The sequence below is a fragment of the Scardinius erythrophthalmus genome (genome assembly GCF_964197995.2).
Source record: "Scardinius erythrophthalmus genome assembly, chromosome: 2".
Classification (NCBI taxonomy): Eukaryota; Metazoa; Chordata; class Actinopteri; order Cypriniformes; family Leuciscidae; genus Scardinius; species Scardinius erythrophthalmus.
This window is the reverse complement of record NC_138222.1, coordinates 35,385,153-35,457,241: the sequence shown is the minus strand read 5'-3', so window position 1 is coordinate 35,457,241 and position 72,089 is coordinate 35,385,153. Positions and strand designations below refer to the sequence as shown.

Here is a 72,089-nt window from a genome sequence, read left to right as displayed (position 1 = left end):
AGAGTATATTTTTGAAACCTTGGTTTGACGAGGGTATCCTTTTGGTTGGACAGTTGTTGAATTATCAAGGGTATTTAATGATTTATGAATTTCTTTCATACTTTAACTTCCCTGTTTCCCCAAAAGAATTTGCCTATTTCTCCGGGTGTTGTCTCTTTATGTAAAGGTATTTCATACTCTAACCGTGTGTCTTTATTGCATCTTGCTGATACGTTCTGTGGTAAAGTTTGTTTTTCGTCAAGCAAAAATAATAAGGCTATACGTTCCCTTTTTCAAAAAGAACTAGTCAGTAAACCACATGTCATTTCCTTTTGGTCAAGGTTTATTGGAACTATTAATTGGAGTAAGGTCTGGCTGTTACCTAATGAATATATTATTACAAATAAGGTCAAGGAAATTTCATTTAAGATATTGCATAAATTTTACCCCGCTAAACCTTTTCTATCCAAATTTAACAAAGACATAGATGTAAATTGTTCATTTTGTTTTTTTGCGACCAGAAACTGTACCTCATATTTTTGGCACTGTCAATATACAAAGGTTATGGTGGGAAGTTTCTAAATTTATTAATAACAAATTGGAATGCAACTTTCTTTTGTTATACGAACATGTAATATTTGATTTTTTCAAATATGAAAAGAGTCTGGAAAATTAAGCTTATATTATTAATCTTATATTAGTAAAGTTTCATATTCATCTGTGTAAATTTAGTAATCAGAAACCTCTTTTTTTCTGTGGTATTGAAAGAATTAGAAAATTATAAGGTTTCCATTAAGGACAGTAGGCCTACAGACAAAAAAGCTGTTAAAACCGTTCATTTGTTGAATACATTTAAGATTTTGTGAAATGTCAAAGCCTTTTATTGTCTATAAAAGACAATTATAAATTTGGTCTATTATTTAGTTTTGTTTTTGCTCACTTTTTTTGTAGTTTATATTTTAGTATCCTTAACCCTGGCATTTTTTATTTATTTTTTATTTATTTTTTATTCTTTTATTTGTTCATGTTCTGTAATTGTTGTTCAAGCAATAAAATAAAAAATAACTTTAAAAAAAACGTGTCTCGGTGCAAGGACGCGGCCTTCAAAGGATGCAGCCCCTGAATTGGGACACAGCTGTAAAGTGCTGCCATGGCAACCTGCTTGGCAGAAAGTATACAAATGGCTGAGGGCGGAAATATGCTAATACAGGACAGTCCGTCAGTGGTCGGGGGCGGAGCATGAGCAATATGTCAGAAAATCCAAACGGCTTGATTATTGAGAGTGTTTAGGTTTTTTGAGGATTAAAAAAAAGCAGTGAATGGATTTTTTTCATTGTATGATGGTTGTGTCCACACACTGCAAAGCCACATTTATATGCAAACACCATATAAAATTGAATTTTGCATCCGATGACCCCTTTAAAAGAGGTCTGGACAGACTGTGGCATTAGAGGCGGTTTAATGAGGATAGGTGTACAGTCAGAGCCTAATCATCAGGAGCTTAAATAAAATAAGTGTTCTCTCAGATCAGTTTAATGTGTGTTGGGTCATATAAATGAATGACCTGCTGTGGTATTTGCATTGCTTTGATATAGTACAAACAAGCATTTATTCTAAGCTTTCGATTTTTAACTAATTTAGGGTCCAATTTACCATCATTTATTCTCAGTAATAGTTTTCAATCACATGCTTTCCATGAATTATCATCACTGAAAACAATAATCACGCATACTTTTTCAGCTCAGAGATGAGCTTATCATTGAGGCACAGCCTATTAGTTGTGTAATTATCTCTAAGCCTATTGTGGTGCAGACGTGTCCCAATTCCAACTGACTTTTCAATTTCTAGCATATTAACCACATCTCCTTTGCTGCAGACTGGATCTTTAATTTTTGTCACTTAGACAAAATGTTGCTGAAGGCAAAGAATGGGCATCTGCCTTTTTTAGCTTTATTCAGATCTGTATCTATTTAATTGTGTCATGTCTTGTTTTGGGTCATGTTTCATGTCTTGTCATGTGATTCCCTGTCTTAGTCATGTGATCCTGCCATGTGTTCCCCATGTGATTGTGTCATGTTATCATTGGTTCATTGTTTTATTGTGCACAGGTGTTCCTTGTCTTGTCATTAGTCTTGTGTGAATTAAAGGAGAACTCGGCAACTCTAGCGAACTCTAGTCACTTCTTCGCTGATTTTCCGTTTTGTTGCCGCATGTTTTCCCCACGAGCTCCCCCTACAGCTGTGGGGGGGCGTATATTTCACAACACGGTCGTAAAAAACTCACTTGCGGCGGCCTCCTCCCCCTCTCTACCGCTGCTCATGTGCGTTTGTTTTGATCGGAGCAAGCCAACTGTATCGTGTGGAGCTATGTCTACCGAGGTGGGTAATCTGGTAATACATCATACATGCGTGTGTTTATGTCGAATTGCCATAAAGCAATTCGTGTTTCGCGCTCGTTCTCGCTTCTCACGAGACTTCCAATTTCTATCTTGCCGGGACGGTAGTCCCCAAGTTGCAAGGTTGGTTTTCCGCCTGGGAACGCTGGGGGGAGCGGGGAATGTCACCAATATCACCAGAACAGGTTGTTTAACCATCCAAATGATTTCTAGACAGTTTTATTAAGTTAAAAAAATTACCAAGTTCTCCTTTTAAGCCCTCATGCTTGCCACATGTTCTGGTCAAGTATTATGTTTCTCTGTAACCACTGTTGTAATGTCCACGGATCTGATTTTTTCTAAAGTTTGATGTGTGTAATTGAAACGTTCAGTCAACTGATTTGTTCAAAAACACCAATTCATTCAGAAACAAAACAAATGACTGAGTTAAGCCATTCACTCAACTGATTTGTTAAAAACCAATTCACTTAGGAACAAAATACCACACCTATCTTTCTCTGAGACTCGCAGATGTGAAATTCGCTGTGGCCTAATTTGAAACTATTTTATTGATGGTGCAAAGTTTAAATATGTTGAAAATGTAAGTTAGCTGGTATGAATTTCTTTTTTAGTGAACTGTAGCATTTCACTTAAAGGAGAACTCTGGTAAATTTTAACATTGAGCTCATTTTTTTTGTAAATTTGGAGTGCTGTCAATACAGAGAACAACGACAAAAATTGGTGTTGCCTACACCGTGCTATCCTCTTTTTAAAATTTGCACCCTGTTGACTTCAATGGGGCAAGTACTAAACCTGCTTTTAGCCTCTTAACATCCTTGATGTGTCATTACAAGTGCACAGCCATTGTGAGTGATTCCTTCAGAGTGATCACGGGTGAATCTGACTGCAGTAGATGTGAAAGATAATAATAAAAATGATGTTATTTCAGCCAGCGCACATACCTGTATTTACATCCTGTTTTCGGTCGAAGTCCATAGTAGTCGATTGTCGAGTTCACGCGCATGATCATAGGTAACTAAACCTATGCGCGTGAACTCGACAATCGATCTCTCTATACATTATCCCGCTTATTACATGGCTACCTACAAAATAAATAAATAATTTGACACAAATTATTGATTCAAAAAGGAGATTATTGTTTTAAAAACGATTGTATTGCTTCCGCCAAAGAAAATAGTCCGTTCCGCGTCCATAGCAACGCGCTGTTTTGCATGGCAACGGTCTGTTATAGCTCGCAGCGGTCTGTTATCAAGAAATAACAGACCGCATTCTACATTGGAATTCAGCCAAGCCATGTAATAAGATTGTGTTAACAAACATACTTTAGGGTAAGGTTGAACCTGTGAGATCTAAGAGTTTTACATTCAGGAGGAGCAGGAGACTGAGGATCAGGAGGGAGATCAGCAGGTGGGATGATGCACTTCACCCCATCTGGTGAGCAGTTCTCTATACCAATTCATCTGGGGGTGGTGCGGAGCCAACTAAGGATAGGCAAGAATCAGCTAGAACCCAGAGCCTGGCTGAGATGAAACGGACCCTGTGCCAATTAACACACAGACAGAGTGGAACAGTGTCTGCCAAAACGCTTCTATCCATATGACGTAAAATGGAAAGTTGGTTTTGAGTAAATTCAGTATCAATGATATTGCAGGCACAATAGAGTCTACATGTTTTTTTGATTAACCTGATTTTAAATATGTTCATCTGAGGATGAGTAATTGCTGAAAGAATTTATTTTTGTGTGGAGTACCCCTTAAAATTAAATATAATGTGTGTTCATTAATTGGTAAAGAGAGTCTGTCTAATTGGTACAAGTTTTAAAGGTGTTGTGTTGCATGAGGATACTTTCTGGGTTGATGAACACATTTAGTTTGACCCTCTTACATCTATGAACTTTCCAGTTTGAGAAGCAAGACAATAATCATGAGGGCATCACTAAATGGTTTATGGCCAATCACCAGAGATACAATACATTCTGGAAAAAGAAATTAAAAGGAAGTGAACATTTTTGATAAGTAGAGTATTATATCTCCACACATGCTAGAGGACATTCACTATACCCTGCAATCAGCCAGCCGAGCCATTCTTATTCTAATGGAGCTTGGCCACCTCTTTAGGGAAATTCACACAACTCTCAATGTTCGTCATCAGCCAGGCTCAATCAGATCACCTCTTTGAGAGCTTAGTGCTCTTGAAAGACTCGAGACCATTGGCAAACAAGAACTTCAGTGAATTAATGCTACATCAGTTTAGAGAGGAGAAGCAGATCATTGACGCTTAATCAAAGAAGCATATAGAGAATCATGTTTAACTATATGTAACAATTACACTGTAAAATAAAGTGTTACCAAAAATAATAACAGAAAGAGACATTTTTATTATAAAATAAAACCAAACATGTGCTGTTCACTGATAAAATAAAAATTTAAACATGCAGGATGCACAAGGTTGATCTGTTTTTGCTGAAATATCACCTTCCTGTCAGTTGCTCTGTCCCTCACTGATTAAGAATGAGAGAAGGGGGAAAGATGAAATGACTGCCTGTGACATTTCGAGTCACGTACTGCAATCCCCCATTTGGCAGCAAATCACTGTGGATCTGAAATTAGAATGGAAGCACCAGGCATATGTAAACAATTGTAATAGACAGAATTAATATGCCATTCCTGTAGCCTATATTTGCCCTGTGAATGAGTGTGAGGTGTGTTTGTTCCTTCAGGGCTTGCTGTAGAAATATGATTTTGCCTGCCTCAATGGAGCAAAAACGATTTACATTCAATAAGCAATCTTTTGTCTCCCCTTTGTTTATAAGTCATTTACATTTAGGCAATCCTAGAAAAATGCTTGGTTACACATCAGTATAGCAATCCTTACTGTAGCATTTAAGTGCCTTTACACCATTTTTGACAACACAAGGCATGGAGATCAATAGCTCATCAGCATGAAAAATGAGCTCAATTGTAACTGCTAATGCCAATAAAATGAAACCTGTTTCTTTGAAGCCATTAACTCAGTTGAGTCACTGGGGCTGAGGCACAGAGTTTTGTTCAAACCAGTTTACTTTATCTGATTCAGAATTCTGATGTGAATTACTACTCCTTTGAGTTTTTCAAAGCTTTGAAAAGCAGGTATATTTATAATGTGGCATGAATGTGAAAATGATCTCTAACCACATCCAGAGTATTTCACACCCCCTTCATGATCAGCCATGAGATGAAATTGTACAAGAACTCTATGCTGACTTTCATCTTTGTCTCTACCAACTCTTTCATGACCATTATGCTTCTGAGACAGAAGCTGATCTGTCTGCTGCAGTGATGACTCTGACTCTAGCTTCCGACTCTTCTGTTCCAGAGCCTAATATTTTGTCTTTAGCCTATGTAATGCAAGTAAGCTAACTCATTTTAATGCCTCACTTTTCCTGATTCCTTGGCACAGAACTAGTTCCAGGACCATTTTTACAATTTAGTGCCTGGACAGGACATCTTGTCCATCTTTATCACATGTTTACATAACACAAAACATGGAAGAAACAAAAGCAAAATGTGTAGATAAAACCACATCAGAATCAGGCACTTAAAGGGGGCACTTTTCTCCAATGTGCAGATATTTTTAGTTGCAGTACTTTATGAATTACATAAGTTAGTGTGACTAAATCAGCACATTAGAATATAGTGCACTCAATTAACAGGCAAGCAGGCAGTAAGCACTGTTACATACATTATATCACTTCACAACAGTTTTACATGAGAGAGGAGTCACATTAATGAAAAAAAAAACCATAAAAGTAGCTCATATAACTCATGCTGTATTCCAAACCTTCTGAAAACCATACAATGGCTTGGTGTGAGAAATAATAATTGCAGTATAGCTCTCAAATCTTATTTCACATTTCAATATGTATACGTAAAATTGGCTTCACAAAAATTTCTGTCATACATTAGTGCGGCACATGGATAAAAGTAAAGTGACTTTCCTTATGAGAGCGTGTTGGGTTGGATCACTCAAGTCAGATGTTGATACTTTTCGACTGTCTCCTTTTATGGCACACTGTGGGACAATGGCACTGTTTTGTGTCCTCCAATGAACTTAAGTTGCTGTCAAGTGTTATTTGTCTTCCCCACTCCACCTGCAAGCCGCATGCTTTTGTGTATCTGGTCTCCTGTGAATCTCATGCTGGGTAAAGACATAAGTTTTGTAAATCTGCAGTTTGAACTTTTTATTTTTATTTTAGGGCTGTCAACGTTAACGTATGCAATTCATTTTTGTCCAGTTTAATGCGTTAAAATGTTTAACGCAATTAACGCAGCATCCGTTAATTTTGTCATCCTTTGGCTAGCTTTACATTATATGATCCCGCTCTTATTCATGCAAATGCTTTTAAATCATTCAAGCGCGACAAATCAAAAGAGGACATGCTGTCTGTGAATAGGCTTGTTTAAGTTGTAGGCGAGAGTAGGCGGCTGGCTGCAGTGAGGGAAGGAGTGAGGAAGGTACAGGCAAGCCGGACAGTTCCCTTTCAAAAGCTACAGTCAATGCTGCGCTGCTTGTGAATATAGTGTGTATCCAAGCGGCAAGGAAGTCGACCGGAAGTTGAAGTCGGCCGGGTGCCGCCATCTTGAGCGGAACTTCACTTGCGTTAGCATCCCATTGACTTCCATTCATTTTGGCGTCACTTTGACAGCGAATAACTTTACATCTGAGGCGTTTGAAGACTCCATTTGTCCATTTTTTATTTCTAAAGAAACACGACAATGTATAAAATGCTCCATTACCTTGTAGCTTATGTTATGGCCCCGTAGAAGCAGTTTTTGTAAAAGTAGGCTAACGATTGCGTCATAACCACGCGACTCTCTGTCGCACACTAGAGAGATTACCGTATGGACGGGAGGAGAAGCTCGCGGGTAATCGGGGAGACGTGGAGGCAAAATGACAATATAATTAATCGGAATACCTAGCAAAAGTTGCTCCTGCTCCAAGCTCATGGACAGCTCCTAATCACACTCTCCGTCTCTGCAAGATTCGGAAGGGAATGATTCAGATTTCTCTTGGCACAGCTACTAGAAGACAGACGGGTTGCTCACGTGGTCCGTGTAACGCTTTGCTCGGTTTGAGTCTGCGCGTCAGGAAAGGAAGTGCTAAGAAATCGCTGAAAACTGGCTTCACTTGTCTCAATTGAGTTCCAATGGGGTCGCTGTGTCCATTTCTTTTACTGTCTATGTGTGTATCACGTTGTAATGTAGTTCAGATGTTATGGGAAGAAGGAGGCGGAAACTGGCGAACATTCAACAGACTTTAAAGGGGCAGTAACTGAATTACTCCCATCTAGTGGTGAATTTGTATTTTGCAATCAAACTAATTTTGCTCTCCAGCGCCTCGCGTTTTCAAATGCGCGTTGCATCTACGGTAAGCGATATGTACCAAAAAGCTTTGACAGGATGTCTTCTAATAGCACCTCGTCGAGTTTTCCTTCTGGTGAACTGGTTTGTTATTTCAAACAAACTACAACTTGACACAACGAACAAACGAATGTTACAGTTTTGAACAAACAAAACTTACAACCTTGTTTATAGGACCATCTCTACTTTACTCAATAGCTGCTATTCATCAAAGAGCCTGTTTAACTTTTAACTATGTTCTACTGTCTATATCAGTGTTTCCCAACCTTTTTTCAGTCAAGGCACCCTTTGAAATTTAAAAAAAATGTGTGGCACCCTACACTAGTGTTGTCACGATACTACTTTGATACTATACTTTGAAATGTGCTGGTTTTGTTTTTTTTTTGTTTTTTTTTTATGTGCACAAATAAATGACAGGTAGGCTACCATAAGATTTTCTTCTTCCTGTTCCTTTTTTTTCTTCGTTCATGCATGTTACAAATGAATGAATGAATTAAACATTTTTAATTTTATATAATATATAATTTTGTTATAATTGCACAAGATAGCTTGTTTTTACTATATTTTATGTAGCCTAATAATTTCACAGTAAATCTCCAAATTAATGTAGAAACATCATAAAGACAGTATATTTCAAATTATTGTTTAATGGCATCTTTTTATGAATGAAGTGTTATTTGATTCTGATGTCACTGCTGCACTGTCACATGTGGATCCCACAAGCGTCCCATTTTCTCACAACTCTTAACGTTCATTTAAGACTTTAACTAATTTAAGACTGCTCTCATGAGGATACTCAAAGCGAAAGCTCGAAAGAGAAGTCGAGTCTGGCGCGCGTCGTGTCAGCATCACAGGACAGCGCATTCTCTTTTGTATTTTCTCGCTTGCATGGTTAGAAGCATTTGCATGAAGAAGAACGTGATTATATAATGTAACGCTAGCCAAAGGATGACAGAAAAAAATGCTGCTTTAATTGCGTTAAATATTTTTAACGTGTTAAATTGAAAAATATTAATCGCACGCGTTGCGTTGACAGCAGCACAACCGATGTGAATACGCGGCAAGACGGACGTTGTGACAATTCGTGTGTATTTGACTGTAAGCGCATCAATGAAAAATAGGCAGCTTTATGTGGACGCACTGGGAATGAGGCACGGGAATAAAATCACATGCAAGCGCAACCTCCGCAATTCAACGCCAAAAACTTATGATTTGCATTTGTATTATAAATTTGTGCGCATTATTTGTTGTTATTAGAGACTTCCGACGATCCGAGATTGATGGTAAAGATTTTTTTTTTTTACACAGTTTCCCGCTGGGAAACGCTGGTCTATATAGGCTAATAAAAAAATAAAAAGCCTGTAATTAAGACCTTAACATTGACTTACCTGTCGAGAAGAAAGCAGGCAACTTCAGCGTCTCTTTTGAAAGCTTTCTCCTGCATTAGCTATCCCGACATTATAGCTAATAACCCTTGTTTTTGTAATCTCCGATCACGTTTCCTTTTACGGTCTTATTGTGGAGTTTTTCGACTAAGAGGACTCGTTTTCCTTTGACTTAACCGTGCAGTGCAGCCTTTTAAACTTGCCGGGGCAGTGACAAAAGCGCCTCTCACTGCTCTGCTCCGTTTCTGCTGGTTTCAGTCACTTGACGCGGGCTCTGAACGAAAACGCGTTGTGGAAACGCGTTGGCCTAGTACTTTTTGTCCCTCTCTGCTATTATAGTTTTTCAAGATGGCGGAACTACGTGGAAGCCTCCGTGGACCTACCCGTCCCATGTATATAAAGATAATAAATTCTTCGTTTACGAGGATAAGTCAGATCATTGGCAGAGGTATTTGGACACCATTGAGGACATATTTATGAATAAAAATATTGATTTTAGATAATAAAATACCTAAAAAGTTACTTATTGTCCCTTTAATGATAAAAATAAAACAAATACAAAACGAAAGTAAATTGGGATTCGATCACGATACGGGCACAACTGTCTCCCACTCGAATCGAGACCATTCGGCACACCCTGAGCAAAGTCAGGCTAGGCCAAGATCGCACTGTTCGTCAGTACCAAAAAATGTTAGGTTTCATGGCTTCAGCATCCACAGTGATTCCTCTGGGGCTTTTGCACATGAGACTGTTTCAGTTGTGGCTAAAAGCCAGGGGATTTCATCCAAGGGCCAATCCTCAATGGCAAATAAAGGTGACGCAACGCAGGCTTCGTACCCTATCTCTGTGGCTCAGACCCTGGTTCCTCGCCTTGGGTCCCATTCTAGGGGCGTCTTGTCGTCGCAGACTGTTTACGACAGACGCCTCCCTGATGGGCTGGGGAGCGGTCTTAAGTGGTCGTCCAGCTCAAGGGGAATGGGAGGGTCATCAGCTCGATTGGCACATCAATTGCCTCAAGCTGATGGCTGTATTTCTGGCCCTGAAATACTTTCTCCCTCAGTTGAAAGGCTGTCATGTCTTAGTGTGGGTGGACAACACAGTGGGCAGTCTCTTACATAAATCACCAGGGAGGTCTGCGCTCAGGTCAGGCAGATTTTACTCTGGGCCCAGGAGAAGTTCCTGTCACTCAGGGCAGTCTACATTCCGGGGCATCTGAATGTGGGAACGGATTTACTGTCCAGACAGAAATTACAGATGGGGGAATGGAAACTCCACCCAGAGATAGATCTGGACCAGATTTTATGAAGCGGAGGTGGACCTCTTCGCCTCCCATCAGACAGCGCAATGTCCCCTCTACTTCTCTCTGAGTCACTCAGCCCCCCTGGGTCTGGACGCGATGGCGCACATATGGCCCAAAATGCGCCTGTATGTGTTTCCTCCTGTTTCTCTGCTCCCGGGAGTTCTAGACAGAGTTCGCCAACAAGGGTCGCCTCTTACTGATAGCGAACAGAGTATGGTTCTCGGAGATAATATCTCAGGAGGGACCTTCTGTCTCAGGCGGAGGGCACGATATTCCATCCCAGGCCCGACCTGTGGAACCTTCATGTTTGGCCCCTGATGGGTACCAACTGAGGGGCACTGGGCTTTCACCTAATGTTATTGAGACCATTCTAAGTGCTAGGGCTTCCTCCACTAAGAAAGAATTAAGACAGTAAATGGGGTGTCTTTGAATGCTGGTGAACAGCACATAATGCAGATCCACACTGCCAGACTTCAGTTCTGGACTTCCTAAAGGAAAAGTTGTTGACAGGCACATGCCCCTCCATTCTCAGGGTTTATGTGGCCGCTCTTTCGGCTTGCCATGCCTTGGTGGACGGGGTGCCACTCGGGAGACATCCTCTACTCACTTACTTCATTCGTGGGGCCAGATGACTGAGGCCACATGTTAGAACCAAGATCCCTTCATGGGACTTAGCTATAGTCTTTGAGGGTCTGTTTGAGACCCCATTTGAACCTCTAGAGTCAGCATCTGACAAACTTCTGACCCTAAAGATGGTTTTTCTAATATAATGGCTATAACTTCTTTAAAAAGAATCGGGGATATGCTGGCTCTTTCGATCTCATCATTCTGCTTAGACTTTGCCCCAGGTATGGTGAAAGTGATTTTGCATCCTCATCCTGACTACCTGCCTAAGGTTCCTTTCTCGACTGTACATCTGGTCACCCTTGAGGCCTTCTGCCCTCCACCGTTCATAACGCTGGAGCAGGAGAGATCTCACAGACTGTGTCCAGTCCGTGCTCTTCAGGCCTACGTCCACCGCACTAGCCAGTGGCGTAAGTCAGAGCAATTGTTCGTCTGTTATGGGGGCAGTAACAGGGGGTGGCTGCCACCAAACAGACCATGTCACATTGGGTCAGGGATCATGGCTGCATTTCCTGACAACGTTGTCTCTTTGCACGCTACGAAGACTCTTAAGGTATAACTTAACTAAATGTATACCATATCTAGGCGTGTTCCCCGAACCATAACTTAGGAAGCTGCTTAAGATATACCTTCTTACGTGCGACATTACCGGGTGCTGTCCGTGGCGATGGTGCTGAATCGGTTGATATCGATGGCTCGAGAATCAATTATTCTCTCGTGCAGGGGCTGCTTCACTGCGTTATGCGAGAAAGCGGTGTTCTTTATAGAAGAAGCACTTCAGAAACAGTTGAAATTGCATTTATTAGGATTCATGGGATATTATAAAAAATAATCCAAACTATACTAGCCTGTAATAGCCTAGCCTACACATTTTAAAATTGTATCATACATTGCTGCCATAATAACCATTTCAAATTTTTACGTGATGGAAAGACTAAAAATAAATTAACAAGTTAGAAAACACAATAACGTTTGTTAAAATGTTAATTTGTTTTCAGATTTCTCGTTGTGTTTTCTGATTTGTTATTTTATTTTTGGAATTGCTATTGTGTTTTCTAACTTGTTAATTTGTTTTTAGTCTTTCCATTGCATTTATAAATTTGTTGTATTGTTTTCAGAATTGTGGTTTGTTTTGCAGTTCTCGGCCACCGTACTAATGTCCTCACACAGGGCGTACAGAAAGACGTGGTTAGATTTTGCACATAGACAGGGCACCAGAATACAGTTCTTTTTCGCGCTTGAACGAACAATAATAACACACACAATTATGCCAAAATGTCCGTTTTATAGCGGAAATATCACCTCTTTATGGAAAAGTTTGTTTCTGTTGCTGTCAACATTGTTTTTGGAAGATACACTAAAAATGCAGTTAGCTTCTGTGTACGGATCTATAATGCATGGCATAAAATGTGGTTAATAGTGGATAATTTGACACGCTTCCGTGTCAGAATCAGCGGATTCTGTTCATGTGTGCCCAGACATTTTAGAAATCCCGACCTGCTGATGATTTACGGCCATGTCTGGAATAAAGAGTAGGCCTCCTATGTATGATAAACCTATATACAGTTAGGGTGATATTAAAGGACATAAACCGTGATATAAGATTTTGGCCATATTGCCCATCTCTAAGTCATTTATTCCCTGCGTGACCTGTAAAGTCACGTCCACAAACCTCTTGCGTATTGTTTGGACACACCACAAAGTGTCACTGTGGCCTCAAAGCTTCAGCACTGCCACTCTGAGCTCAATTGCTATGTCTGAGGTAAAACACGCCCCCTTCATTAGCATACAGAGCAATAAATGTATAAATAAATAAATGTATAAATAAATAAATGTGGAAATAAATAAATGTAGACATAAATACATATATACATAAATAAATGTGAAAATAAATAAAAGTGGAAATAAATAAATGCATAAATAAATAAATGAAAAAATAAATACATGTGGAAAAATATATAATTATACGTAAATAAGGAAATAAATGTATAAATAGTAATTTTTTATTTTTTTTATTTTTGACATTTCTTCACATATTTATGTATTTATTTATTTATTAAGTCAGGTTTGGCATTCCCATACTTATTATCACATTTATTTATCTATTTATTCATTTATCTATTTATTGATTCATTCATTTATTTATTCATTTATTCATTTTTAATTTCTGCAGGTTTGGTCCTCCATAAAAGTAAACATGTTTCTCTTTCTTGGCGAATGTCTCTAAAGAGCATAGCGCAGATGATTGAACAATTTTATCATGAAAGCACCTTTTCCTACAATGCATTCCACGGTGAACAGCATGCCTATTTATGACACATTTCTTCATTGCACCAGGGTACAGACAATTACATTATGTGATGTGCCTGCAAACCACATGACACAAGGCACAATTTTGTTTCTCTTTCATCTTCTCAGATACAACTCATAGGTACCAATTTAAAAGCAAATATATGTTATGTTCCATATACTTTTTCCTTTTCCTGTTGAAGAAAATAATATATTTGTCTGGTTGGAAAAAGACAAGGAATTTAACGTTTCCATATTCAAGAAAAGTCTGTAAAAATAGACACCATGTACTGTCTTAAAGTCCACATGAAATCAAAATTGACCATACTTACTTTGTTTGCCTAAATTGATCGTTTTGTGGTGAACAATTCATCCATGCAAGTCAATCCACACAAAAAAATTTTTTGGCTTCGTAATCTTTAATCAAAATCTGAAAATGCCCCTCCCCTCTGCATTGGAGGACCTTCCCTGATGACGTAGTAGGCTTGGTTTGGGAAACGCTTAACCACTCCCCTCAAACCGTTAGTCTGTTATGAGCAGAGATGGAGAGGAGGAGCGCTAGAGTAAAACCCTGCCCTCTGTTCAATATTCCGTTTCACTGGGAAATACGTCACAACACTGGAGAAAAGTCGTTTGCAACTTCCGGTTCACGCGGACTTTAATAGGATTTTTTTTTACAGGTGTTTTACATGTATTTTGAATTATTATTATGATTGTGTTGTGTTTTAGATTTGAAGGAAATTACAACTACTGTCCTGGCAGAAAATTGCCAGTACCTTTTCCATTTTTCTACATTTTTTTTTTATTTTTTTTTACAGTGTATGCATTCCTTTTGAAGGCATCTAGCCTTGACATTGTAGTTTTAAATGAATACATAACAACAACACAATGACAGTATAAACTACACTGTGCACCACATGCTTATATTTCGTTGAAGCACAGCTGACATCACAGCAGATACACTGAAACAACATTCCAGCTTGTGTTAAGATGGAATTCAATTAAAACCTTTTCAAGGTCAGGTAAGAATTTTAATCAGAGAAGCATTGGTTTACTTATTATCACAGTAGATTAAATGTAATGAACCATGTAGTGCTGTTACACATTTGAATGTGGTGCATTCTGAAATGCTAAATTTTCTCCAGTTGGGATTTTCACACAGCGTTTAATTGGGATATCGTGTTTTTTTTTAACGGCATGGCATAGGGCCGTTGTACTTGTTTTTAATGGGATATTGCAGTGTTTTTTTTATATATAAATGGTTTATCTGTGCACATCTTTTTTTTTATTCATGTGCTCTCGTAATCTCGTTAGAATGGTGTGTTCTACGCAAGACGTGAGCACAGCAGTTACAGAAACTTTCACATGCTGTATTGCCTTTGAGCATTTGAGGGAAAAATCTAAATTTCAAACACTGATAGAAAATGAGTTAATTATAAGTGAAGTGAGGTATGGTAACCCATACTCAGAATTTGTGTTTCACCTATCCAAGTTAGTGGACACACACAGCATTGAGTTTTGAACACACACACACACAGCAGCGAGTATTGAACACACACACACCAGAAGCAGTGGTCAGCCATTTTTTTGCTGCAGTGCCTGGGGAGCAATTGGGGGTTAGGTGCCTTGCTCAAGGGCACCTCAGTTGTGGGTAATGAGAGTGGAAGAGAGCGCTGTTCATTCACTTCCCCCACCCACACTTCCTGTCAGTACTGAGACTTGAACCTGTGATCTTCAGATTAAAAGTCAGACTCTCTAACATTAGGCCACAACTGCCCACAACTCTAAGAAGAGACTGTTTTATTCTTACTGTTTTTTCATTTGTTTAGGACGGTTGTACAGTCAGAAATAAATACATTGATATGAAAGAGCAAGACAAACCGTCATCTACACAGGTTGCGTGCTGTATTTGTCCAGTCAATAATACTGACACTGCAAAATTGACGAAGGTACAGTGTGATTGTGTCAGAATTTTAAGTGTGTCCTCTCTCAAGTTGAAATTAAGCATATCAAGAGAGAGCATATTTATGTTCTCACTCTTTGCCTTTCCATTTCCTTTTTTATGTCTCAGTTATTTTATTCTCATAGACACACATGCAAAGTAAAATGTTGTACTGCCCTGAAGCTGATTGTTAAATGGATAATGGATGAGCTGACAAATTGATGAACAGATGTGATACATGGACAGTATTTCAAAGAGTATTAACAAGGTATTTTTGCAAATAAAAGCAGCCATTTCAGTGAGGACAGCTTTCACAAAACTTGGGACGTGTGGACAGGCTTTTATGGCAATACAAAATCAGATAGTTTCTTTTCAGCATAATTTATAAAGACGAAGAACTGCCAAGAGACATTCAGCTTTTAACATTGTATGTCTTATTTACTGATCCTCCAATTATTGATAACCAACAGAGTGATCCTTTTCTGAATCTTTAGTAACCTTGCATGATCAATCCATATCTTTTATTTAACAATTGTATAGCTCCCATCACACAGGAATTACAGGCAAGTTTACATTTCGTTACATGTAATGTCCCAGTTTACTTTGCTACAATGGTAGCTTACAAAGAGGAAAGCTGAATCCATTCATGATAATGTACATAAATGCTGAGATGTGCTGCCAGGAAACTAAGGCATTTTTGAGGTAATTTTATAACCACTGTTTTGTTCAATATTTCAATGGAGTCTTTCTTTGCATCAACGCAAGTCTGTTCTATTTAATTAAATTTTGTCTCTATGTTTTGCACATTGACTTTCTTTTCTTGACTTTAATGAAAGGAAATGTGATTGAAATATAAATTGCTCCTTAGCCATGTAATTTTGGAAAAAGTGAAAGGATGAATTAGGCCAGATTTTCATAGTGTACATATGCCTACTCGTGTCTTCATTGACTATTAGACGAAAAGTGGCTTTGATGTTTCACCACCCTTCAGAACAGTGAGAACAGTCATGGTTTCTCTCTCAAGAGTTTACAGTGATGGTGAGGGATATGGACAGTTATTTTCAGTGGTTCAGTTTTGCTAAAGAGAACACTTGCATTATCTCAGCACTGCTGATTTAACAGACGGTGGCCAACTTGTCTAACCATGAAGACATCAGCAGCCGCCATATATTGACAGATATATGACCAGCAGGTGAAGATGTGAACCCTAGAGACATCACGAGAAGCCTGCAGTTTCTTGATGTGGGTTGGCAAAATCCCCTTCCTCTGTGGAAGCCAGTGCATTCATGCCAGTGCATTCATGGCCTTTTGTATCGCTTATGTCTTCTGTGAGAGAAGATGGCTTCTTTTGATATTCTTCTCACTTTCTACTCCTAAAATCCAAAGGTTATCATTACCTTTGTTCTTCTTTCCGTTCCTTATCGCTGTCTGGAAAAAAGATTTCTAAACGCATTGTTGTAGTTCTTGTTAAAGGCTGTGTAAATGAGTGGGTTGAAGAATGAGTTTGAGTAACCCAGCCAGAGAAAGACACTTTTCCAGATAGGGGGGATGTCACATGAACAGAGCGGAATGATGAGCTCAGCAAGGAAAAAGGGAATCCAGCAGAGCACAAATACACCAATCAGGATGCCCACCATCAGAGCCGCTCTCCTCTCTTTCTGCTCTCGCCACGTCTCGCCATCCGTTTGGAACGATACAGTTGCGTGACGAATTGTGAAGGCCATCTGTGGCTGCCGTTCTGCCTCCTTTACCTGGCAGTAAACAAGTTAAAAGATGAAATGTATTAGTAGTGTTAGTCAAGTACACAACTATAAGGTACTTCAATAACACTATTGGTGAGCAGAATGCAGCAACCACACATTTTGTCAAGACTGAGGGAGCAACTGCAAATTTCTTTTGTTACATATTTGTGTCTAGACATCCCATTTTCCTACTCTGATCTTTAAGCATTACTTATGTACAGGTCTCCATTCACTATACCTGTTACAGAATATTTAAATTCTTTAATTCAAACTATATCTTTTACATAAAGCTGTTACTGGACTAAACAATCTGAGACTATTCCACATACAGTACGGTACATGCATTAAAGGCACAATATGTAAGTTTCGCCGCTAGAGGTCGCTTATTCAAAACTATAACAAAGGCGTAGCTTGATGACGGCATGAATAAGCATGGAATCGTGGGAGTTGTCGTCGTCACCTCCACATCCGATTGGGCTCAGGCAGAAATCATGTTCATGTATGAGCAAATGTATTAAAGTTTTATTAACGTTACTGTGGTATGAACAGGGTGGACGAGAGCCCTTCAGTGGAGCTAATGATGGTTGATGCTAAAATGTTAATTCTAAAAAGCTGGTTGACTCAATTAATTTTGAAATATATTGTATGGCAGAGAAAATTATGTACTACACTGTAAAAACTAAAGGAGCCTCAAGTATCCTGTCGGATACTCAAGGAACTTCAAAATGTAATTTTGGTGCCTCAAAGCTATTTTTCCTATAGTAGGGTTACTGGAAGAGCATTGACAATCTTTGAGGTTCTTGCTGGAACTTATGGGATCCTTTAAGCACTTTGTATTTACTTCAGAGGTTCTGGAGTCACCTTTTCATTACCATGAGACCTCGAAGTGCTTTAGGGGAAAATAGAGGAACTTAAATGCGATAAAAGGGTTATTGGAAGATCTTTTAACATTTAAGTGGTTCCTGGAAGATCTCTAATGTTAAAGCCAGCATCTGGAGGAACCCAATGGTTCAGTGAGGCCCGAATTAGATTATTATTCTATTATTATTATTATCCTATTATTATTATTATTATAGGCTACTTAAGTTTGATTCAGTATACATACCCAGGTGAAAAAGACGTACTATTAAATGTATTAAAAATGTACTTGAGTGTGTTTTTAGTAGACCTACAATACAAATATAGCCTACTTTAATGCATTTTTATTATTATTATTATTATTATTATTATAGGCAAGTTTGATTCAGTATACATACCCAGGTGAAAAAGATGTACTATTAAATGTATTAAAAATGTACTTGAGTGTGTTTTTAGTAGACCTACAAATCAAATATACTTTAATGCATTTTTAATACATTTAACAGTAACTATAGTCTTTTTCACTTGGGTAGCTTACATATATTTAGTATAGGCCTATTTTATTAAGTCATTTAAACCTTAAACAACAACACTAAATAATAATAATATTATATGAAGAAGAAGAAGCAGGAGGAGAAAAGTTTTATTCTGTCACGAAACTGCTGCTATTCCTCTGCTGTCGTCGCTTCAGATATGCTTGCGCTGCTCGCGCGCAACAGAGCTCAGCTGATCGTCATCAGGAAAGTAACGGCTCCTCTCATCAAAGCTTCCGCCGTTTATTCGGCTCTCCATTACAAGGTTTGTAAACTCGCCAAATAAATATAAATACAGAGTCTACTCACTATATATTTAAACACACACATATATATAAACTAAATTTATTATACATTACTACGTTTTTACAGTGTTTACCACTCGTTTATTTCACAGTATCTGGTATGAAGGTTTTAGCCGCGATGCTAACTACGTTGATCTAATGAACAAATGGAAATGATTGACTTATTGTCTTAGATTGATTTAGTCATTCAATTCAACATATTTTGTACAACTGTGTCTTCAAATTGCTGATATAGCCTAACTAATTTAGAAAATTCTCTGATTCTTGGCGTTTGTTATGAATAACAAAAACAGGTTATAGTTTGCTCTGTTTTTGTTTAGCCTAACTTTACTACAGGTGCCCTCATTCTCTCAAATACCATTTTAAAGCCATTTACTGGTCAATAAATATTATGTTGTGAATAATCATCTTTGTTCTTTTGTTTCCCCAGAACAACCATTACATTTCTAAAATAATCTGAACATTTCAGTGGCAACATTGAATTACAGTAAGTTACCTGCACCACATGCTGTACTTTATTACTATGAACTTTCTCTGTGTGAAATTGTATTGTTTGACTGTGTACTTGTGTTTTTTAATCAGTTACTCTCTGGAAATCTTTTCTCATGATCTCAAATCTCATTCATGTTACTCAGAAAAATAATATCACAGGTTTGATTCACAAAAAATGCTATAGACATTTTAACTCTGAATTATAACTTCAAGTTTAGTCTTTTTCGGCAAAAAAATAAATAAATAGGAAAAAGCAATTAGGCTTCAGAAGACTTGCAACACAACCCATAACACATGAGTTGTGAACTCATTGATTATTTTTAGGATCTTTTCTGGGACATTTTTGGAGCTTAACCATTTTTACATAAATTGTTGCATTGAATTGAACTAGACAAGTGTACATAAGAATGGTTTCATGAATGATTTACACATTTGTTTTCTGCTTGTGTTTCATGCAGTGTCAGCGATCGGTGACTGGGGTTGCATTATGCCTGAGATCTGCTTTTGGGTTCCACAGACAGAAAGTCAAACAGGTTTGGAACGTCACAAGGCTGAGGAAATTATTTAAATTTCACAACTATCACTTTAATAACATTACTAACAGTAAATGTTGTACTTTGCAGGGATCTCGGTAAGCTGAAATACAAGTTTGACCAAGAATAAAAATCCTCCTGTAGACCTGAAAATCATCGAAGTGCCTGGACCATCCACCAGAAAAGAGGAAAAACAAACGGAAAACGATGCTGTACCTTTTCACTTTTCCAACTCTTTAAGTACCTCACACCAACTTGGTCCCATAGTGACTTTTTTGACCACAAACGAAATTGCTGATCGTGTGAATTCATATTGAAATGACTGAATTCACCAGTGAACATTCACAGAACAACAGATCATTTTACTGCACCTTAACTCTGTTTCGGGTCGAAGCCTCTACTTCTACTTCCTCTATCTTGTTTCATGAGAATACTCAACAACCATTTATGAACACTGTTGATTCAAGTCACACATTTAAGCTTTTCAAAAGCCATAGTGTACATTACAGTCTCCAGTCTAACGGCATCCCAGACTTAAACATTTTATGATTCAAAATAGCTGAATAACTAACCATCAGAGATTTCGGTATATAGATAAAGGTTACAGCACAATTAGTGTATATTAGCACTGTTGTTTGTTTTTGGCATCTGATAGAGCTTTTGGACTTGGAAACAGTGATGTCAGACTAACCATCGGACTGAAACACAAATGTTTTAAAGTTAAGTATGATGGACATTTTTAATTAGTTCAAATGTAATTTTTTTACATTGATTTATTTAGTGGAACATATGTGTTTCCATGCATTTTGTTAAGATGTCTTTTCTTGTTTATCTATTGTATATACATGGTTGATTATTCATGTTGCTTATGTATTACACAATTTTTTTGTGTAGTCATTGATATTAATCTGTAGTTAGCTTTTTTCCCCATGTGCATGGAAGTGTATGTATAAAAATGAATATCAAATATGTAGTAAACAATTCTTATTTTGTATTTGGTTCAATTTGTTTATTATAATAGATGTCAAAGGTAACCATAGTAACAACATGAAATTAAATATTTAAAAAAAATGAAATTTGGTTCCTGGAGGCACCCAAAGTGGTTCCACACAGTGCCTAATATTAGAGTTCCTCAGGAAACCTGTGTGGTTCCTCAGAGAACCGCCCCTTTTTAAAGGGTGCCTAGAGGATCTACAGACGGTTCCGCCGGTGTGGCAAAGTGAAGAACCCCAAAAGGTTCCTCCAGGCACCTTTTATTTTTACAGTGTACAAATAAAGCTCTTTCTGATTTTGCTATGTTAAGCCACTTGACAAAATAGTGTCTGTGAGTCAAGAAGACAAGAGATTCAAACAATAAGACTAACCATGTTGAACTATATAACAATTATTTTCTGTTGGGTTTCCAAATTGTTGTTAACATTTGGGAGAGTATAAGTACACAAGTCAACCAAATATATAACATTGTTCTAGTGGTTTTTGGATATTTTAATCTAAACATTTTACATGTTGTGCCTTTAATGTTGGAAATTGCAGCTTTCCCCAGCTTTACCCACTTTGCTTCTGCAACACATGACATTGTGAGACAAATCTCACATCATTTCCCTTGAAAGCAGAGGCGTGAATTTTCTAAATAAAGATAATATATTTATATTTCCTGTATGTGCTCACAAAGTTCCCTATGATAATGTAATCAACTAAGAAGTCTGCATCTAGCTCAATTTGCCCCAAACCAGCCACCCTTTTGGAATATTCTAGATTAATCTCTATGTTGGCAAAACACCAAAATGTAATTAAGCAATATCACACTGTGCCAAGAAAAGAAAAGTTAAAAAAAGGCCAAAGCATCATGCTTTATGTGTTGCCAAGCAACACACAGAGGGACAGCATGTTAAAAATCACACCATTTCACTCCACTTCCATACCGCTCACATACTATAGTCTGGAATGCTGATATAAACTGTGAAACTTCCCAGTGCTGTTATATGAACTATTGGCACTTCTGAACTGTAGCTTATCCAATCAAATTAGAGGACCGGAACTAACTAACTGTGAAAATTAGCTTTCACATAAAATCTTACACGACAGTATAAACATTGTTTGGCTTGTCTATTGCATACTGAATCTTTAAAATGGGTATTTAAATTAGCTTTTGTTTGAAAGGCTGTAGTTTAGTGAGCGGAGTACTGTGGCAGAACAAAACAAAATTACAGCATATGTGTGTTCGTTTGTGCATTTCAACAGATAAAGGAGACAACGGGGCAATTAAATGATTTTTGGATCAGTGTACGTTTGTAACTGTCACCAGCTGGAGTGCCACCAGAGGGCACTCCACATCAGACTATTGTCATTCCCTCATAAATTACATTTCCCATTACTCACTGCCCGGACTCATCATCCCTGATTGCATCCACCTGTGTCTCATTACCTTGTCAGTCTCAGACTATTTAAACCATGTACACTCATTCATTTCTTCAAAGTCTTGTTTAGTGTCACACTGCAATTCCAAGCATTCTCTTGGTTTTCGATCTTTTGTCTGGTTTTCTTGGTTTTATTTGTTTTTGCCTGTGCCCCTTTGACCCTGTTATTGTTTGGACTGATTACCCGGTGTTTATGACCTTTGCCTGTTTTCGACTACGATTGTGGATTATGCCCTGCTTTTGTGTGGTTCCTCTTTCACGGTTGAGGAGGACATGTCCAATAAAAAAATTGGGGGAGGGGCACAACACACCAAGATCCAGTGCCCACGGAGCTTGGCCCACCACGGTCACCAGCATCTCCAGCCATAAGGGTCGCTAGTCCTGTAGTTCCAGTACATTCCCGTCCTGAGGTTTCTACACCAGACCTTCTTCACGTCATGCCTGCCGAGCCTGAGCTTCTTCACGTCATGCCTGCCACGCCTGAGCTTCTTCACGTCATGACTGCCGCGCCTGAGTCAGTTCTGGAAAAGACAACACTCATCATAGTCGCCACAGCGATTTTTGAGTGTGTGGGCATTACCCACATCGGCTCCAGCCCGTGAATCCTTGGCCAAGATGACCACTGCCGTTCCAGAGTCCTCAGACAAGATGGCCACCTCCACGCCTGTGTCTTTGGACAAGATGGCCGCCTCCACGCCTGTCTTCGGACAAGATGGCCGCCTTTATGCCTGTGTCTTCGGACAAGATGGCTACCTGTGTCTTCCAAACAAGATGACCGCCTTTACGCCTGTGTCTTCGGACAAGATGGTCACCTCTACACCTGTGTCTATGACGGTGTCTTCAGACAAGATGGCCGCCTCTGCCCCTGAACCGTCGGATCTGCCCTGGCCCCCAGAAACGTCGGCGCCTGCTCCGCCCTGGACGCCTGCTCCGCCTGTTCCGCTCTGGACGCCTGCTCAGCCTCAGTCTCCAGGCCCTCTTCCGCTCCACGGGCCTGGCCCTCCATCCCACACCCGGGTCCGCCTCCGCTCCACCTCCCTCCTGGACAATTCTAGTAGCGTCTTGAAGCCGCTCCTTTGAGGGGGAGCTATGTAACGGTCACCAGCTGGAGTGGCCTTGAGAGCCACCAGAGGACACTCCACATCAGACTATTGTCATTTCCTCATAAACTACATGTCTCATCATCCCTGATTGCATCCACCTGTGTCTCAATACCTTGTCAGTCTCAGCCTATTTAAACCATATTCATTAATTCCCTGCAAAGTCTTGTTTAGTGTTACACTGCAATTCTGAGCATTCTCCCTGGTTTCATGTCTCTTGGTTTTTGGATTTCTTGCCTGTTCCGTGGATTACTCTTTTGCCCGTGTTCCCTGCCTTGTTGTGTTTGTATGAACTACCTGTCTGTGTTTGACCTTGCCTGTACTTTGGATTACGTCTTTGGATTACCCTGTTCAATAAATACTGCATTTGGATCCTCAACCTTCGTGTCTCAGAGCAGTTTGTGAAAACATTAGTGAGAATAATGGACTCAAGTTTTTTTATATGAAAGGAGGCAGTGTATGTTTGTGTGTGTACAAGAGGTAGAACAACCCTGTAAAAGATGATGGAGAATTTTTGGAAAACATTCCTTACATAAAACGTCAACTGTCTGAGGTGGTTGGACAAATTTAAAGATAAATATGCAAACATTTATTTTATTTTTAAAGATTGTTTTTCAGAGGAGTTACTGTTCATGTTATGACACTACCCAAAGGTACAACATTCTCATCAAATTCTCTGCATTTAATGTAGAGAATATTGCATTTATATCAACTACTAGTTTTTTGAAAGGAAGAGAATAGAATTAAAATGAGAGACATGATCAAATTAGTAGAATTAGGCCTTAATTACATTTAGTCATTTAGTCATTTGTCCAAAGCGACTTACAATTTAGGACTAAATTAAGCAAGTCATCGTGAAGAGGCAAACACAACGCAAGAAGTGCTCAAAATACAAAGTTCAGGCATTGTTCAGAGTAGCATAAGACCGATAAGGGAGGATTAAAGGAAAATTTAATTTTAATTACAAGTCTACACTGCCATGTAAGATTTTCTCCATGAGGGTATAGGATGAACACAGAACATCCACATAAACACATACATAGAAACACATACTTTGAGTTATTAATTAGGTAAATCAATCAATTTGTGCTAACTGTGATAAATATAAAATGTATATTTTATATACATAAGGAGAATTTAATGATATGCCAAGTTAATGATGAAATATTATTTTAATAAAGAAATTTCTGTTTTAAATTACATTATATAGACATGAGGTGTTATCTGATATTAAATGAATTACTGAAATTGAATTATATGTGGAAAATGATTGGAGAGCCCATTAAAATTAGAACATGAATATTATCTGGGAATCTAAAAACTGAAAAAGACAATACAGAGGTGCATGTTTCAAATGATTATTCTATATGAGGAAGCAGTGAGAAGCTGCTTCCAATTATACTTGGATCTCTCACTCAATGTGGGGCCAGATGTCAGCTGTGGGTTGAGCCTTCCTTCTAAGAAAATACATCTGCTAGTTTTGATCAATGGTACTTAAACATTTCTATTCTCTGTCTTTTAGCCTTCTTCATTTTTGTTTTCTCTGGCACCTCACTAACTCATAGCTTGTTCACACAGTGGGGTTTTGGGGTTTGAGTCTGACAATCATATTTATTAATGTGTGACTCAAATTATTTTGTCCATATAAAAACTTACAGGAGCAACTCAGATATTGGGCCCTACATCTTGCACCCAGCGCAATTGACTTTGTACACCGACGCATGTATCATTCATTCCTATTTTGCACCCGCGCACAGCGGACTTTTCCCTCCACAGACGCACTTCGGTGAACTAGGGAATGAACTTGCGCTCCCCTGGGCGGTTCAGCGCAAAGAGTAGGCGTGTTCCGGCACAAATGTTCCCTCATGCTATTTTGCAGGTTTAGAAAACAATTGCGCCACTGACCGAAAAAAAATAGTTTAAAGTCAGTGGCGCGTTGCGCATGTTATTCATATGCTATTTTAAGGGTGCATGCTTGGCCATAATCAATGTAGCGTGTGCACAACGCGCATACACTTTGATTCTCTAATCTACACAGAAGCAGCAGTTTTCATTTTTGCAAATCATACATTATTACAATAGATAGATAGGTAGATAGATAGACAATTTTTTATAAAAGCATACATCTAGCTTACACATTTACCCAAATTATCGGCTGTTTAACCGAAGTTAATTTGGGTGGGTTTCTCCATCCCCAATGTCACTTCTCTGTCTTTTACGGCCCTGACGAGAACGTTGGTCTCCTCGGCTGTGAACCGCTCCTGGCAAATCCGCCATTACAATACCAATCCGCCATGGAAAAAGCACGTCTGCTCTTAAAGGGAATGTGAGATGTCGCTCTGATTGGTCTATTTCACGTTACGCCCAAACCACACCTATGAATAATGAAGCTTCAGACCAACCCATTTTAGATTTGCGTCGGGCGCAAGAGTCATTTATCCAGCCGGTATAATAGCAACAGCGCCCAAGACCCGCCCACAAAGTTACTTGCGTTTTGCGCTTGATACTTGCGTTTCAGATCGTTAAAATAGGGCCCATTGTCTGTATGAACAAATAAATAATAATTAATTAAGGACATCTGGCCTGACAGACTGTCAGTCTGTGCATAGTGGTGGCAGGTGGGGATTTTTAATAACTCTTTTTGCAGGTTACATTGTTCTGCCAGTTGGCTGTTTTTATAAATGTGAGGCATAATTTAATCATTCAATCTATTCATTCATAAATGACGATTCATTTGTGAATGGTACAAGTGTCTGCCTATATGAGTGGCTTATTGAATTATTTACTCAATCGATTAGTTCATTCAGGAATAAAAAAAAATGACTAGCTGCATCTGAATAAGCATACTTTCACCTCTATAGTAGGTGAAAAACATTATGTAAAAAAAAAGTAATATGTCTGAATTCACAGAATTCTTAAACCAGTAGGCAAAAAGTACCTGACCTAGTACTCCCAGTGAGATGCATGTACACTTTACTATACCACAAGGTCACGGGAGAGGATTTGTGAATGGCAGTATATACAGTAAAATGGCAAAAATACAACCCCAAATCCAGAAAAGTTGGGACATATAGTAAAATGCAATAAAATCAAGAATCTGTGATTTTTTCATTCGCTTTCAACTTTATTTAACTGACAAAAGTACAAAGAAAAGATTTCCAACTGATGTTTCACTTAACAACTTAATTGCATTTTGCAAATATAAACAAATTTTGATTTTGATGGTTGCTAATGCTATACATTCCAAAAAGATTGGGACAGAGGCAAAATAAAAATAAAAAAAAAAGTGAAAAGCTTATAGAACATCCAAGTTAAACTTTTTTGAAACAGTCCACAATAGGTATAGGTGAATTGGTAATAGGTGAGGGTATCATGATTTAGTGTAAAAGGAGCTTCTCTGTCTTTGCAAGCAAAGGCTTTTATTATTAGCCTATAATAAAAGATAATGAATTTCAAACCTGAACCAAACATATTTTTATTCAAAGATCAACAGTCTGTCATTAGTCTGCCACAAAAAACAACATTAAAATCATGAACTCAAATGTCATTGTGAAAAAGCGTAAATCAGACCTTTCAGGCTATAGCCTAACGCTAATAAACCTTATGCCAAAATTATTATTACAACTAAATTGTCGGTTATTAAATAAGAAAACTAAATAATTGTGTAGATGATTTGCTTTGTGTAACCTGACATCAGACATTAGGTTGAAGTATTTTTTTCGCGACCAATCAATCACTCCTTTACGACTGGCTGCCTGCACATTCACGGTCCTCGCGGCTGCTGCAACTTGCGCTCGCTTATAAATGCATATAAATTCGTGTCTACGGTATCTTTGTAAAACTTCAAAAAAAGAAAAAAAGGACTCAACCTCCACGGACAGTTTTTAATGTTTTATCAGACAATAACTATTTAAGATTTTGCTTTAGTATAATTTTCGGGACAATTAGGGCCGGATTCGGGATTTGGGACAACAGCTTAGATTTCGGGACTGTCACAAATTTTTCGGGACATCTTGTCACCCTGTTTGAGCCCTCAGATGGTACTGCATGAGAAACCATCATCCTACTCTGTCAAATATAGCCACATGGGCTCGGGTATTCTTTAGAAAACCGTTGTCACTTAACACAGTCTGCTGCTACATCATGAAATGCCACTTGAATCTCTTTTAAGCAAGGAGAAAGCTATACATCAATTCTATGCAGATATGCCTCAGAGTTCTCTGGGCTTAAGCTCATCTCAGATGGTGCCGCGGTCAGATGAGTCCACGTTTCAGGTTGTTTTGGGGAAAAATGGACATTGAGGTATCAAAAGGGACCATCCAGATTTTCATCAGCAACAGGTGCCAAACCAAACATCTGTCATGGTATGGGGCTGCATCGTGTAAATGGAATGGGTGACTTGCAAATGTACTACTGACGTAGAAGCATATCTTGGGATTGTACAGAGACATGGCATCAAGATGACATCTTTCCTGGGAAGCAAGACAATGCCAGGCCTCATTCAGCATGTGCTACACCGTAGAGTCGATGTGCTTGACTGACCTGCCAGTAGTCCAGATCTGTCTCTTATTGAAAATGTATGGCACATCATGAAGAGGAGAACCAGACAACGATGACCATAGACTGTTGAGCAAGTGGAATTTTTGCCCAATCTTGCCTGATACAAAAAAATCCACGTTCCAAACTACAACAATTAGTACCCTCAATTCCTAAACTATTAAAAAGTGTAATTAAAAGGAAAGGTGATGTGACACAGTGGTAAACATGCCTCTGTACCAACTTTTTTTTTTTTGTGTTGCAGCCATCAAAATCAAAATGTGTTTATATTTACAAAAGACAATTAAGGGTGCAGTAAGCGTTTTTGAAGTGGATCAGACTGAGCACCAAAACACCCTTGTAGCCAATCAGTAGTAAGGGGCGTATACACTCATGATGGGGGAGGAGAGAGAGCTCAGTGCTTGTAAATAACTTTTTAATAACTCATGAACGAATAAAGTTACGTTGAAACCAAGCACACCATTGTTTTTCTTGTGACATTACCAATAAGTTTGATGTGTCACATGGCCCTCTTCCTATTGAAAAAACAAAAGTTGTATCCAAGATGGGCGACTTCTAAATGGCCACCATGGTCACCACCCATCTTGAGGAGTTTGCCCCCTCACATATACTAATGTGCCACAAACAGGACTTTAACCCTCATGTGGTGTTCAAAACCCTATAACACCTGTGGTGTTCCCAGTCAAAAATGACAGTCCCATAAAAAAAAGCTTATAAATCACTCATTATACCATATTTTCACCCAATCTTGGATTCAATCTTTTTGTCAACATGTTCTCTTTCAATTAGGACTGGTTTTATATTTTGATTTGCATCTGAATAATCATAGGCCTCATTTATTTGAGAGTAGGCATTTCATTTTTTGAGTAATTTTTTTTAAATTTTTGAATAATTTTGGAAATATTAAATAAAATCTGAAGAAAATTGGTATTGTTGATCACACTAGTCTACTCTAATATTTCACCAGGAATTTTGTTTTGAAACTTTTGTTTTGTAAAAAATATGGCACATAGTCACACTTGTGGTGTTCCCGGTCAAAAATGACCGGCCTATAAAAAATAGCTTATAAATCACTCATTATACCATATTTTCACCCAATCTTGGATTCAATCTTTTTGTCAACTTGTTCTCTTTCAATTAGGACTGGTTTTATATTTCTGTTTGCATCTGATTAATCATGGGCCTCATTTATCTGAGAGTAGGCATCTCATTTTTTGAGTAAAAAACAAATCATTTATGAGTAAATTTGGAAATATGAAAAAAAAAATATGAAAAAAATGGCTACTGTTGATCACACTAGTCTACTCTAATATTTCACCAGGAATTTTGTTTTGAAACTTTTGTTTTGTAAAAAATATGGCACATAGTCACACTTGTGGTGTTGTAACGGAAAGCAGATGATCAGGTCTGCCTTTGTGTTGATTAATCAAATCTAATCAACAAACAAAAGGTACTAATTAACCCCTCAAAACAAAACAACAGTGTTAGCAGATGCTCGGTCAGGTCCCCTGAGTTAATCTCATCAACTCAAGAAGATATTCACACTGAAAAGGAAGGACAAAGTTCGCCACGCGGTTCCACGTGTGCACGACTCTGCATACACACACACAAAACACAGACTCCTTATCATGCCCGACCACTTGTGGTCAAAATGACCTTTTTAAAATGTTTAAAATGTATTTCTTGCTGTGCTTATGATCCTTATACCCGAAATACGATATCTATAAGCTTTATTGATATGTAATCAGTTTAATATGCATGTAATCACGAGAAATCCTGTTTCTTTGTGTTGTTGACTAACAGAATTGTCATTCGCGGTATTGTTTTGTTCAGAAGAACACAACGGTGTTGAATATTTAGCACAGAATATTAGAGGATGCATTATTTGATTAATACAGTTTTATAAATGTTTATGAACGAAGTTTATTCCGCCAGCATTAGTTAGAAGAGGCGTGTACCTTTCCAAATGAAAGGACATGACCACAATACGTCCTCCCAGGCGATTGGGTCACGCACGCAAGGGGGCGTGACTTTAGCTCCTTCAAAACACAGCGGGCTCTCTCACCTCTCTCTCTCTCACCTCGCTCTCATCCTTCCTCCTCTTCTACCGGCGCGACGCTTCCCCGAGGAACATCCCGGAAGGCCTCGGACAAACACATGTTCGAGTCGTAGCAGCCGTTCCTTTGCAACTAAGTTATATTTGCCTCTTCCTTCACGGAAGATGAAGACGAACTTTCTCGGTAACGTTACATTTCAGTGAGCCTTTTCAAGCTTCCCGCGACACCGGAAGACGCAGTCGAAACAGGACCTCGTCCGCGCTTTCAGCATCAACCAAACAGAGAACAGACGTGCAAGTATATTTATCTGATAAAAGCTGCTTTTCTGGGGTCCGACTTTTAGGTTTCTGTATGTAACAATTACTAGCTTTTCCCTTCTCTCTATTTCTTTCTTTCTTTCTTTCATTTCATTTTATTCTTATCACGTATGTTAATATTGTTTAAATGTTTGTTTGTGTTTATTGTTTGCATTTTTACGTACGTTTCTAGTCGTAGCTCATATAATCTTTAGTCACATTTATTAAAATCCATTTATACTTTTCACTGTCTCTGTGTTTGAAAACCCACCATTCTAAAGTCAATGAAACAAAAGATCTTAAGCTACAAGCTCGATATTAGACTACATTCAGTAGTTTTAATTAATAAACTCAGAAGGTTTGATGTCCGTGGCCAGGAGATCAAACTTTCTTGGAGTTTGTAAAGAGATAACCCTTCTTAACTGTGATAATCTCACCGTTATTCGCTGGACGAATAACGATTAGATCAGTTACAGAACCAGTTAATCTCTATAATTGATAAAATAAATGTATATGCGACTTATGAATTATGACCATGAGTCATAATTATTAATATTTCCAAAATTCCCTATATTATTGAGCTAATTCAAATTTACCCAAAGTCGTATTCGCTACAGTGTTCCCGGTCAAAAATGACCGGCCTATAAAAAATAGCTTATAAATCACTCATTATACCATATTTTCACCCAATCTTGGATTCAATCTTTTTGTCCACTTGTTCTCTTTCGATTAGGACTGGTTTTATATTTATATTTGCATCTGATTATTCATAGGCCTCATTTATTTGATAGTAGGCATCTAATTTTTTGAGTAAAAAACAAAACATTTTTGAATAATTTTGGAAAAATTAAATAAAATCTGAAGAAAATTGGCACTGTTGATCACACTAGTCTACTTTAATGTTTCACAAGGAATTTTGTTTTGAAAAACTTTTATTTTGTACAAAATGGCACAGAGTTACTCTTGTGGTGTTCCACTGGGCCATTGAGGGCCATTGTTTCAGTTGGCCACTGAAAGTGAATGGGAGAGACATGTGTTAGAAGTCCATGAGGAATATCTTTAGATCTGAGTGATGGATTATGGTGAGTTTGGGCTCTTTTTAAACTTAACGATCTCATGTAAATAATGATGTGCCATTTTCCACAATTTATGCATGCTTCATTGAGTTATGAGTTAAAACTTGACATAAGTGCTAGGCTACATCTATATTCAAGGCCCTGTGTGTGCCTGTTGGGGTTTGTGTGTTACAACTCCATTAGGAATATCTTTAGATCTGAGTGATGGATTATGCTGAGTTTGGGCTGTTTTTAATCATGATAGTCTGCTGAAAATAATGATGTACAGTTTTCTACGATCTGTGCATGCTTCGTGAAGTTATGAGCGAAAACCAAACGTGAGTGCTTCATGAGTATATACTTGGCTAGATGCGTCTGTGGTATTTTCTGTGTTAGAACGCCATGAGGAATATCTTTAGATCTGATTGATGGAATATATTGAGTTTGGGCTCTTTTTAATCGTGAGCTCCTGCTTTAAATAACGATGTGCCACTTTTCATGATCGATGTATGTTTCATGAAGATACGAGTAAAAAGGCCAAGTCTAAGCTACCTTGATTGGCTACGTGAGTCTGTGAGTCTGTGGTATTTTTTTGTGTTAGAACTCCATGAGGAATATCTTTAGTTCTGAGTGATGGATTATGTTGAGTATGGACTCATTTTAATTGTAAGCATCTGCTGTAAATAATGATGTGTCATTTTCCACAATCGGAGCATGTTTCATGAAGTTACGAGCGGAAATGTGTCTAAAATTCAGAATCCATACATGGTTTACACATGGGTCTCTTGAAGGGCTTCTTTTAGAAAAACCTAGCTCAAGTTTAGTAAAAAGCCTGAAACAATTATGCTTGTTGTATTCTACTCATTGAGACCTTTCAAATGACATATGCCACAGGATTATCTGAGCTGTATGATGTATATGACATATTGCTGAATGTAATACAAAAAAGTAGTTTATAAATTATGATTTTTTTTCTTCTAATTATCAGCAAATAACTCAGCACTACTTAGGAGTTTATCAAATTGGCTACATTCATTGTAAATTTCAGACTCTAAGCTTTCAAATGACACCCATTTTAAGTTGATCAAGGTAATAGTTTTGAAAAATATTATGATTATTTATTTCGCAGCTAGGTGGCGCTTGCAGGGGGTACACTCAGTTTTAGAGTGATAACTCAGCAGTCGTTAGGAGTTGATCAAAGTGATTAGATGCATTAAAAAGCCGAGATTCTAAGCTTTAAAATGATACATATTTTGTGTTGTTCCATTCATTGGATGCATTGGTCTCTCCCATTCACTTTCAATGGCCCATTGAAACAATGGCCCACAATGGCCCTCAATGGCCCAGTGGAACACCACAAGTGTAACTCTGTGCCATATTGTACAAAATAAAAGTTTTTCAAAACAAAATTCCTGGTGAAAAATTAAAGTAGACTAGTGTGATCAACAGTGCCAATTTTCTTCAGATTTTATTTAAAATTTCCAAAATTATTCAAAAATAATGTTTTTTTTTACTAAAAAAATTAGATGCCTACTCTCAAATAAATGAGGCCTACGATTAATCAGATGCAAATAGAAATATAAAACCAGTCCTAATTGAAAGAGAACAAGTTGACAAAAAGATTGAATCCAATATTGGGTGATAATATAGCATAACAAGTGATTTATAAGCTATTTTGTGTAGGCTCGTCATTTTTGACCGGGAACACCACAAGTGTGACTCTGTGTCATTTTGTACAAAATAAAAGCATTTCAAAAGAAATGTCCTGGTTAAACATTAAAGTAGACTAGTGTGATCAACAGTGCAATTTATTTTCATATTTTTCTCAATATTGCCAAAGTTATTAACAAATAATGCTTTTTTCACTCAAAAACTGAGGTGCATAAGCTCGCATAAATGACTCCTACAATTAAACTGTTTGAAAATTGAATACAAAACCAGTCCTAATTGAAAGAAAACAAGTTGATAAAAAGATTGAATCCAATTTTTGGGGATAATATAGCATAACGAGGGATTTATAAGCTATTTTGTGTAGGCCTGTCATTTTTGACCGCGAACACCATAGGTGTAACAAGGTGAAAAAAACAACACAAAAAAAGTAAAAAAAAATAAATAAAAATTTGGACAAGTTGTTATAGTCTCTGTGAACAAAGTCACTAAGTTTCAGTTCAATGCGATAACATTAACTAGTATTTTCAGGAAAAAGAAAATCTTCTCCAGTCAAAAATGACATGAACACCACATGAGGGTTTTTAATATCACCGACCATTCCCATGTTATTACGTATTATCCATATAAATGGCCCACCCTGTATATTGGTAGGGACATGTCCCCAGCGTCCCTACTAAATGTCCCTACTATGCCCTTGCCAACTTCTGGATTGATGCTACTTTCCCTAGGAGTGGGCATCCTGCAAAGATCACTTTCAGAACACAACAAGAGGTGTGAATGAACCCAAGGATAACAACAAAAGACCCCTGAAAACTCTACAAACTGCAGAAGTCTTTGTTCATGTGTCTGCTATTTCAAAAGCACTGAACAATAATGGGGTTCATGAAAGGACAACACTAGGGGAAAAAAATTAATAAAATTCTGTTGAGGCATGTCTCATGTTTGCCTAAAACCACCAGGTTGTTCCATAATGCCTTTGGCAAATGTTCTGTGAACAGTGGAGACAAAAGTTGACCAATTGAGACAAAAATGCACAATGTTTTGAAGAAAAAAGGGAACTGCACATCAACTCTAAAACCTCATCTCAAATGTGGAGCATGGTGGATGGAGCATGGTTTAATGCTGCTTTGCTGCCTCAGTGTCTGGACACTTTGAATTAATTAATGGAACAATGAATTCTAAAGTCCATCAAGACATTTTACAGGAGAATGTTGGGACAGAAGCTAATGGCTTCAAGCTTTAAAGAGGATGGTTGATGCAACAAGACAATGATCCAAATCACACAAATAATACCAACTAAAGAATGGCTAAAAAAATGTGACATACCCTAAAGAGGGCTGTGCTATCAAGACAAGCTGCTAATGGAGGATCTAAGAGTTACAAAATGTTTCACTTACTTTTTGCTCATTATATTTAATAAAAATGTGAACAGTTATTTGTGTTATTAGTTAAGTCATATTGTGTTTATCTATAATTATATATATCTATAATCTATAAAATAAGATTTAAAGATCAGACCACATTTTTATGAGTAATCAATGCAAAAATCCAGGTATTTTCAAAGAGATCACAAACTTGCCACTGTGTATACATAATCTTATATAAACTTTTTTTTTTACCTCTATGACTTCAGCCATGGGTGTGATGGTGTTGGTCTTGCGAGAGCCAATGCGGAACTTGGCAGCCTTGTAGATCTTCCAGTAGACAAAGAGCACCACACAGAGGGGCAGGTAAAAGGCTCCAAAGGTGGAGAAAACTGTGTATGAGGGCTCCTGGCTTACTTGACAAGCCAGGCTGACTTCTGAGTAGGTCTCACCCCAACCAAAAAGCGGAGAAAGCGAGATAACAGAGGAGAGTAACCATGTGAGGCCAATCATCACATTGGAGATTCGTTTGCGTGTTTTTAATGTGTACTCCAGGTGGCGTGTTATGGACCAGTAACGATCTAGGGCAATGGCCGTCACATTCCAGATACTGGCTGTGCAACAGAGTACATCGCATGAGATCCAGACCTGACACAGAGCCCGACCCAGAATCCACCGCCGTCCATAAAGCTCCCTAACCAGACTTAGGGGCATAACCAGTCCTGCAACCATCACATCCGAGATGGCCATGGAGGCAACCAGATTGTGGGGAACACGATGGAAGGTGCGCACCCTCAGGATGGTCACCAAAACCAGAAGGTTCCATACAAAGGTGGCCACCACAAGCATGGCCAGCAAAGTGAGCGTGAGAACACTGAACACAGAAAAAGGACGGTATAGATTACCCAATTCAGATCCTCCAGAGATATTAGCCAAGAGTACTGTAACATTGGGTTGAGTCATGGCAGCATGTGACTGTATGCAAACAGATATCTGGTTCTAATTAAAAGGCAAGGTGAAAATAAATGAAGTCACTTATGAGAGTGAATGGATTTTTGTTTGTTTTTTAGGTCAGGCATGGTTTTCTTTTTGGATGTTTTCAAGTTAATTCATTTGAAAACATTTACAAGAGTTTGTTTTCTGAGTGGGTGTTTTGTATGCCGGTCACTGAAAAGGTAGGAGTTTTAAAGTGCTGCCATACTGATTATAGATGACATTATGATTGCACATATTGATAATCGTGATTTTATAGCCTTCAGCGATTTAAAGGTTCACAGGACACACATCTGAAGATGGGAGAAGCCATCCTCCATCCTTCATCCTAAAAGACAAGAAAGAAAAAAAGGCATAAATGAATTTTATAGTTCATCCCACAAAATCGTCTTATTCAGCTACCACCTGAAATAGAAAACAGCTCTAGGCTATGGAATGGATTTCTTTTATATATACAGTATATATATCTCATGTGTTTGTGCCAGGACATTGTAAACACATCCTGGCCGAGGATGTGCACACTGTGAAGGGTTTTATTTTGGCCTCGAACAGTACAAACTATAAGCTTTGCCTCACTTCCCAATCCCATGAATGTCCCATCTATAAGTGCAAAATCAAGCGTAGCATTAGTTCTGGCAGGTCACTTCAGTCAAGCTTGCATCAGCAGACTCTCACCTATCACAGCATCCCTATATATAAGGTCCATTCGGTATTATTGTAGAAAGTGTTGCTCCCTTGGCACATGGACTATTCAAAACTTTCCACTGGAGTTCGCGAAGTGATGGAGAAGAGAGTAGACGGATGATAAAAGAAAAAGGAGATTGGCTGAATATTGTATATAGTTTGTAGAGTGAAATATAGCGTATTAGCCCAAATCGGAGGAGTTTTTACTTATTTTGCGTGTATCACACTGTAAGTAATCATATAATTATTGAACATTCTCAACGAATGCCAATCCGCCCGTATCCATGTTTACAGTTAATGTTGTTTACTTAATTATATTCTGCTGCTGTGACAAAGAGAGCTCGATTGCATACAGAGAGGCCTAAAAGCTGCTAGATCTGCTTATTTTTCAACCTTATTAGAAGAAAATAAACAAAACCCAAGGTATTTATTTGAAACAGTGGCTAAACTGACGAAAAATAAAGCTTCAAGCCCAGAAGTTTCCAAGCAGCACAGCAGTAATGACTTTATGAACTTCTTCACTTATAAAACTGATAATATCAGGGAGAAAATTATAACTATGCAACCGTCTACTACAGCATTGCATCAGGGAGTGCATTGTAGTCTCCCTAAGGAAAACATTCATTCATTACTGTAGGAGAGGAAGAATTTTCTAAACTCGTTAAATCATCTAAATCGACAACATGTATGTTAGACCCTATACCGACTAAGCTACTGAAAAAGATGCTTCCAGAGGTCATAGATCCTTCTTAATATCATTAATTCATCTTTGTCATTAGGATACATACTGAGGTGGATTTTTAATAGATAAAATAGTAAACTGTATATTAAACTAACCATGTCTCTAACTGCTAACCTTACTTCTCTTTTCAGGCCTAACATGAAGGTAACAGAAGGGTTTGTCTATAAAAACCAATCAAATTGTGGGGAAATTATGACATTTTTGCCATACCTCCTTATTCTATAAAAACTGTTGTGTTCTTTTAGTTGGTGGGATTCTCAATGGAATTTGTCAGAGATCCTCCGGCCTTGCTTCTTCTTGGGAGAGATTCTCTGAGAACTGATCGAGAGATCCTCCGGCCGTGATTAAAGCATTTAAAGGACATTTGCTGGGGTCTGTTTGTCGATTATTCCTGCATAGAAATTAAGCTAGTAACAGGAACAGGTATTAGTACCCAGCCGACGTTGATGTGTAGACGCGCTAGGGTATAGGATTAGACTCAGCCGCTGTCGATGTGTAGACGCGCTAGAGTATAGGATTAGCACCCAGCTGACGTCGATGTGTAGACACGCTAGGGTATAGGGTTGTACTCAGCCGATGTCGACGTGTAGATGCGCTAGAGTATAAATATTACAGGCCCAGGTGGGCTTAGGTCAGATGAGATAAGACTTAAGTTAGGTTTAGGGAAAAATCTACGACAATACCAAAAACGTTTAAGCTGGCTATGATTAAACCGCTTGTTAAAAAAACACAACTTGATCCTACAGAATTAGTCAATTACAGGCCGATCTCGAATCTACCGTTTCTGCCAAAGATACTAGAAAAGGCAGTATCTTCACAACTATGTTCCTTTTTGAAAAGAAATGATATCTGCAAGGATTTTCAATCAGGATTTAGACCATACCATAGCACTGAGACAGCTCTCATTAGAGTCACAAATGATTTGCTCTTATCATCCGATCGTGGTTGCATCTCTCTATAAGTGTTACTCGATCTTAGTACTGCATTTGACACTATTGACCACAACATTCTTTTAAATAGACTCGAAAATTATGTTGGCATTAATGGAATTGCATTAGCATGGTTTACATCATACTTATCTGACCGTTATCAGTTTGTAGCAGTAAATGAAGAAATGTCTTATCGATCACAAGTTCAGTATGGTGTACCACAAGGCTCAGTACTAGGACCGTTGCTGTTCACTCTGTACATGCAACCCTTGGGAGATATCATTAGGAAGCATGGCATTAGTTTTCACTGTTATGCTGATGATACGCAACTCTATATTTCTTCACACCCTGACGAAACTTACCAATTCACAAAATTAACGGAATGCATAGCTGATATAAAAAACTGGATGACTAGCAACTTCCTACTACTTAATTATGAAAAAACAGAGATTCTAATTATTGGACAAAAAACTTCCTCACTTAATAATCTAGAATACTGTCTTACACTTGATGGCTGCTCTGTCAAGTCTTCGTCGTCGGTTAGGAAGCTGGGTGTGCTCTTTGATACCAATCTTTCATTTGAAAGTCACGTGCCTAGTATCTGTAAAACCAAATTTTTTCATCTTAAAAATATATCTAAATTACGTCATATGCTCTCAATGAAAAATGCAGAACAATTAGTTCATGCATTCATGACATCAAGGCTAGACTGTTGTAATGCTATTATGGGTGGTTGCCCTGCACGCTTAAAGGGATACTTCAGGATTTAGCATTAAGCTTTGTATTAGTAAAAAACCTGTAGTATTTTCGAATTACCATGCTTTCCCCCCTCATATCCCCATGAGATGAGAGATTTATGTATTTTTTGTCAGGAAAAAATCCTCAGATGACGCAAAAATCGTCATATTGCGTCATCGGAGGATTTTCTGGGCAGAGGCTAAAGACTACAGCCAGTAGTAGGAGCTGTTCCGCATGTTTTCAACCCGCCCATAGGAGGTGGGATCTCCCTCACAGAATGTACACACAGTTCAGCCGTCTTTCTTTGGAAGCTAAGTTAACAGGCTCTTGTTCTGTGGAGAAAACTGAGTAGTAGGAGAAAGCTGAGTAGTAGGGGTTACCATCCTCCTTTTCCCGGACTTGTCCGGCGCGCGAGATCGTTCAAAATGTCCGGGATTCGGCTTTTGCTTTCTGCAGTCGCCATTCATTGTTTACATGCACACCTTTTGTTTCAATCTAGCTGAATCCATTCCGATTGGTGAATCTGAATGTAGTGTTTACATGAACGCTAAACAAGTGATCGGTTGATGTGCGTTTTAACACTGCAAAGAAAATTCCCGCTCCTCCGTGAGAGATACGAGACCGGCGCGTTTCAGTAATGACACCACCGGCCTTGCGCCGTTCTCCCGCGCCCCTCAGTCTCGTCCTGCTCGCCACAGTAAACATGATGAATGGCGACTGTAGAACGCAAAAGCAGAATCCCGGACATTTTGTGCGATCTCAAAAACCCGGGCAAACTCGTCACGGAGACTAGTAGCCTAACCTTGTTGTTTTCAACTGCGCTCTCTAACCGGTAGGCGTGGCTTGGGAGTGGCTTCCTAGGGCAGCGAAGCAAGTGCATTCTGGGAGTTGTTGTCTTTCATCCACATAAGCCAAAAATACATTTTCTGGCTTTTCTCAGTCTAGAAAGCTCCAAATTCAAAAATGTCTTCACATTTATTCTACATAAATTACCTATTTTAAATACATATTCATCTTTCCAGAGGTGAAGTATCCCTTTAATAAACAAACTACAGCTGGTCCAAAACGCAGCAGATAGAGTTCTTACTAGAAGCAGTAAGTATGACCATATTAGCCCGGTTCTGTCAACACTGCATTGGCTCCCTATTAAACATCATATACATTTTAAAATATTGCTGATCACTTACAAAGCACTAAACGGTTAAGCTCCCCAGTACTTGAACAAGCTTTTAACGCATTATAGTCCTTCACATCTATTGCGATCTCAAAATTCCGGCCAGTTGATAATACCTAGAATATCAAAATCGACTGCTGGCGGTAGATCCTTTTCCTATTTAGCACCAAAACTTTGGAACAATCTTCCTAACATTTTCCGTGAAGCAGACACACTCTGTCTGTTCAAATCTAGACTAAAAACACATCTCTTTGGTCTAGCATACACATAACACATTATAGACTTCTATAATTCAATGTTAGGCTGCATAGTTTAGGTCAGCTGGAACCGGGAACACTCGCCATAAATCCTGATGTACTTGTTACATCATGAGAAGGATGGCGTCTACACTAATATTAGTCTCTCTGTTTATCCGAGGTTTACCGCAGTCTGCTGGATCCAGGCCGTATCCAGATCTGATGAAGGACCTGCGCCTAGACACGATGACAACGCAGTCCTGAAGTGTCAACCAGTCCCTCCCCTCTTTACTGCACTTCCTGCTTTGCTACTGTTCGGACGCTTTTGCCTACTGCTCCGCACTTTGCTCTATCGCTTTCGTTATTATTACATTTTATCTCCTAATTTTAACTTCAGTGAATCAGCACAGTGCTCAGGACGCTTGGATTACTATAAAAAAGCAGAATTAGTTTCATTCCTTCAGAATTTACTGAAGCTTACATTCCGAGGAAGAGAAAACTGAACTGCTTACATTCTGGCGGAAGAGAAAACATTCACAAGGATAAGAGAAAATGCGTCCTTTTGATTCTACTTGCTGTACTAACTGCCAAAAACTTTTACAAAGGATTACAGTTCTTGAAACAAAGCTAATGGTAGGATCAAACCAGACGGAACCCACAACAGAGTTTCATCAAGGACAAATACAGCGCACAGCCGGTGAGTGTCATGAATTTAATGCTCCTCAACAGAACAGACCTAGTGCAGAGAAACAAGCCGATCGACCTACAAACCGTTGGTACAAAGAGGGGGCAAAACCCAAAAATAGAGGCATTAGACTCTCTCAGGCAAAAATAGTTTCATCTACACCATACACAGCTACAAGGATTACAAACACTGGTCGTCTTCCACAACCTATTCATCTTAAGAACAGATTTGAAGTATTATTGAATGAGGAATGCTCAAATTTGTTAAATGTGGATGAACACAGACAGCCAGGAGCTCACTCTGATACTAACAGGCGCTCAAGGTCAAGCAGACAGCGGCACTCAGCTCAGAGCGCAGCCGAGGTCAAAACATTGATAGTTGGGGACTCTACGATCAGAGATATCAGCTCGAAAGATACAACTACATGCTGCCTTCCACAAGCAACAACCTCTGACGTAAACAGAGAAATTCAAAACATTTTGATGAAACATAAGACTGCAAATCGACTCATCATTCATGTGGGGAAGAATGATATCCATAAAGAGCAGTCAGAACAGCTTAAGAAGGATTTCAATGAACTTTTTGAAACACTCAAAAGACTGAAAGTACAAACATTCATCAGTGGACCACTCCCAGCAAGAGGAAGTAACAGGTTCTCACGGTTGCTTGGGCTTAATTCATGGCTGCAAAAAACCTGTAATATAAAAGGAGTGAACTTCATAGACAACTTTAATCTTTTCTGGAATCAGAGGCCACTGTTTCAACAAAATGGCCATCTTCCAAACAAACTGGGTTCAAGAGTGCTAAAGGACAATATCCTTTTCTCCCTTCACCATCCTTCTGCCAATCCAATCAACCAGAATGGCACACACTCACCTGGACACAGTTTGAATGACCACAGGACTTCGCTTCAGGACTTGAATGGACATGCGGCTGACACATCTCACAAAGACAATGATAACACCATGCAGCCAAAACAACTTCTGCTCATGGACACAACTTCAGCTGAGCCCTGCCCACTGAGCTCACCAGAGTCAGACTGTGACATATTAGAAATGTCACAAGATTCAGCTCCCAAGGACAGCATATTACAGCCTCCAATAACAACAGATTCAGCACCCAAGAATGACCAGGGAAGCCAGGACAGCATATTACAGCCTCCAATAACAACAGATTCAGCACCCAAGAATGACCAGGGAAGCCAGGACAGCATATTACAGCCTCCAATAACAACAGATTCAGCACCCAAGAATGACCAGGGAAGCCAGGACACCATATTACAGCCTCCAATAACAACAGATTCAGCACCCAAGAATGACCAGGGAAGCCAGGACAGTACATTACAGCCACCAGTAACAACAGATTCAGCACCCAAACACGACCAGGAAAGCCAAGACAGCATATTACAGCCTCCATTAACACCACAGCCACTCTCACCGCTATCACTATCTCCTACATCCCCATTGATGTGTTTCTCAGAGAAAATGGAAAAACTAGTGTATGCTGGAACCCAATTCGCTGGAAGCCCCCAGATATCAACCAGAAAAACATCACTACCACCAAAGTCTATGGGCGCAGCTCGCCCTCTCCCCCCTCCCCCTCCTCCCCGAGCATTAAGGCCCCTTCCACAACGCCAGGGCCCACAACTTCCACCGTCTGCTCGAGGTGTTACAAAATCAACTGATACCAGCTCCAAGTGATTTGTGCCGGGTCCCCGCTGTGATAACAGTAACTTTCTCAAATGTTTACAGAACAAGCGGGAACCCAGTGTTCCTGTATCATCTGTTCATTCACATGTTAGAAAGTCTAAGGCCTTTAAAAGCCGTACAGCAAACCCATCTAATCTGGTGCCTATCACACGACAAACTAAGATTGTGGACACAAAAAGCAAGACTGTTAAGTTAGCACTTTTAAACATCCGCTCACTTAAAAATAAATCACTTCTAGTCAATGACTTTATAAGCACATACAACCTGGACTTTATATTTCTAAATGAAACTTGGCTAGAAGCCAGCTGCAGTGCAACAATCCTCAATGAAACATCTCCTCCGAACTTTACCTTTATGAGTGTCTCCAGAGCTGGAAGGAGAGGTGGGGGTGTAGCTGCTCTTTTTAAAGATGTCTATCAATGTAAGCAAATATCATTTGGTAATTACCCGTCTTTTGAATATCTGGGTATTGTGTTAAAAGGTGCTCCACGGATTTTACTTATCACTATTTACAGGCCTCCAAAATACTCTTCAGCCTTTGCTGAAGACTTTACAGAACTGTTATCAATAATTTCCTCAGAGTTTGACAGTTTCACTATTGCTGGAGATTTTAACATTCACATAGATAATTCAGAAAATAATATGGCAAAAGAAATCAATACTGTTTTAAAAACTTTTGATCTGATTCAACATGTACATGGGCCCACACACAATCGTGGACACACTCTAGATTTACTTATCAGTAAGGGTCTAAACATTTCATTGAATGATATTAAGGATGTCGCACTCTCTGATCATTACTGTATTTTCTTTGATTTATTGATCTCTCCTGCCATTGAAGTTAGATCTGTGTCTGTCAAGAAGAGATGCCTAAATGAGAACACTAGTGTACTATTTATGAAGGCCATATCCCTAAGACCGAGCATATCTGCTGACTCGGTTGATTCTCTCCTTGTTTCTTTTAACTCGAAGGTTAAAAATGTAATTGATGATATTGCTCCTGTGAAAGTCAGGAAGAATGGTAAACAAAAAGCACCTTGGAGAAACTCAACAGCAGTGCAAATTATGAAAAGACAATGCAGAAAATCAGAGCGCATGTGGCGAAAGACAAAACTTGTAATCCACTATAACATCTATAGAGACACCATTCGTGCTTTCAATATGGAACTAGGCAAAGCTAGACAGACTTTCTTCTCCAATATCATAAACAGAAACCTAAATAATACTCGAAATCTCTTCGCTACTGTCGACAGACTAACAAATCCCCCAAGCCAGATTCCCAGTGAAATGCTCTCCGACAGCAAGTGTAGTGAGTTTGCTACCTTTTTCTCTGAGAAAATCAATAATATTAGAAAGGTGATCAGCACATCCTTGAGTTGCACTGAGGTCAGACAGATCAGACTACAACCTGAGAAAGTAGTTACTATGTCTGATTTTGAAGAAATTGATGGCAAAATTCTGAAAGAAACCGTTCAGCACCTTAAAACATCAACCTGCGCCCTTGACACACTTCCCACATCTTTTTTTAAAAGTGTGTTAGACTGTTTAGAAGCAGATCTCCTAGAAGTGGTAAATGCCTCACTTTTCTATGGAAGTTTTCCAAACTCCCTTAAAACTGCTGTTGTCAAACCCCTCCTGAAAAAGAGCAATCTGGATAAGACTATATTAAGCAACTATAGACCGATCTCAAATCTTCCTTTCACAGGCAAAATCATTGAAAAAGTTGTCTTCAACCAGCTGAACAAATTCTTAAACTCAAATGGATACTTTGATAATTTTCAATCTGGTTTCCGACCGCACCACAGCACAGAGACGGCGCTCATTAAGATAATAAACGATATTCGCTTAAAGACGGATTCAGGCAAATTATCAGTGCTGGTTCTACTCGACCTCAGTGCTGCATTTGACACTGTCGATCACAAAATACTTCTGGACAGGCTGGAAAACTGGGTGGGGATTTCTGGGATAGTCCTAAAATGGTTCAGGTCATACTTAGATGGGAGAGGTTATTATGTGAGTATAGGTGACCATAAGTCTGAGTGGACGCCCATGACATGCGGAGTCCCTCAAGGCTCAATTCTTGCGCCACTCCTGTTCAACCTGTATATGCTCCCAATGAGCCAAATAATGAGAAAGAACCAAATCGCTTACCACAGCTATGCAGACGACACACAGATCTACTTAGCCCTATCGCCTAACGATTACAGCCCCATTGACTCCCTGTGCCAATGCATCGATGAAGTCAACAGCTGGATGTGCCAAAACTTTCTACAGTTAAACAAAGACAAAACTGAAATCATTGTGTTTGGAAACAAAGATGAAGTTCTCAAGGTGAACGCATACCTTCACTCTAAAGGTCAAACAACTAAAAATCAAGTCAGGAATCTTGGTGTGTCTTTAGAGTCAGACCTTAGTTTCAATAGTCATGTCAAAGCAATAACTAAATCAGCATACTATCATCTGAAAAATATTGCAAGAATTAGATGCTTTGTTTCCAGTCAAGACTTAGAGAAACTTGTTCATGCTTTCATCACCAGCAGGGTGGATTATTGTAATGGACTCCTCACTGGCCTTCCCAAAAAGACCATAAGACATTTGCAGCTCATACAGAACGCTGCTGCCAGGATTCTTAGCAGAACCAGAAAATATGAACATATCACACCAGTACTCAGGTCATTACACTGGCTGCCAGTTACTTATAGGATTGATTTTAAAGTATTATTACTAGTATATAAATCATTTAATGGCCTAGGACCTCAATACATTGCAGATATGCTCACGGAATACAAACCCAACAGATTACTCAGATCATTAGGATCACATCAGCTAGAAGTTCCAAGAGTTCACTCTAAGCATGGAGAGTCTGCTTTTAGCTATTATGCCAGCCGCAGCTGGAACCAGCTTCCAGAGGAGATCAGATGTGCTCCTACAGTAGTCACATTCAAATCCAGACTCAAAACACATCTGTTTAACTTTGCATTTAATGAATGAGCACTGTGTCACTGTCTGTCCGACTGTTTATACTGTGTCTTATTTTAGTCTTTATTCTAAACTGTTTTAATTATTTTTAGTTCTTTCTCGTTTCTTTATTTTAAACTGTTCTTTATTCTAAACTGTTTTAATTATTTTTAGTTCTTTCTTGTTTCTTTATTCTAAACTGTTTTGTATATTCTTATTTCTTCTGTTTATTTTTAATAGTATGTAAAGCACTTTGAATTACCATTGTGTATGAAATGTGCTATATAAATAAACTTGCCTTGCCTTACTGAAGTCAGCCGGATCCCGGCCGTATCCAGATCAGATGGTCACCTGGACCCATCCATGACGCATCCCTGAAGTGCCAGCCTCATCAGCCCTGTGAAGGCCTCATCAACACGACAGCCATCAGCACTGATCCTCATCAAACTCGTCTCCATACCGGCATGATGACTCCTACTTCCAACCAGATGGAACTGGATAAATATTCTGAATGTTCTGATCCAATCTGATTTCTGACCTGTAATGCTGCCTGGATCATAATCATACACTGTTCGCTCGTTGGCCAGAGGAGAACTGGCCCCCGACTTACCTCCCAAAGGTTTTTTTCTCCATTCTGTCACCTGAGTTTTGGTTCCTTGCCACTGTTGCCTTGGCTTTTGGCTTGCTTAATTGGGGACATTTAATATTCAACAATAGTATTGATCTGCCTTACTTAAGGTGGACGATGAGGCAATTTTCTTCTAGAAACAAACTTTGTTGTATTATTTTCATGTTATCACTGTGAAGCTGCTTTGATACAATCTGTATTGTAAAAAAAAGCGCTATATAAATAAAGGTGACTTGACTTATTCCTTATAATCACCAATGCACGGTTGTATCTCAGGTCGTGCGCATGCGCTCATAGTTGTTTACATCTCGGTTTGACTGCACATGCAGCAGTAGCCATGTTCGCATGCAGATCGCGCACAGCTCGTGTACAGTGTTAGCGCACATATTTATATGCGTATTTTGTATTCACAGAACCACACATCTATGCACCTATAAAACAACGATTTTGAATATAACCTGAGTGAGACATCATTGTTCTGACTGGACAAACTGTAGCCTTCAGCCAACCTGAACTAGCAATTAGAGTGAATACTCACAAGATTTTTCAAGGTTCTTCGAGCCGGATTGGTGAATTGCTACAGAGATGTCTCAACCTAAGAGAGAAGCGCCAGTTGTGCGTCCACGAAGACAGATCAACCCACCGACTCATTTAGTGGATTACGAGCTTGGTGAGCCATTGCCACATCGACAGCCACTTCCAGACTTCAGCCATAGCAGAGTCCAGTCATCAAGTATGGTAGGATGGACCCGATCGACTTCTCCTGGAGAGAGGAAGTAGAGCTTACAGCCATGCTGCAGGTGATGAAAAACGAGAACGCCGACTTGCGGCTACAAACTAGGCAGCTTCCAGAGATTATTTCAGCATTACAGGACATGCGACAACAGAATGCCATGTTAAATCAGGAACTTCAAAGTCTTAAGGCAGAAAGGGAGCCCCCTCCAGGCCAGTGACTTTACCAGTGCTATCTCCATTTCCCTTTTCTCCAGTGGTGAGCCCTGAGACTCCACAATGGTTCTGTCCTACTCCAGCCCCACGGACAAACCCACCAACGCTGCCTACGGTCATGAGAGAACTGTGCCCAGCTACAATGGATGAGCGTCCTGGATTAGTTGAGGATTTCAGAAACATGGACATTTCCTCCTTAATACATGATAGAGTACCACCACAAGTGTTACAGTGACTCACCTCAACCTAGGTACTCACGTTCCTCCCAATACATTCCAGGTCATCAGTCAGATTTCGAGACCACAGCATATGAGCGTATGCCACATCTGCATCCAGGATACAGACAATCGTATTATCAGCCTCCATCAATGCAGGAGAAAATGTACAGAGGCCCTGCTCCAACCATTCCCTTCCTAACATCCCCTGATCCAAGAGAGTTATCTATACTGAGAATAGCACTGGAGAACATTTTGCCTGAGGATACAACAGAGCGATTCAAGTATCAGATCCTCACTGACCATCTTAAAGTGGTTCTCTATGTGTGGCAGACTCATACAGTAACTCAAGCTTTCCTTTCACAAACACCATGAGAGCCCTCAATAAAATGTATGGCCAGCCCCATCAGCTAGCCTTACAACGCATTGCAGAACTGATATATGGACCAAACATTCGCAGTGCAGATGTGAAAACTTTTCGCATGTTCGGACTCCAAGTGCGTTCATTGGTCAGTATGTTGGATCACCTGGGTCAGAAAGGCAATGTCGAGTTGGAGTGTGGATCACATGTGTCCAGACTGATGAGCAAACTGCCACATGATCTCAGGTCCAGTTTCAAGAGGTACACACACCCTCTTCATGTCACTATCCTCACATTATTGGACTTTGCGGACTGGCTTGAGTACAAGTTACAAGTTCAGGATGACCACACTGACTATACCAGTCAGTCTAGAGTTTCGACAGTGCCGAGGAGGAAACTGAGGAGAGACTCTAGGTAGCCCCGCAAACCCACTACCATCCTCCTTGGTACAGAAAAACCAAAGCCCAGCCCAGCATCACCAGTTTATCCACCCAAACCAACTGCTGCTAAGAGAGAAGGGGTGAATGTTTACTGTCCATACTGCGACAACAACAGACATTTCCTAAACAGCTGAGAGAACACGCCTAGGATGGACACTACAGGGCCTAGCACAAGAACTAACCAGCAGACTTTCCCCACAGCAATGTCTGTTCACCAGCTTTCGGCCCACTAATGACCTTTATGCGAATGTGGAGAAACTGTGGAAAATGGACATTCTTCCATATCGAAATGAAAAGGTACTGACAAGGTCTAGACAAGACCAAGAGTCCATCCAACTTCTCCAGGACAAAACAGTGAGAGTGGATGTTAACAGAATTCAGCGCTATGCAACCCCTCTTCTACGTGCCAAAGGTATGCAATGTATACATGCACCCAAAGAAGCTGTCCTGCCACAATTAAGGGGAATAGAAAATCGGCTGAACAAGAATCTTGATCAAGCGGCAGCCTACCAAGAGGAGATAGTCAGGTTACAGCAAGCTGGCTACATCACAAAACTCACTCCTGAGCAGGTGGACTGTTTCAAAGAGAGCTGGTACATTCCACATCATCTGGTGGAGCATAATGGGAAGAAAATGGTTGTCTTCAACTGTTCCTTTGCTTACCATGGCCACAACCTGAACGAGTACTTGCTCCCTGGTCCACCACTCAGTCCTTCTCTTCTGTCAGTTCTTCTGTGATTCAGAGAACATTCCATTGCCATTAGTAGTGACATTCGTGGGATGTTCCACCAGGTACGCCTTTTGCCTGAGGACAAACCACTACTGAGATTCATTTGGAGAAATCTTCAGAGAGACAAGGCACCAGATGTGTATGAATGGCAAGTACTTCCATTCGGAACAACGTGCAGTCCTTGCTGCGCAACATACGTGTTACATAGCACGTCCTGGATCACAGTGAGTCTGAAGACACACAGTTTTCAGTAGAGAAATCTTTTTATGTTGACAACTGCCTTCAGAGCTTCACCTCAAGTGAGACAGCGAAAGGTCTTGTAGATAGACTCCGCAGCCCCTTAAGTTCCGGAGGCTTTGACCTAAGACAGTGGGCGAGCAATGATCCATCAGTCATCAGCCACCTGCCAGCGGATGCTCGATCTCAAAGCAGCATCCAGTGGCTCAGCGAAGGTCATCAAGATGCACAAGAGTCAACTCTTGGGTTACACTGGCATTGCTCATCAGACACTCTCTCCTATAAGCAGCGGCGGACAGACCACCCACTTCCATCTATGCGGAGCATATACCATATCCTTGCTAGCCAGTATGACCCCATAGGTTATATTGTGCCATTCACAACACGGGCCATGGTGATCGTACAGAAGTTATGGAACAAGAAAAGAGAGTGGGACGATCCCTGTCTGCCTGAGAACCTGTTGAACTTGTGGAAAGCATGGGAGAGTGAGCTGAATGGTTTACAGCACGCTGTTTTGCCGAGGTCTTACTGCAGTAAAGAACTGGATCAGCCTAACAGCCTGAGGCAGATCCACATTTTCTGCGACGCTTCAGAGTGAGCCTATTGTTCTGTGGCCTACTTATGAACTGAAAACCTGGAAGGTAGAGTGGAAGTAGCCTTTGTAACCGGTAGATCTCAAGTAGCCCCGAAAAAGCAGCAAACCATTCCACTGTTGGAATTATGTGCAGCACTCACAGGTGAAAAAGTTCTGAAGACAGAGCTAACTTTGCCCATCCACAGTGTTACTCTGTGGTCTGACTCCACATCTGTCCTTACCTGGCTGCTGTCACCCTCATGTCGTTTTAAAGTGTTCATAGGCACCAGACTGGCAGAAATCCAAGAACTCACAGAGTCTGATAACTGGAGATACGTGCCATCAAAGGAGAACCCTGCAGATGACATCACAAAGGGAAAACTGCTCTGTGACACAGTCTAGGAAAGCAGATGGAATAAGGGTCCAAAATTCCTCAGACAGACAACTGACCACTGGCCAGAGATGCCACCATTTATGACCATTGATCAGGACAGTGAACTGAGAAAGCCAATCTTCATTGGTATATCAGTCTCCACACCACCTACTCCCGATCCACAGAAATACCATAGCTTCCAGAGCTACTGAAGCTATTATAATAATAATACTATTATTCTACAATCCAAAGGAAAAATAAAAATAGTGCTGGTTTCTTCTGTCTTTTCAGATATCTAATTATGATAATAATATAATCATTTAAATTAAATATCTATCTAAATAATAACATGTTATTGTATTGTTGTATATATAAGATCCAAAGTAACTAGTAACTAGCTACTTGAGTATATTTTTCATGGGATACTTTTTTACTCTTTTTATTAAGATTATTACTTTTTCTTTGAGTAATTATTTCTATAAGTACTTGTACTTTTACTTGATTACAGTGTTTGGATACTCTACACACCTCTGGGTAATTTGTTCTTGTGTGCTTTCGGATTCGGTTCAGTTATTTGTAGCAATTGAAATTACACAGGAGACTTCAATTGACTACCTGTCTTCATATTGACCTTCCTGCAATAATGTCAGCAGCTAAAGATCCATCCTCCAGGAAGAAGCATCTTTATCCCAGAAGCACAGAAAAGTAGCTGTACTAGAGGCTGTCAAAGAGGCAGCAATTATTATAGAGCTAAAAGGTTTAAATTTTCATTAAGTGTGTCAAAATTGAACATCTGTTGGCCTTCAAAACCCGATTAAGGGTACAAAGGCCAGCATGCTTGTCAAGAGAGCTCATTGGTAAAATCATCAAAACATCAAATACCTGTCAGCAGCACAACAGTGCAGGGAATATTACAAGCTGTCATATCAGTAATAACAACAATGAGAGGCCTGAGTTTTCTGCTCTGATTGCTGTGTGTCTCTTTTCAGACAAAATAATACATGTGTGATTTTTGTGTTAGTTTAATTCATTTCAAACAAAGCATAAAAATAGAAAATAAATGGGATTGGTGACAGAAGGGCACTAAGGTGCCAACAGACACTGCGTCTTGATTAACACACCTCTGATTGCCCATAGTGCATCTCATTACCCAGCATGCTCATCATCAGTAAGTCTGGAGTCTGTCCTGTCAGGAGGAACAGAGAGGAAACACACAATGTCCACACTCGACAGGCTCATTACCACACACAAGCACAGAGGAACACTGATTACAGATTCCTGCTCATTTTCTCTCTGTGCTGCTGAGCTCTGTTTACTCTGTTGGTATGACAAAGTCACTCCAAAGAAAAAATGATATTTATGGAAAAGATCTGTAAGATGTGCATCAACAACTCTGTCTTAGTGACTGGCCAAAAATAGTCTACCATTATTTTTTATAATATTCCTCCTTTTTACCCATCATTTCCTCTACTTTCATCTTCCTTCTCTCTCAACATCTCTTCATGTCATCTTTAAATATGTCCCTACTATCGTTCGTCTCCATCTCTTTTATTAGCTTGTGCCCAGAGCCATGAAATTGGACACACATGCACCTAAACACATAATCAGTGGCAAGAAAAGCCCTCAGCATATTGTCGTGGCAGTGTTTAACTAATCATCCCTGACAGTTATACATCAGCAAATCAACCAGGGCACTGGTCACATCCTTAGAGATAAAGAGACTTGTCATTTAATGCCATTCCCTCAAGAGTGAAATATGAGTTTGTTTCTAGCTTCTTTTTTTAACTATACTATTCCGAGGATAAAAAGCATTCTGTTGTGTTTGAGTTTGTTCTGACAGAAATAGACGGTATGAGATTAAAGGGATAGTTCACTCAAATGAAAATTCTGTCATGATTAACTCACCATCATGTTGTTCTGAACCTGTATGACTTCATGTCTTCTGTAGAACACAAAAGATGATGACAAAATGTTAATATTAGAGTGAACCATTCCTTTAAATAACAGAAAAAGATGCAAGGAAGAGAAAAGAGAATGTGTACAAATATACTGTTTTACACATATGCTGTGCTCTAGGGACTCTTAAAGGCAGGGTAGGCAGGATTTTTCTAAAAAACTTTTTCCCAAATTTGTTTAAACTGTCTTTATATACCAATACATAATTCAAATGTAAGTACTCTGAAAAAGAGAGTATAAAAATCGAGTGTCTCTAGTTCTCTCAGGGCTGCAATAAACACAGCTACTTATTTCCATTCGGAACGAATGAAATGATTGGCTGGGCGACTGTCACTCTCCCTCGCTACCATGGCTACCACCTCTGCTGCTACAGGAGCTGCCCACATGCGCGTACCCATTTGACTCGAGGAGGGGAAGAGGCATGGAGAGAGGCACGGAAGCTAGGAAGAATCACAATTATGGCAGAGAAAGAGTAGTCAAAATTCCCAGTACCTGCATATACAGTCAGCGAAGGCAAACAAGGCAAAAAAAAGGAACTAGTAAGGTAGAAAGGTACTTGTCTCTGGAGTGTAGCCCTCATCAGAGCCAACAGTGCTTTCATCGTGGAAGCTCTTACATGCAAAACACCGTATATGTTATGAATCTTACACGAAATTCACCTTCATCACAGTGTAACTGATGGTAATGGGAAAACGTGTATCAATGCAACCTGTTTTTAGCTTTGCCTTATGTTACTAGCTCGTTACCGAATCAAACTCAATATATTTTAAACCAGTAACCAGTATCGATATGCTAGCTTGATAGTGAGTACTAACAGCCATGTTAGTTGTTTATATTCATAATGATAAAGTTAGGTATTTAATTACATGTAATTCTGACATGATGTCACTATATGCACTGCGCTCCTCTCCGCTCAGCGCTGGCAAACGCGTCCTCCAAGCTGAGCGGTTGGCATCGCACGTTCATGTGTTTTGGGGGCGTGGCTTTGGCAGGAGCCCAGAAGGGAGGGGGTGGAGTGAATGGAATAAGTAGCTGTGTTTATTGCAGCCCTGAGAAGGACTAGAGACACTCGATTTTTATACTCTTTTTCAGAGTACTTACATTTTAATTATGTATTGGTATATAAAGACAGTTTAAACAAATTTGGGAAAAAGTTTTTTAGAAAAATCCTGCCTACCCTGCCTTTAAATAGATTGCTCACTACTCTAGATCAATATTTAACAATGTTCTCAGGATGACAAACTCAAGCAATTAACCTGCATAAACTTTATTCTAATGTTTTGAACCTTTTTTGTAAACACCTAGCTTCTCGACCTGATGAGAAAGACAAGGGGCCGGTTCTCAGAGTGGCTGCAGATAAATGGTTAAGAGTCCACCAGCTTAATTTCCAATTAATATACTTGCAGGAACTGAATAGTTACCAAGATCACAATCCTGCGCTGACAATATTGTGCTCTCGTGCACAGCACATGACCACAGGCTGGGGGGTTGTCTCTGCAATCAGCGTAGTGTATGCTACTTTGCAAAAGTCATATTAAATAATATATCTGACTTTACTTAAACTATTACATTTAGGTGTTACCACATGAATCACATTTTGACTAAATTTTTACAATGCAATTTATCTTGTGAATGTTTACTTCATGTTACATTGGATATTATCACTCACTCACTCATTTACAATAAAAGTGCACTGAATTGTCAATTTCCTTCATTAAAGCCTGACCAGCAACTGTCAAAAATCCTTAATTTTGGAATATTGCAGTAGCCTAGCCTATTTATTATAAATGATTTATCCATCCACGGCGTGTTTTTTTCATATTTTTTTTACTAACTTTCCCTTACTAAATGTTTTTTCCTAATTTTAATCAAAATATTGCCACAACATATCTCCTCATCTTTGATGACGTGTTTACTGGCGCGAAGGCGGGACAACCTGTCACTCAAATGAGATCATAGCAATAACAAGCCACAAGGATCCAATCAATTCCCAATGGATAAAAAGTCCCTTCCTACATTTTTTTTTCTCTTTTTTCGATAAACTGTTTCACTTGGATATACATCACAAAACGGAAGAAAATACTATTGCAACTTCTTTTTTATGTCGACTTTAAAGTATGTATCACATATGAGACCATGATTAAGAGATCAAAGGAAATCGTGGAATTTGGGAAGCTGTACAAATACAAAGTGCTGCAATACCCTACACCTAGCAGACACCATACAATAAAACCAAGTGAAAAACCACCTAGTGATTTTTTTAACTATAAAATTATGCAAATGATCACGCAAGATTGGTCTGTGCTGTCTAGTTAAACCAGTAGTAGCTACTTTAATGACGGCAATTATGACAGCCATTGAACAGAACTATTATATTATACTATTATAACTATTATTATATTCTGTGTAGTAAGGTGCTTTATTTGGGGGGGTCAAAAAAAGCAACCGTGATAATAGTGCACTGCACAATTAACACAGTGATTAAATTAAATACCCAATTATATTTGTTCTAATAAAAGAAAGAATCTTTCAAACGCATCTCACCTCTCACTATTTTCTGCAGCCTCTTTTTATTATTTGTTTTTTTTAATAATTTAATAGTAATTTAATTGTATTTATACAGTGTGCACGAACGCAAACAGATATGACCCCGCATGAGTGCAAACTCTCTGATTTGAGCACTTGTCACCAAATGAGGGTCTCGCGGGGTGATGAAACATCAGTCGCTGATTTCTATGAAAATGCTCGCGACTCGTAGCCTACCAGTCCAGCAATATCGCCTGAAGCTCCAGTTCGGTACAAAGTGCTGAAAGCATCTCACTTCAACAACCTAGCCTACCTGTCAAGTTCAAATTTCAGAGTCAAGCGAGAGCGATCATGAACCAACGTTAAATAACGTGGTCACTTCACGACACGGGCTCCTGTTCCTGCATTCATTGGGGGCATGACTTTTTCTCTGATATCTGCCTTTTAAACGTTACATTTAAATCCCAAAGGCTTTAAAGGTGCTGCATTAAAAACGCTGTGTCTACACTTCACTTCAAGGGCAGCCGATTTTTTTTTCAGTGCTCTACATCGTTTAGGACAGGACAAACATAAATAAGATTTTTCTTTTTTTGCGACGACCACCTCGTGCCATTTATTTTTAAATGGATATGAAAAGCATTTCAGTCCGCTTGTGTCTCGATAAATGTCGCTAATTCAGCACACTTAACATAGCGTTATTTACACTTTGCACACAGCAAACGTCTGATAAAGCTCTTAATACTCACCCTTAATCACAATAGCAATACGCAGATGCCACTAAAGTGCAGGATTGATTCGCTTTTTACTGTCAAACGCAACTGTTCTGCCCACCTGAAACCGTCTTCATCTAAACACATTATACTTCAGCCAAGGCTTCTTCAACATTGCATGTGGGCTGTACCAATGTGTGGCGTAGGGGGGTTGCATCAATACGGAACAGTGAAGTATAGGCTACTTGCGATAAGAATCACATATTCAGTCGATTAAGGACTTTATAAGCTGTTGGCAATGACCGACTCCTGAAATTCGTGAAAATATAGATAAGTTGTACAGTAGCCTACTGTAAATAACAGATCAAGAGCACGATGATTAGCCTATCTCAAACTTTTTTTTACCTGTCCTGCACTAGTTGTCAAACATTATGTTACAGTGACAGGCAGTTTAGATCACGTTAAGACTCTGTTCCACACAGTGATCTATATTAATATTTAATTAGTTCAATCTGAAACCTATTTCTGATAGGCCTACAGCTTGTTTTTTCGGGAGTTTTTTTCACGCTGTCTAGCTTTTCCTTGAGCGCGCGCATTCCTTTTGAGATACTCTTGGGGGGATCAACGCGCGCATCAAACTGGAAATGATAAAATCCTAGTGGGCACTTGGATTAATTAAATGGGGGGAAAAGTCTTCATATGTCCAACACAAAAACTGCCAGAGATTCCCATGGAGAGGAAACGATTTCTTCAATGCTTTGACCCAAGACTGTCTATAGGCCTAGTCCAATAACAAATCATGTTGTTGGTGTTGTTTGGTAGGCTTAATCACAATATCAATACAATAGAAATGTAATGAAATGTAATAGATGAAATGTAACATGAGAAGGTCCTTGCATCTCTGGTCGATGCCATATAGGCTAAATTATTTTACTTCCTCAGACTGGGCCAATTGAAGAAACTAATTAGACCTACTATTTAATTTATAATAAATCTAAGGCATGTTTTTCAATGGTAAGTGAAATCCTGTATGGCGTTATTGGGGAGACTTTGGTATGTTATGTGTACTGTATGCTTACTGATAACTTTCATGTTAATCACCACATCACCATTTATGTTCAAATTAAACTAGCCTTTCTTGTAAGTGAGACATTCATGCACATCAATGTGCATCAAGGTCACTCTATTGTGGAGACCATAAACCAGAATAACAAAGGGCCAGCTTAAATAGAAAGAATTAGCTAATGCATCTATTGTTTGTCTCCTAGACTTGTCACACAGACAAAACTTTAAGTTAAAGGGGATTAAAGTTCACTAAAAAATTACAATTTTGTCATCATTTAGGCTAACCACCCTTTTGTTGTTTAAAAAAGGTTAGCGCTATTTCATTTTTGGGTGAACTATCCCTTTAAGATACAGAAGGTCATATACAACAATCTTTAATACTCTCTTCTCCCAAACAATTTTGTCCTATGAAGGTAAAACAGTAGCAAAACTCGAGAGCATGTAAATGTGAATTTGAGAACTTGTACAATAAATATTCGTACTTGTACATGAACATTTACACTCACAGCTCCAATGTGAAAACCTGTAAAATAAAAATCTGAAGTTGAATGTTGAAATTTGCACTCGCAAACAATAGTCACAAACCTGTATTCTGAATCTGAAGCTGCAGACAAGTAGACACAAATGTGTAAAATGCCATTCACAGAAATACAACGACAGACACAAACTTGTAATATATATTTTGCGTTTAATCTTACGTTCACATTCGCGGTACTTCCTCAATTAAGCACTTGCAGCTTCTCAAATCTGTCACTGCAATTTCAAATTTCGCGCCTTGACTTTTGCTACTCTTTTCGCGACATATCAGGTGCAAAACTAACTTGTGCACTTGAAACTCAGAGGCGGTGGAGATGGTCCTCAATGCAGAGCATAAAATCCAGGGGGAGGAGTTGGATAAAATCCAACTCCTCCCACCTTACATATACCTAAACCTACCCGTCTCCACCCCCTGATCCCTAAACCCACCCCTAAACCTACCCATCTCCACCCCTAAACCTACCAATCTCCACCCCTTATATAAGATCCGACTCCTCCCCTCGGATCTTGTGTACTGCATTGAGGTGCTACTGGGGCGGTGAGAGGGAAAGGGGGGCGGGAGAAGGGGGGGTCAAAGGAGCCGTTTTATTGGTTGGCACCTAGCCAATGAAATGGGAGTTCGATGATGTCACGAAACCCGCGTGCACTGAAACACTAACATGGCTTAATGCATTAGACTGATATTAAAATAAATAAACGAAATTATCAAACTCAGTAGGCACAATGCTAATGCATACTACAGAAAAGCAGATGAGCACAGAATATGACGTAAAACATATGACGTATGCCATATATATATATGCCCTATATATGGTATATATACCATATAGACTGTAAAAGAGTTTTGTGTGTCCAACAGTTAGGCTAGGGTGAATATTTAAAACATTTACATTTTTCCAAAGCGACTTACATTGCATATTAAGGTATACATTTTACATTCTTATCAGATAATTTAGGTGCATTTTCATATTGCAATGGAATTGGCACACACACACACACACACACACACACACACACACACACACATATATATATATATATGTATATATATATATATATATAGGCTATATATATATATATATATATATATATATATATATATATATATGAAGAGTTCAGATGCAAAAGCCTCTAAATGCCATTTGAAATTTTCTTATAGAATGATCATTTTTATCAAGCTTGTATATTTAAGTTCAGTAATTTCACTTAAATGATAATTAATAGGTAATCTTCACTGCCATTTAAGTGAAATTATTGAATTTAAATATATGAGCATCTGAACTCTTCATTTATATATATATATATATATATATATATATATATATATATATATATATATATATAAGCAAATGTGTGTTCAGTGCAAATAAACTTGCTGCCTAGTGTTTTATTAATAAAGTAACAAATTATGTGTTTTTTTATTGTTTTTAATTTTTATTTTATAACTGTTAGTCCATTAAGCCTCATTAAGCGTTTTCTTGGGTTTCGAGGAAAACGTACAATTAAACGCGTTGCGTTCATATTCTGTGCTCAATTTTTTTCTGTATAGGCTATGCTTTATGGTGTTTCCTGTTTGGTCTTTTAATACCACTGTCTCAATTAAACGCGTTGCGTTCATATTCTGTTCATTGGTGAGGCATCGACCAATAAAATGACTTCATTCCGACCCCAGCCCCGCCCCCGACTCTGCTCTCGCAAGTCTGCATTTACAAGTGCACGAGTGAGTTTTGCTACAGGCATATCGCAAAAAGAGTAGCAAAAGTCAAAGCGCTAGGATTTGAAGTTGTACTGCCAGATATGAGAGGTTGTGAGTGCCGACTTGTGGTTGTACAACGAAACTGAACTAAAGCACAAAGATAAATGTGTAGTACACAATTGTGCCTGTCATTTTGTTTATGTAAATGACACTTTTACACATTTGTAACTATTAATCTGCAACTTCGAATTCAAAACACAGGTGTTCTGAGTATTGTCTGTGTGTGCAAATCGATAGATGCAGCTTTTCACATCAGAGCTGCAAGTATAAATTTCAACTTACAAATACAAATATTAATTTTACAAGTTCTCACATTCAAATTAGCAAGCTCTCGAGTTTTGCTACTGTTTTACCTTCATATTGTCCAGACATTATTTGTATAGGCTGTTTGAAGAACACATGGCTATCCACCCAACAACTACTCAGCTTAATACAGGAAAATCACTATAATGAGACAACAACTAATATACAACACTTCTATACAAAACATGTTGAAAATAATTTATTTCACTTGGGTTGCTGTTACACATACTGTATCAACATAGAACTTCAAATAAGCATAACAATGAAAAACTTTCACTTGAAAAGGGTGAATTTAATTGGTCATGACAAGGGCAATATTTGAGACCAGCAGAGTGACCTTTTCATTCACTGTGCTTTTTAATGAATCTGTGGCAAGAGCCCATGGGAAAAATCAAGCTATTCATGCATCTTTTAGCTCAGGCTCTTAACTCAGTGAGTGATTATAATGTCATCAGTGATAATATCATCTCTATCTCATGGGGACACTTAATATTCAACAATATTATTGATCTAACTCTGACTGTATTGGCGCTGTTGTATGAGAACTGAAATCATAGATATTCAATGTCACTCCCCAAAAATTAGGTAAATACACGAGTCAGTCAGCAGTCGTGGGCTGGGCCTCTGCAATGTGATGTCACAGTGCATACAAAATGGCTTTTTCTGAGACATTGCTTATGATTTATGGGAATTTAAAAAAAGGAGTGGGTAGATTTTAAATTTAAATCATGTAACATCAAAATATTTTTAATAACAATAATTTCGTAACTGAAGAAAATATGCTGTTTCTCTCAGATTGCTTTAGCAGCTCAATTTTGACCTAATTGGTGAAATTAACATAATTGTGAAAAATGTACTTTATAGGAATGACAACACTTATGCTGCATTATACAGTGGTTCCGGTCCTCTAATCTGAATGGCCATCCAACAGCTGTTCCACTCTTGCCTATGTGATATTGCTTAACTGAAGCTCATTTGAGTTCTCAAAAGGGCTAGAAGCTGAGAATTGAGAGAGTCTTGCAATGATTTCTGAAACGGGTGGTTGCTTCTTGATTGATGTCTTGTCTTCTCTTCAGTCCAACTTATCGTGCGAGAGATGGTTAATATAGAAAAAAAAATCACTTTCCAATAAGGCAGACAGTGTGGCTCCATGTCCAATCTATTTCACACCTGACTAGTATAGCTACCTAAGACAGGTCACTCACATTTTCTGGAGCAGAGGTTGCAAAAAAAAAGGCTGATGAAAATATGTGTTCTTTGAAGCAAACATTGGTCTATGTGATCAGAACAACCTTCACCTTAGCTGCCTGTTCACACAAACTTGTGCATGGAAGAATGGGTATGAAGGCCATGTCAAACTACTGTGTGTATAATCAAATGCACAGTGGCTGAAAGGGATAATGTATAGAATTTTTGTACCATGCAGATGGGTATTCTGTTACAATGACCAACTGACTGTTCATTATCTCACTTCTACGTCTACTCAACAAATAAATAAATAAGAAAACATTACAGGCTATATTATAAATAAATACATGAACAATATTAAACAATATTAGCCAGCTGAGCAGACTGATATCAGCGCTGCTGTGGACAGCAACAAATACAGTATAAAGAAATTTAAAACTGCCAAATGCAGTGATTGATCAATTAGAATTAATTATAAAAGAGTGGCGTATAAATTCCTAACTTAATATCTGAATATACACTCCCCTACAAGGGAAGTCAGAAATATTGTAATAACGAGTTCCGAGCACTTGAATGACTGAGAAAAGTCGTATGTACAACTCAAAAAATTTAGATGATACTGTGGTAGATTTTTCCCTAAACCTAACGATCTGGGGCGTCTCCAAATCGACACCCAACTGATGTTGATATCTGTGGCGTCTCCAAATCGACACCAATACCTTTATCTTGGGGCGTCTCCAAATCGACACCCAACTGATCTTGATATCTGTGGCGTCTCCAAATCGACACCAATACCTTTATCTTGGGGCGTCTACAAATCGACACCCAACTGATCTTGATATCTGTGACGTCTCCAAATCGACACCAATACCTTTATCTTGGGGCATCTACAAATCGACACTCAATTCCTTAATCTGGGGCGTCTACTAATCGACACCCAATAACTTTATACTCTAGCTCTTGCGTCTTCAGTCGACAACTGGCCGAGTTTCTTACTCTCACTAACTTGTTCCCTATATTAGCTCACTTCCTAAACTAGCTTCCTGTGCAGGAATAATCGACAAACAGACCTCCAAATGTCCTTTAAATGCTTTAATCACGGCCAGGAGATCTTCCAGAGCAGTTCTCTGGGAATCTCTCCCAAGAAGCAAGGCCAGAGGATCTCAGACAAATTCCATTGAGAATCCCACCGTAAAACACAGATAAAACAGTTTTTATAGAATTGAGAAAACAAATAAGACTAACATGTCACCTTCAATATGATTGGTTCAATTGGTTCAAAAGCCCCAACCTTTTTCCTCTGTCACTGGCACAAGCAAACTCTGTTTTTGTGATCTGTTTTACTTATCACAAGGTTTGAGAACTAGTAATCTGTCTAGTTTCACTTCCCCTTTATGTTATTTATACACACACATACTCAAAGTCACAACTTTTCCCCAAAGAGTTTGGAAACATTAAAAGCATATGAATGTCATTACTGCAAGAAAAACAAATGTTAGTTGATTAATTAAAGTTGATTAATTAAAATCCCTCACAATACACAAGTTGCCGAATTTTGATGTTGGAAGGGGCATGTCAATTTGAAACATGATAGCATAATAATTATATATTAATTATAATATATTAATATAATCTAGATACTGTCATATCTGAGACAGAGACAAAAAAATGAACTCCAATGCAGGGCTTTATTGAAAGGTTGGTGACTGACAGGAATACAGGTGAGTAAACAGGTGACTGTTTTAACAGACTTCATATTGCAGATGCTGACAGACATGGAGATACAATAGACAGTCAATGGAGATCAAAACTGGAGAACAGATGATGGAGAATCCACAATGAAGAATCGAGACTGAGAACAGACAGGTAATTAATCCACAGGGAAGATACATGGAAGTCTGAACAGTCTTTGTGTGTAACACAGCACTCACACTAACTCTTTGTCTGGTACTGTCTGAGTACAAGTCCTTGAGGTTAACAATGTCCAGATGTGTAGCCTGGAAAATCATGTGATTGGAAAGGAAGGATGTCAATTCAATTCTGGAAAGAAAATGTAGGGGGCATGTCTGGCTGACAGGATCCAAACACAAAGGTAACCTCAATGACCAGTTCCTCACATTGACTGTCTCAGTGATGACAAGCTTTTTATTATTTTAGAAATGGAAACATACTTGAAGTACCAAGGACTTGAATTATTTTAATTTCTCCTCAGGGGAAGAGAAGCAAATGGCTCAGAAGCCGCTATTTCACATCTTTGACTACCTAAAGCTATTTCCTGCCAGTAAGTCTTATCTTCTGCTTCCCATGTCTCTCTCTATCTCTTACTTAAAAAAACACACATGCTCCTACTGTCGGCATCCCACACAGCACAGAGGCAAAGAGAGAGTGACAGAGGGTGATTCAGGTGATTTCCTGTTAAGGCACCTGCTGAGAGAGTGGTTCTTCTGGGTTAGTCTATACAGATTTGCCATCTGCTAAATTATAATTTATGCTGCACCTCTGTCAAGGCTCTAATGTTATTTTAACTTAATCCCTTTTCTCTCATTTAATGTTCCTACTCCCCTCACCTCACAATATTTGCTCTTTCAAGTATCAAACCCTTCTGGTCGTATCTGCTCTTTTGTCTTTTTTTTTCTTTTTCAAAACATTCTAGTTTAGCTTCTTTTTTTTTCATATTTATTCTCCAACAATCTATAAGTGCATTTATATGTTTCTTTTGATAACTGAGCCTTGTTTCTTATGTGAATAAGAATGAAAACAAAACAGCTAATTAATTTAGAGTAGTTTATGTGTCAATAATAGACTGGCAAGTTCAAACTCACAATGCAACAGTTACCTCCAATATTCACCAGCAATGGAGAAATGACATGTGGTAACATGCATTCCTGACCACACACATAATGATACATTTTATGGTCCCAGGTGAGGGTACAAATAATAATAATTCGTTACATTTATATAGCGCTTTTCTGGGTACACAAAGAGGTCAACCAATTACCAAGCAATGCTTAAAATTGTTCAGTCTGTGGTGTAAAAATGTTGCATTAGCAATTAAAGAAAAAAACACTTAAGCAAAACATAATAATAATAATAATAATAATAATAGGAATTCATTACATTTATATATAGCGCTTTTCTAGGTACTCAAATAGAAGGGGAGAATCTCCTCAACCACCACCAATGTGCAGCATCCACCTGGATGATGCGACGGCAGCCATATTGCGCCAGAACGCCCACCACACACTAGCTTATTGGTGGAGAGGAGACAGAGTGATGAAGTCAATCAGTATATATGGGGATGATTAGGAGGCCATGATTGACAAGGGCAAATGGGCAAATTTGGCCAGGGGTTGCCAGGGTTACACCCCTACTCTTTTTCCAAAGGGCATCCTGGAATTTTTAATGACCACAGAGAGTCAGGACCTCGGTTTAACGTCCCATCCGAAGGACGGTGCTCTTTGACAGTATAGTGTCCCCATCACTATACTGGAGTGTTAGGACCCACACAGGCCACAGGGTGAGCACCCCCTGCTGGCCTCACTAACACCTCTTCCAGCAGTAACCTATAGTTTTCCCAGGAGGTCTCCCATCCAGGAGATGGCATGTTGACATCTCCCTTAGCTTCAGCAACCAGTCTTGGGCTACAGGGTGATATGGCTGCTGGCAAGGCTTCAGAAGGCTTAAAGGGATAACATGCTTAAAGGGATAGTTCACTCAAAAATGAAAATCAGCCTATGATTTATTCTCCCTGAAGACATCCTAGGAGTCTTTGACATTTTTCTTTCAGACAAATACAATAGGAGTTATATTAAAAAATGTCCTGGCTCTTCCAAGCTTTATAATGGGAGTCAATGAGTATATTTTTTTTAAAGTCCATCAAAGCGCATCCATCCGTGATAAAAGTGCTCGAAACGTCTCTGGGGGGTTAATAAGCCTTCTGAAGTCAAACGATGCTTTTGTGAAAGAAAAATATCCATATTTAAAACTTTATCGACTAAAATAACTAGTTACTCTACCTTAAATTAAGCTTCACTACACTGAGACTGCCCCCCTGGGAAATGTAGCAAGCTAAGCTACAGCAACATGACAAAAGTAGCACTACATCTACAAGCTATTTTTTTTCTATTTAATTTTTATATTGAACCAACTTCATTCCAAGTCAATGCTATCTCAGTGATTAATAAAACTGTCAGTCAAACAGATAGGCAGGCATAATTGTTCAGTTCACTTGTTTATTCAAAAACTGTTCCAAATCTATTAACAACAAAAACAATAACAAAATTATATAAAACCATATAACTATTAGGGCTGGGTCTTGACACAAATTTCACGATTCGATGCGATTTTGATTCATAAGCTTACGATTCGATTCAATATCAATTATTTTGTATCATATACAGTACATGGCACATATTCTCAAAGGAAAACTATAGGCCTACATGGGAGTCAGTTGCATTAGCCTATAATATTGAAGGTTAAAATTAACTGATTTGTCTCCAAACACTTAATACACTCAAGGAAATTTTTATAAAAAATAAAGTTAACTTTACAATTACATAATTATATTTCAACTCCAATTCATTTTTGGAATATAAACATTTAAATAGTGGCTGACTATTTGATGGATCTATTTAAACATGCATTAAATATTGAAGAACATTACATATTATAATGAATATGTAATATGGTGCATATATTTAGCAAAATGCTCCTTTCTAAAATTAATTTTTCTAGCTGACTAATGAGTCATGTTCACTGAATATATTTTTTTCTGTGGTAAATGTTATGTTACTTGACATTGTTTATAAGCTGTTTTATTGACGTCTTTCTGCGGTTGAAACACAGACTGAGCGATTACATGAGACTTGATCCAGATCTCGGAAAGTTGTATTGTATCTTTTAACATGCCTACCATCCGTGATCCTTAGCAGTTGTATTTCAGATTTTAGCTCAAGCTTCAGAAATACTTGGGAAAATGTAGCTTGTTTGGACGCTACCGCACTACTTGATCAACAAAAGAACTTCGCTACTGAAAAGCTATTTGATTAAAAAAAAAACAGCGATGCTACCACCATGCTACTGAGAAATGTAACGTCAACTAGTAACGTCACTACTTGTAGCAATGCTACTGCCCAACACTGGAGAGGGGATAAGGTGTCTGGCGATAGAGGGCTCCATGCCGAGAAAGGCCATATCCTTAACGTCTAGACCCGCGAGACGGTGTTTGAGGTTGAGGGAGTCTACCCATCAATGTTTTATTAGTTTAGCACACATAGGGAGGACTGGAAAAAACTGCTTTCTAGGGCAGGGAGGGGGTCCAAGGAGTTTACCATCATAGGCTCTTGGTCACAGGCACTTTGATGGGCCGGCAATTCGATACTGAGGCGAGTGGCCGCTTGCTCACAAGCCTCGAAGAGGACCAACTGGGGTAAAGCAATTGGAGTGTCTGTCTTGGCATCCTTGTCTTCCAAGCCATTGAGAAGGCCAAGCTCGCCCTCGTCCCCGGAGCTGGGTGGCTCATTCATAAAAGGGGGTTTGACAGACAAGACATCCACGAAAAAAGCCGGGTCATTTGGTTGGTCCAGCGCAAAGAGGCTGCATCACAGAAGGCCTCCGTGTGCACAACTGCGTTGCCCTTTTCCCCATCAGAGTTGCACAGACCTAAATCAGAGCTCTGTGTAGTGGCCACATTGAGCGGCGCTGGAGTTTCTTGGGGAGAGCACGGCAATTCAATTCAATTCAATTCAATTCAATTCAATTCAATTCAATTCAATTCAATTCAATTCAAATTTATTTGTATAGCGATTTTCACAATACATCTTGTTTCAAAGCAGCTTTACAGAAAGTGCATTTCAGAAATGTACATAGAAACATAAAGTTAGTTAATCATGTATTAATTTAGGGCATAACATCGCTGGCGTTGAGTCATCTCTTCACAGGCGTCGAGTCGTCTCTTCACAGGCGTTGAGTCGTCTCTACACGGGCGTCGAGTCGTCTCTTCACGGGCGTCGAGTCGTCTCTTCACGAGCGTCGAGTCGTCTCTTCACAGGCGTCGAGTCGTCTCTTCACGGGTGTTGGGGCATCTGAAGTCTCCATGAGAGGCTGGATACAAACTGGAGCTGACGAACTAGCGTCCCGAGATAACAACAGAAAAGCAGATGGGAAATAATTAGCATAGCTGCTGTTCATAATATTAATGCACTTGATCCGATTTAACTGTAGTATAAAAGGTAAGTATTATGTGAATGCTTGGCTAAAGAGATGCGTCTTTAATCTAGTTTTAAACTGGGACAGCGAGTCTGAGCCTCGAACAATATCAGGAAGGCTATTCCAGAGTTTAGGAGCTAAATGTGAAAACGCCCTCCCTCCTTTAGTGGACTTCGATATCCTAGGAATGACCAGAAGCCTCGAATTTAGTGATCTTAAAGAGCGCGATGGATTGTAGGGCGATAGAAGATCCGTTAAATACACTGGAGCTAAACCATTTAGGGCTTTATAGGTCAGTAGCAATACTTTGTAATTGATACGGAACTTAATAGGTAACCAGTGTAGAGATGATAGAATTGGTGTTATATGATCATATTTTCTTGACCTAGTAAGAACTCTAGCAGCTGCATTTTGGACTAACTTTAGCTTGTTTATTGAGGATGCAGGACAACCAGCTAATAAAGCATTACACTAATCTAGTCTCGAGGTCATGAATGCATGAACTAACTTTTCTGCATCAGAAACAGATAGCATGTTACGTAGCTTAGCAATGTTTCTAAGGTGGAAAAAGGCTGTTCTTGTAACATATGAAATATGATTTCGAAAGACAAGTTGCGGTCTAGTATAACACCCAGGTCTTTTACTGTAGTGGATAAAGTAACAGGACATCCAGGTTTTGTGGGCAGTTTTTTGGACCAATAAGTAATACCTCCGTTTTATCTGAATTTAATAGCAGAAAATTACACGTCATCCAGTATTTTATATCTTTAACACACTCTGTCAATTTAGATAATTTAGTGTTTTCATCCGGTCGTGATGAAATATATAATTGAGTGTCATCAGCATAACAGTGGAAACTAATTCCATGTTTTCTTATAATATTACCAAGTGGCAGCATATATATTGAGAATAGCAGAGGGCCTAACACAGATCCTTGCGGCACTCCATAGTTTACTGACGTTGGCTACAGTTGGTTACATTAAAGTAAACGTTGTAACGTAGTAAACGTTGGTTTACTGTGGCAATGGCTACAGTTCTCTGGGAAATCAATAGCCTCTTAGGCATGATTAAGGCAAATACACACCACACAGTAAGGATGGGAATCCCTAGCGAACATGAGGGCGCCGCACACAGACAGTCCTCCTGCAGACAATAGTGAAGTCGGTAAAACCATGAGTAGAGTGTAAAATATTCCAGAGGTCGCGACAAGCAAATGACAACTGAGGAAAGGTGCCGAGTGCAGGTTTGCCCTGCAGCGAGCCCTTGCCTTACCGACACATTTGATTTGGTGTTGTCACATGGTTTTCCTATAATAAATCTGAGAATGATTGATGCCGCTATCTCTGACCATTTGTCAGTTATGTTTGAATCTGTCTGTGTTTTTCCCACCTCCACTTGCTCTCAGTCTGTGAGTTATTCTCGTTTCATTCAACCTTCCACTGCCAGTTTATTTTCAGAGTACTATCAAACTAACTTTGCGGATGCCGTCTTCTTTGATGAATTAAACATCGAAGAGATGGACCAGGACTTAGTAAAAACCTCCACCATTTCTATAGACTCTTTTGCTCCCCTTAAATCCCTATTATGGATTTTTGAAAATGACCTTTCATGAAGTGTGTAACATAGCTCTAAGTAAATGAAAACATCCTGCAAAGTTTAAAATCTGAGAGTGCACCTTATATAAAGTTATTGTCTTTCAAAAGTAAGAGTCGACTCTGAGTCAATGAAATTAATTGTTTTTCAAACAAGTCATAAGCCGTTTCATTGTGACATCAAGATGAAACATTAGCATATTGCCTGCCCACTTATTGCTCATGCAGACACCAGGGAAAATTTGAACCTCAAACCTGCAGGTAATTCCTGTGGATACTGGATAGCATCATGTCGAGAAGACGTTGTGCTCTACAATGTGAAGGTAAAGCCAGTTTTTTTTTCACTGCCCAAGGATGGGCATGTGAAGAATCAGTGGTTAAAATTAATCTTTACCATGCTATCACAGCAGTACAATCCTAAACTTTTGCTGTATTCCCTTTATTTCACTGACGACTGCTTCTCAATTCTTGGAGTTCAATGCAAGATTCGCAAACCGCTTGCTCTTGAAAGATGGTGTTCAAAATACATAGTTTTGAGTTTTATATTGTGTAGGTCTCCTGCTAACTGGCTAACTCACGTTATCACTGTCTTACATAAATACTTCTGCTAATCAGTTTGTGGGCCACTATTACCTATATTACCTGTGTCTATTAATGCAGATTGTCTGTCAGTCTCACTACTTTGAGGAAAGATTAAGCATGGAGCAAGATTTGTTTTACCAGCGTTTATGTTACATCAGTCATTCACATCAGTCATTCACGCTAGAGCTCGGCTAATGTATACATTGCATACATGTACTGTTATTGATACAGTTTCCACATGTTCACCACAATATATTACAAAAAAACTCTGTAAATAAATGAATACAAATAAAATAATCGGTTTGTTGATGGACATGCACTTGTTAATTACCCTAGAAATCCAGAGTTCTCGCGAGAGCAAGAATTTGCCCAGCGAGTTTACTCTGGCGTCGAGTAATAATGCTCATTAAATATGCCCTTGTATCCGAGCTGCACCAATCACATCGGGTTATCTGATATAGGCGGGCCAGAGGCGAGCTAAACAGATGACGACAGCGCTGTGACGTCGAAGTCATTAGTAAACATTGCAAGATGGCTATGGATGAACACCAGTTGTTTGAAATGGCTTTGGCCGCTACAATGAACGAGTTAAACTTGGCTTTATCTAAGAGAGGAACAGAAGATGGAGCTCGAATCGTTCCTTTGCAAGAAGGCCGTTTTTGCTGTTTTGCCGACCGGATACGGAGTCTAATCTACCAGTTAGCTCCACTGGTAGCTAATCGTATGGGGCTTGTCGTGATTGGTCGTAGTGTTATCCAATTGTGGGTATTGTGCCGCCCCTCGAGCTGGCCGATTTTCATTAGTCGTTGCCAGACCATTTATCTTTCAGATTATTATTTAACCAAGGCTGAGCAGTGCCCTTTCCTGGGCTTAAAGTGCCCCTATTATGCTATTTTAAAATGCTAACCCTATTATGCTACTTGTTAATGCTGATGGTGAGGAATTACAGTTGCAACATCTCATAAGGTACCTCAAACTGAGTAGTGCATCACTGAGAAATGTCCTGCTCGAGTCGTCCTTGCGATGGAGGTTCGGGTTGAATAACTAGTTCTTCCAGTGTTTCATCATCGGACTCGTGCTCACATTGATATGGTAAAATCGACATCATTGTTCATTACTGTCTTTTGTTTACGATGTAGGAAGCATCAGGACAGCTGATGTTGTTATGGCAACGGGCATTTTTGATTTTGACGGGCGCGCTGTAAACCAATCACAACAGACTGAGCTGTCTGGCCAATCAGAGCAGAGTAGTTTGCGGAAAGGCAGGATTTAGAGAGATTGATTCATCTGACGAGTTGTTTGAGAATCATTGAAAATGTAGTGATGTGCAAATGTATATTATGAGGAAATTAAACCGATTTTTGTCCTCTGATGCATGTAAACCTGTTGTAGGAGACTCCAAAACAACATTAGTAAACTTTAAAATAGCATAATAGGGGCACTTTAAGCCCAGGAAAGGGCACTGCTCAGCCTCGGTTAAATAATAATACCCGATAATAAAAAAAGAATGTTGTAAGGCCAGAGAGAAAGTGGAAAAGAGACAAACTCCAAGTATCGTATGAATGTTTAACTGCATGCTTGACTAGTTACCAAAAGTCAGTGAAAGTGGCTAACTCTGAATTCCTCTCAAAACTCGTTACTGAAAATGCTAACTGACCGAAAATGCTATTTAAGACAATTGATTCAGTGCTAAATCCCTTACCAGCTCCTTATCTTGTTCCATCTCGGGAAACCTGTGAGAAACTTTTAACAAATTTTGATAATAGTTTTGGAGATCAAGGCTTCCAATAATCCAGCAACATCCCCTTTGATTTGTTCACCAACTGATTCGCTAACTTGTTTTCATCCAGTTACCTTTGCTCAGCTAGCTGATATTTTTTCCAAAGCTAAATGTTTCAGCTGTAAGTCTGATGTCATCCCAGCTCGTCTTTTCAAGGAAGTCTTTGAAACCTTGAGCCCAGCTGTTACAGCTATTATTAACAGTTCTCTAAGCAATGGGATTGTGCCTGCTAGTTTTAAACATGCAGTGGTTCACCCTCTGCTAAAGAAACCTCATCTTGGCACATCTATCCTCAGCAATTTTAGACCGATCTCCAAACTGCCTTTTATTTAAAGCTCTTAGAGAGAGTGGTGTATTGTCAGTTGAATTCCTATATCAGCATGTCCAATATTTCAGATACTTTTCAGTCCGGTTATAAATCAATGCACATTATGGAAACTGCACCGTTTTCTTCTTCGTCGGTTCCCCTATTATGCAGTGTGACCCAAGGGTCCATTTTAGGCCCTTTTCTCTTTTCACTTTATATGCTACCATTGGGTGCCTTTTTTAAGAAATAAGATTTCCTACCACTGCTATGCTGGCGATACACAGTTTTGTCTACCAGCTAAAACTGACAGTTCTTATCCTTTGGACGTGCTTTGCGACTGTTTTGAGGAGATCAAATGTTGGATGGCTAATAATTATTTTGCAATTAAATGAAAGCAAAAGCCAAATTTTGATTTTAGGCCCCTCCAGGTCTTCATCTCTTTTAATTTAGATTCTATTGCAGCCAGTGTTCAACCTCACGTAAGGAATCTTGAAGTTACATTTGATTCGTCACTAAATTTTGAGAAACAAATCAGTACAGTGGTAAATTGAAGTTTCTTTCATCTGAGATTGGTTGCGAAATTAAAACAGTTTCTACCTCCGAAAGATTTGGAGACCGTAATCCACGCTCTCATAACATCATGTCTGGACTACTGTAATTCCCTGTACTGTGGCCTGCCTCAAATTGCGATCTCTCGCCTGCAAATTGTCCAAAATGCTGCAGCAAGACTTCTTACTGGCACAAAAAAGAAATATCACATTTCTCTTATTTTAGCGCCTTTGCATTGGCTTCCTAGCCTGGTTAAAACCAGACCATTCTCAGTAGTAACTGAGATATGGTCTGGCAAAGCTCCTTTAATAACTCATTTCCAAAGGGGCGTCACCAACGGACGTCGCTCAAATGCCTCTGGGCACAATTGGATAGACCTAAAACTCCTAAAACCAATCAGAGATCGTCATGTGTAAAGCCATATTCTGCGTCCCAATTCGCCTATGTTACACTCTATTTTTTTACAGTCTATGGTTACACTACGCCATATGTACTCTTTTTGTGAAGAAAATGTATTTACTTTTGAATGTGTAGCAAAAAAGTAGGCAACTTTGGGACATACTACTTCGTCATCTTTATCGGACGGATCTGTTGCGTGCATCCCGTCATGTAAACTGCCCTGTCAATCATCTTGTCACAGTTAAAGTCCACATGAAATCAAAATTGACCATATTTACTTTGTTTGCCTAAATTGATCGTTTTGTGGTGAACAATTCATCCATGCAAGTCAATCCACACACAAAAAAATTTTGGCTTCGTAATCTTTAATCAAAATCTGAAAATGCCCCTCCCCTCTGCATTGGAGGACCTTCCCTGATGACGTATGTTTGACGGCTTGGTTTGGGAAACGCTTAACCACTCCCCTCAAACCGTTAGTCTGTTATGAGCAGAGATAGAGAGGAGGAGCGCTAGAGTAAAACCCTGCGCTCTGTTCAATATTCCGTTTCAATGGGAAATACGTCACAACACTGGAGAAAAGTCATTTGCAACTTACGGTTCACGCGGACTTTAAAATCCTCTATTAAATCTAATTTAATTTCCTACCGTTTCGGAGAGAAATGTAGTAGCACGTTCATCTGCCAGTGGGACTTTCATGGAGACTGTCCTCATGTGTTTGCAATTTGAATATAATAATGCATTTAAAACTTCACCAACGGACGTCGGAGTGGACGTCGCTCAAATGCCTCTGGATAGGCTAGACCTAAAACCAATCAGAGCGATCGTCATGTGTAAAGCCCGCCTCAACGTTTCTGATTGGTGCCTTGATTTCTCGGCATGGGGAAATGGACTTGAATGAGTTCTTTGCCAGACTTACTTGCAGAGCAAATCTAAATTTGCCGGAAGTTGTCTGGGTTTTCCCAGGCTATTGGCTTCCTGTAAAGTT

At 39.1% G+C, this 72,089-nt stretch overlaps 1 protein-coding gene across 2 annotated transcripts; it reads right to left on the bottom strand.

Annotated features, from left to right (window-relative positions):
• Positions 1-15,134: 15,134 nt before the first annotated feature.
• On the bottom strand, positions 15,135-55,019 carry htr5ab (5-hydroxytryptamine (serotonin) receptor 5A-b). Of its 2 annotated transcripts, XM_081356308.1 has the most exons (4): positions 54,876-54,978; positions 51,553-51,589; positions 34,549-35,614; positions 15,135-17,064 (listed from the first exon to the last, which is right to left on the bottom strand). In XM_081356308.1, the coding sequence occupies exons 3-4, from the start codon at positions 35,254-35,256 to the stop codon at positions 16,732-16,734; spliced, it is 1,041 nt and encodes a 346-aa protein (XP_081212434.1). In that variant the 5' UTR covers positions 35,257-35,614; positions 51,553-51,589; positions 54,876-54,978; the 3' UTR covers positions 15,135-16,731. The 2 variants fall into 2 exon arrangements, with proteins under 2 accessions (XP_081212434.1, XP_081212435.1); XM_081356309.1 differs by lacking the exon at positions 51,553-51,589 and having other exon boundaries at positions 15,158-17,064; positions 54,876-55,019.
• Between the last annotated feature and the right edge of the window lie 17,070 nt (positions 55,020-72,089).

What these genes read in the sequence shown, in the direction of transcription:
- htr5ab (XM_081356309.1), bottom strand. Translation starts at nt 35,256, where the DNA reads ATGACTCAACCCAATGTTACAGTACTCTTGGCTAATATCTCTGGAGGA. An exon ending in CCATGGCTGAAGTCATAGAG is followed by an intron (nt 17,065 to 34,548) that starts GTAAAAAAAAAA and finishes GTTTACTGCCAG; the next exon opens with GTAAAGGAGGCAGAACGGCA.